The sequence below is a fragment of the Populus trichocarpa genome, chromosome 9, assembly GCF_000002775.5.
Source record: "Populus trichocarpa isolate Nisqually-1 chromosome 9, P.trichocarpa_v4.1, whole genome shotgun sequence".
NCBI lineage: Eukaryota > Viridiplantae > Streptophyta > Magnoliopsida > Malpighiales > Salicaceae > Populus > Populus trichocarpa.
In genome coordinates this window covers 5,400,777-5,451,807 of record NC_037293.2, presented here as the reverse complement: position 1 = coordinate 5,451,807, position 51,031 = coordinate 5,400,777, and the positions used below count along the sequence as shown (strand labels likewise).

Genomic DNA, 51,031 nt, shown 5'->3' with positions numbered 1-51,031 from the left:
AATTTGGGGATTGGTGATGAAATGAAGGATGAGATGGGTGTTGGTTTTGAAGGGCAGATGGAAGAGACTACGAATTTTGAGATTCAAAGGATGGAGGAGGATGAGAAAAGTCATTTCGAAAGTGCCATTCCTAATGGGAAATTGCAAGGAGTTCATGTCTCTAATGATTCGTGTTCGGGGTTGGTTGAGAGAATAGAGGAGGTGAATATTGTTTCCTGTGAAGATTTTAGGGCTTTTGATTCTGTTGGAGTGGTGGATGTTAAGGATGTCAAGGAGCATTTTCCAGAGGTGATTGATTCAGCAAGTGTGTATAAAGAGGAGAGCGGAAGTCGGAAGAGGGGGAGGAGGAGGAGAAAGCTTCCTGATAATTTGAATTCTACTCCAGAAGTGACTGTTCTCTCAGATGCTAATGCTGTTGGGGATGATTGTATGGTGGGGAGTGGTAGTCGGAGGCGCGGGAGGAGGAGAAAGCTTGCAGATAATTTGAATTCTACTCCAGAAGTGACTGTTCTCTCAGATGCTAATGCTGTTGGGGATGATTGTATGGTGGGGAGTGGTAGTCAGAGGCGTGGGAGGAGGAGAAAACTTGCAGATAATTTGAATTCGATTCCAGAAAAAATAATTCTCTTAGATGCTAATGTTGTTAGGGAAGATTGTACGGTCAGAGTTGATGGGAACCTTGGTGATATTGGAAGTTCATATAGAGAGGTCAGTGCTAGTGCTAGAAAGAGGAGAAAATTTTTGGATAATGGGAATTCTATGCAAGAAACAACAGTCTTGAGAAGAAGTGCTCGTAGAGGGTCAGCTAAAAACAACTTGCTAAAAGATTTATCAATGTCTCCTGTAGTTAGTGCATTGACAGAGGACAAACCTGTTAAATCACATCATGAATGGCCTGAAGAGCCTGTGGTTCTTCATCCAAAGTTGCAATTACCTCCTTCTTCACAGAATTTAAATTTGAGTGGAATTCCAGTACTTGACCTATTCTCAGTTTATGCCTGTTTGAGGTCATTTAGCACTTTGTTGTTCTTAAGTCCATTTGGGTTGGAGGAATTTGTGGCAGCACTGAAGGGTAACTCTCCAAGTTCTTTATTTGATTTTATTCATGTTTCAATTTTGGAAATTCTAAGAAAGCATTTGGAGCACCTTTCAAATGAAGGTTCTGAATCTGCTTCTAATTGCCTGAGGTATTCTTTTTGGTTCTTCCTACCTTTTATTTTTGTTGAAGTTGATTTGGTTTACATTTGAAACTTGGGTTTATTAGTATTTATTGTCTAAATTGATTATCAATGTAGGAGCCTTGATTGGGGCTTGTTGGACTTGATTACATGGCCTGTTTTCATGGTTGAGTACCTCCTGATCCATGGTTCAGGGTTGAAACCTGGATTTGATCTTAGTAGATTGAATCTGTTCAGAAGTGACTACCACAAACAACCTGTATCTGTAAAGTTGGAGATGCTACAGTGTCTTTGTGATGACATGATTGAGGTGGAGGCCATTAGGTCGGAGCTTAATAGGAGATCTTCAGGAGCTGAACCGGACATGGATTTTGATCGAAATATGAGTCCTGGGGCTTGCAAGAAAAGGAAGATTGCGATGGATGTCTCAGGTAACTCATGCCTAACGGAGGATGCTGATGATGACTGGAATAGTGATGAATGCTGCCTTTGTAAGATGGATGGGAATTTAATATGCTGTGATGGTTGTCCTGCTGCATATCATGCAAAGTGTGTAGGTGTTGCCAATAACTCTTTGCCAGAGGGAGACTGGTATTGTCCTGAGTGTGCAATTGACAGGCAGAAACCGTGGATGAAATCTCGAAAGTTGCTTCGTGGAGCAGAGCTATTGGGAGTTGATCCTCACAACCGGCTATATTTTAGCAGCTGTGGTTTCTTGTTGGTGTAAGTTTTTCCTTTTGATCATGAATTGGTATCGGTGATCATTTGTGTTGCTATTTTTGCTATCTTTATTGTTTGAGTAGCTGGCATGTAGAATACAGGCTCCAAAGTATTTAACAAAACAATGAAAGCAATGTAATGAAGGTCCGTTTAGTTGGTAGTTTCCTGAAACTGTAATATTTGAAGAAGTGTTGAAGTTCGTATATTCTTATATTGGTTTAAAAATTTAAGATCATCAATATCCCAAGTCAACAAATTTATATGACTAATTAATTGGTAGTAGCCATAAGATTTCTTTTCACTAGTCGATGGCATTGTCTAGCATGCCATTAACAATAACTTTACACTATTGATTTGGTATAGTTTCCTTCTTTTACCTAGGGAGACAAGTTTGTGATTGTGATGATATCCCTTTAATATTAAACTTGCGTGGTCATAGTATTTGAACTACAGTTATTTTATGATCCATCTTGCTTCAGCAAATGCATATCTTTTCATGTATTGTTGACCTTGCAGGTCAGATGCATGTGACTTCGAACTCTCATTCAATTATTACCAAAGGGATGATCTTAGTGCTGTTATTGAAGTGCTAAAGTCTTCAGAGATGATTTATGGTAGCATTTTGGAGGCTATCCACAAGCACTGGGATATTCCTGTTACTTTGTACGGATCAAGCAATTTGAGTTCAGTAAAGCATACAACAAGCTTAGACATGAGCATACCTGCATGTACCTCGGCATCTTTAGAAACATGTGCAACTAAAATTGAGACTGCTGATGGACAAAACCTGGAAAAGTTTGCTAATAGATGTTGTGGTCATCTTGATTTTGAGTTTTCAAAGTCTGTTGTGAGCCCGACATGCATGAGTTCTGAAGGATCAGCTGAAACCACCCAAATCAATTTTGGGGACCAGAACTTTCAGAAGGGGCCTGACTGTTCTAACAGATCTGCTGGCTTCTCAAATGAAACTGAGGTTCCAGAAAAGTCCCCTCTCGTGGGAGACTTTTCTATGACTTCCAACATTTTGGATGTTAAACAAGAAAAGAATCGATGTTCTCCTCCCACCAGATGTCCTTCATCTGCTGTAAAGGCAACAGATGAGGTCACATTACAGGTGCAGCCCAGAACTGAGTACATGAACTATTACAGTTTTGGTTATACATCTGCTTCAATTGCGGAAGTGTTATTGTCTAAATCATCAGACAAGACCACTGAAAACTCCATAAAATCAGACGAGGAAATGGCTTTAGCTCAGATGAAGGTCATTTTAAAGAAATCCAACAGGTTCCGTTGGTCAAGTATTCCTAGTCTAAATGCTGAAGTCCAGAAAGAAAAATGTGGATGGTGCTTCTCTTGCAGAGCTACCACCGATGAGCCAGATTGCTTGTTTAATATGAGTCTGGGTCCTGTTCAGGAAGGGTCTGAGAGTGAGGTGATCAGTCTCAAAACCAAAAGAAACAGGAAAGGCTATCTTGTCGATTTAATATGTCATATTCTCTTGATTGAAGATCGGCTTCAGGGGCTGCTACTGGGTCCATGGCTGAATCCACATTATACCAAGCTTTGGCGTAAAAGCATTCTTAAGGCATCTGATATTGCAACAGTTAAACATTTACTGCTCAAAGTAAGGACTTCTCTTTTACCTTGATGGTCAGCAGACTCAGCACTGAGCAGAATTGATATTGCATTTCATTTCTTCAAGATTTTTTTATTCAAGGTTGAATCCATTTCAAGGTTCAAACTTCAAACTGACATGCAGAGCCTATCTCGTTTGAAAGCTCTTATACCCTGCTCACTTGATTTTAAAATATTATTCAAACTTCTATCTTGCCTTAATCTGGGTTTCAGCAATAAGTTGATTTAGGACAGCCAATGTTGTCTTCGAACCTGGATTTCTTATATTTGTTTGTTGAACTTATCTAGTCTCATTCTTAGCATAACAAGTTGGGATGGTAGTCCTGGACTCCTTGGCCCAGAACAGACCAAGTTGGTCCAAGCTGTAACAATCTTTACCACAGTTATTCCTTGATGCATTATCTTAAATTCAAATGGCTAATTATGCAGTTAGAGGCAAATGTGCGGCGTCTTGCACTTTCAGCAGACTGGGTGAAACATGTGGACTCTGGTGTCACGATGGGATCATCTTCTCATTTTGTGACTGCTTCCTCACGTGCATCATTAAAGAATGGGATTGGCAGGAAAAGGGTTAGGTCCACAGAATGTCAGTCAAATCCTTGCGCAAATCCTGCCAGCGGATTGGGTATGTTTTGGTGGAGAGGTGGTAGGCTTTCTCGCCGGCTGTTCAGTTGGAAGGTTTTACCTTGCTCCTTGACATCCAAGGCTGCCAGACAAGGTCTGCAATTCTTCTTCTCTTTCTTCTTTTTACTTTGGGGTGGTAGTTTTTGCTTTTCAGTCAACTAAGTATTATTCTGAATATGTTTAAAGTTTGAAATTCTGCAGCTGGTTGCATGAAGATAGCGGGCATATTATATCCTGAGAATTCAGATTTTGCAAAGAGAAGTAAACATGTTACCTGGCAAGCTGCCGTTGAGTCATCAGTGACTGTAGAACAGCTTGCTTTGCAGGTACGGTACTCGTTTTTCTTTTCCCTTTCAATTTTTCTTGATCATGGTAATCACCTTCATGGTTTGTTTTCTCAACCTCATCTATGTGGCTACTACATCTAATTGCAAATGTCGGCTGTATGATAACAATGTCTGTTTTCAGCTTCCTTTCTGCTGGTTCCATCTATTTAATTTAATTGTATGACCTTTCCAGGTTAGAGAGTTTGATTCGAACATTAGGTGGGATGAAATTCAGAACACTCATCCTTTGTCTATGTTGGACAAGGAGCTTAGAAAATCTTTCAGGTTGTTCAAGAAGGTAATTATTCGCAGGAAGTGTGTAGAAGAAGGGACAAAGTATCTTCTTGATTTTGGCAAGAGGAGAAGTATTCCTGAAATTGTTTTAAAAAATGGGTCTATGATTGAAGAATCCTCCAGTGAAAGGAAGAAGTATTGGTTAAATGAATCTTATGTTCCCTTTTATCTCTTGAAAAGTTTTGAAGAGAGAAAAATTGCTCGCAGATCTAGTAAGATGAATTCTGGGAAACTCTCTGAGGCTAGTGTGTTAGTGAAGAAGCCCTTGAAGCAAAGAGGGTTTTCTTATCTTTTTGCAAGAGCAGAAAGATCTGAGTACCATCAGTGCGGGCATTGTCACAAAGATGTTCCGATCAGGTAATTTAATTTTAAAATGTTGATTTTTTTTCATTTCTCGGACACTGTTAAAATTTGACAGCATGATTACTTATTATATGCACCTTTTTGTTTAAAGTCATTTGTGTTGGTCTTTTTTGTTCCTTTTAATATTTATTTCATTGCAAATATTAATTTCCTTTCTTATGATATCTAACCAGGGAAGCTGTCTGCTGTCAGAATTGCAAGGGTAAGCAGTTCTTCCTTATAAATGCCACAATAATCACAGGATTAAATCTGAAATTTGGCACTCACTCTCCTTTTTCATTTAAGTTTTATATCTTACAAATATGATACAATTTTTCAGGATTTTTTCACAAAAGGCATGTGAGGAAATCTGCTGGTGCCATCACAGCCAAATGTATATATACATGCCACCGATGTCACTATGGGAAAAATGCAAAAACGGTGAAGACAAATGCAAAAACGGTGAAGACTGACACTAAAAGAAGAAAAAATAGCATCAAGAGCACAAAAGTTCAGGAGCAAAAATCAAAAAAGGCCACTGTAGTTAGAAATTCGGTGCGACTGAAGAACAGTAAAAAAGCATTGAGGGGTTCACAACCACTACAATCACGAAACAGGAAGGTTACTGTTGTACCACTACGTTGTTCAGCTAGGAAAGCTAAACAGAAAGCATTGCAAAACAAGAAGGTTGTAGGACGCAAGAGAGGAAGACCAGCCAAATCCAAGAAGGGGGCAAATAAGAAACCAAAGAGAGGTACTTTGTTGCATAAGAAGAGAACAGATACTTGTCATAGTTACTGGCGCAATGGTCTTCTGTTGTCTAGAAATTCAGATGATGAACGGGTGACACATTTTAGGGAGAAAAGCCTTATTGCCCCATCAGAGAGTGCCATTGATGATCAACCTAAATGCCACCTTTGCTGTGAAGCAGGATATACATCTATTTCAAATTATATTTCTTGTGAGATTTGTGGAGGTAACTATGTTATTATTCTTTATGTCCTTTTCCATTTAGTTAATTGAATTATTGGAAACTAATGAAAAATATATTATCTGTTGATACATTAGGTTTCCTCCCCCCACCCATTCACCACCCCCCCTTTTTTTTTTCATAGTAATGTTTTCACTCTAACATGCTTTATGCAGAGTGGTTTCATGGAGATGCATTTGGACTTGATGCGGAGAACATAAATAAGCTCATTGGTTTTAGGTGCCATATGTGCCTTAAGAAGACTCCTCCTATCTGCCCGCATGCAGCAACCACAAGCCATGAGGTTGAAATAGCTGAGGTACAAAATGATGTTGGGACTGAATTACCCAAGGAAGAGACTGATGGTACCCTTCATCAAGAGGAGGATCATCCAGGTTCACTTCTTGTGTCTGAGTCTGTTCATGTAGAGGGGCAATTAGGTACTGCTCTGGATTCAAATCAGAGTTTTGTGTCCGAGTCTAAGTTGGAAGCAGAAAATGGGCATGCACTTGCAAATGTGATTGAGAATACTGATGCAATTCAAACTTTGCACGAGAATTTGAAACCAGATTTACTAACATCACCTAATGAAAGTCATTTGGTCGAAGAGAACACAATTAAATCAGGAGATGATGGTATTGTAACTTCAGATGATGCCGCACAGCTCTCTTCCTGCAAGGTTGGTGTGGATTTGATAGAAACTGGATTGGCTTCATTAGGACCAGATGGTGCAAAGGATAGCTTAACAACACCCTCCCTGAAATTACCAATTGATGGATCCTTTATAGAAACCATCAAGATGCAACCACAATCATTCATGGCATCGACTGAATTGTAAGATGAGAGTGAAACAATTGTAGATTAGGTCCACCGTCTGTCATTTAACTGGTGAGACAGGAACAGTAGAGGCTAGAGTTATTTTCAAGTTCAGAGTTAACTGTAAATCTTCTAATGTTCTTGATATTCATGGCAGAAGCTTATAAAATACACTGGGAAGATTCTTTGAAAACTAAAAACAAGGAGTTTATTTGAGGAGGTAGTTTCTCTAACAGCTTTCAATCTCTATGAAGATTGCTCCATGTCATTGCTGTCTTAAAGGATGGAATTTACTCAGTTCGTGCTTGGGAAGCATGTGTAGGAGCATCTTTTACCAGGTCTGATGGCATTTTCCTTTTATATATATATTATATAATTTTTTCTTTCCCGATAGCTAGCAAGGAGGATTAGGTTAATTGGGAGAGCTTGAGGCTTGGAATTGGTAGCAATAGGTTTCGTGAGGGTTTATGAAGAGTAGCACATTGTTCCATAACTGAGTTGTGGTAGCAGTTCTGTATTTGGTTTTTTAACTTCATTTTTTTCAGATTGATTTTCTATTGAAAAGTAGCTGTTAACTCTGTAAACTCGTGTAAATATAACTAACATCAATATAATCAAATGGAATTCATATGTGCTTGTTTATTTCAACCACCTTGAATTCGTATCAACTAGTAGAATTGATTTCGTATGAAACAGAGGAACACAAACTTGCATGTATTTACGTGGGATATGCACACACCTGTTTATATGGAACGCATTAGATATGGTAGAATGCTAATGTGCGTGCATAGCTGTGTGTGTTGCTTGTCAACAAAGCGCACAAGTAAATTTCATGCAGATACGTACTACGAGTGGAGCAAAATTTTAGGAGAATACCAACTTTTGTAAGCATGTCACGCAGTGGAATTGAACGGTTCTTTCTGGTCTTACATAGTCCTTAGGTTGCTGACCATTTTCAGCAAGGTGACATTAAGAGAGAAAGATGCAAGGAGTGGAGAGAATCACATTCTGTCCATATATAAAAAAGAAAAAAAGAAAAAGATGAGAATTCCTCCCTTCTATTTCTCTTTTCTCCTTGTGTCAATCTCTTTGCCTTTTTATCTATGGTTGATTAAGGTTCTCTCTTGTTGGCTCCCTCTATAGGCAACTAAGTGTTTCTCCTCTCTAAGAGATTTCTCCATTCTCTACTGTTACAAGACAAGACAAGTGGAACATGATGCTTGTATGTGTGTCATGCACAATCGTTCTGTCTATCCCCATAACTTGCATCCTACACTCTTTAACTTGAAGGGACATTTTAGCCAACTTTTCTCCCTGGAAACAAAAGAATCGAGAAATCAATAGCTCAAACCTACTATTTCGTAACCCCATCTGACCTGGTCAACTAAGTAGGAGCCTAGGTGGGTTGAGCTTCAACAAATATAAGGGAAAAATTGATTTAGTGTAATCCGGTTAAAAATTAGGTTGACTTGCAACTTGGTCTGCTAAATTAAAATTCATTGAAATTTTTTTTTATTCAAAATTTTTATTTTTTCATTTTATAAAATAAAAAAAATAAATCAATTCAGGTTAATTTATCTAATATGTAAACTTGTCTCAAATTAGGTTTAAAAACTATGTTTAAACCAAGCATTGACAATAATCACTTATAACTTGTCTCGAATTAGATTTAAAAACTATGTTTAAACCAAGCATTGACAATAATCACTTATAACTAAACCATATTAATAATTAGTAATCTATTGTTACATCAAAAGAAAATTATATAAAAAGCTAAATGATATATTTTCTTGTTTGACATTGTATGGTGTAAAAAGTCACAAATCATTAAGGTATCTCACACACACACACACCAAAATTAGAAATAATTTAATTGTATATAAAATAAAAGGAATATTTAGTATTTTAAAAAACTTTATTGATAAATACCAAATATATCATATTACTTACCTTAAAAAAAATTCTACATGCCAAAATTGAAGACTTCTACTATATTTAAAAAGAAAAATATTTACTATTTTTTTTATATCTCAATAAAAAAAATATATGTCAACATTAATGTGCAAATTCAACTCTATCTCTGACTAGGAAATGGACTCAACATTAATCTTGAACGGCCTTTTGCCAAGGCCAACATAGAAGATCCTTAATTATTTTCTTATATTATCTCTTGCTTCTATAAAAGAAAAATAATACTTGGAAATAAAGATCTCAAACCACCATGTTTTGGAAAATAATCTTGGAAGATTTTACGCAAGATCCAGTCTTTTTAAGAAAGAAAATTCTATCTCGTGAATTCAAAAATCCATAGTTAAATATTAAGTGGAAAACTACCCAGCTACCCCAGATTTAATTCCTTTTTTTCTTCGATTCCTGCATTAATACCTTAAACTGCAAAACAGAGGTAATTAAAGCGAGCACAGCCCCTTCATCTATATAACACCGTCTTTTGGATCAGATATGTCACAACTCACAAGCAATATTCAAGATCAACCCTAGCTTCGAGCAGTCAGGGGCATATATACCTTGTGAAAGAAATGGCAACCACTAATACTCATCGTCATGGATTGGCCTTGGCAATGTTGTTGATCGTCGGAATCCATATTCTGGGCAACCAAAAGGTGGCAGCCTCATGCAACGAAACTGTTACTTCTCTCGTATCCAAATGCTCCCAATTCGTTCGAATTCCAGGCCCAAGAGTCCTACCCTCTGACGCTTGTTGTCAAGCGGCGAAACAAGTCACAGTAGGAGACCTTCCTTGTGTGTGCAAGCTTGTTACCCCAGCTACGCAAAAGGTGTTTAGCATGGACAAGGCGGTCTTTGTTGCACGAACTTGTGGCCTTACTATCCCACCAGGAACTGTATGCGGAAGTAAGTCTATCTATTACTGTCTAGAGATTTCACAGTTTTAATTAATTTTACATAATTGTTTAATTTCCCCATTATTCATTGTTCTTGTATTGTCATAGAGCTAATACATTTTTTTTTTGCAGGTTACACCGTTCCTCCTAATTTTGTTTGAGACAATTGAGTAGAAGAGAGGATAGCTCTGTGTGGTATATGAAATCGAATTAATATACACACAACTGCATATATATGCATGACAGTGTAATCGTTTTTCATGTATGTCAAAAGGGTTTGCTTTATCTGATTCTTACAAAAAGAAATAATAATAATAATAATTAATTTCACATGAAATATTGGGATTTCAAAATTCTTAGCATTCCAAACTACTAATTTTATTTTCGTTCCAATTTCTACCACCCCACATGAGTGGCAATAAATACAATTGCAAAGCATTAACATGCTGTTTTTTTAATTGAGTATTGTATCTAATAATTAAAATAATAGAAATCCAGATGGGATGGTTTGATATCATTTAGCAAATCACTAGTTTTGTGGACCCGGCTTACACCGTTATCCAGATTGATTTTTGTGTGTAAAAAATAATATTTAGACAATAAAAACATATTTTAAAAAAGAATAGAAAATTTGTGACTCTATCGTAAATAAATTGATTTTATTTAAATTAGAATAAAAAAATTTGACAACAAAAACAAATAGACCAAATAAAACAAAGTATTCGTGATAACTTAGAAAAAAAATAATGTATTTCAATTTTCAGCCAATTAAATACAGAAGAATAAAATTAAATAGAATAATAACTCAACAAAAAGCAAACATGAAAAAATTCACAAAGCCTAATTCTTATCAAACTAAATGTTAAAGGGTAAAACCAAAAAAAATTAAAAATTAAAAAGACCTAAAAGAAAATCAAAACTAGGTAAGATGACCAAACTCTGCAACTCAAATCATGTTGATGGGATACATCAATAAAAGTCAAAACGATAAAAATGATGAAGATTAATTTACAAAAGAACCAAAATTTAAAGGACGAAACTGAAAAAGATTAAAATTAAAAAAAAAACAGACTCCATTAAAAGATTGAGTCAACTCGGGTTAACTTTTCAAAACTGCTGTCCTAATCATCAGATCGGGATAACCCGATATAAAAAAAATGAATAAAATCATGAAGTTTTTTTTTTATATAAAAAACAATGTCAAATGACTAAATCGGAAAGGAAAATAAGAAAAAAAAACAATGTTAACCTGCGTTAATTTCTTAAACTCGTGACCCAAGTCATTATACCGGAAGCACCTTGTCTACAAAAACCATGAAGTCCAATTTCCAGCCAATCAAATATTGAATGATGAAATTGAAAAAAAAATCTATTATGCAAAAGGATTCAAAATAAAAATAGCAACTAAAAAAATGAAGATCAAAATTAAAAGAAAATAACAAAAAAAATAGATTAAATGGTGAAATTGAAAAGAAAAATCAATTTAACAAAAGAAAAAAATGGGGATCAAATTGAAAAAAAATAACATATTATAAATTGAGATTGAGGAATGAAATTGAAAACAAATCAAAATTTTACAAAGAGATTAAGAACAAAAATTAGAAATCAAAAGAATAAGGACCAAAGTTGAAATCTCAACAAATAAGAGAATAACTTTGAAATGGAATGGTCAACATGAATTTTGAGGGGAGGAGAGAGAAAAGAGAAAAGAAAGAAAGAAAAAAAGAAAAAAAACACTATCGGCGACAAACCGTCCTAACATCGACATCATGCATTGCCCCATCAAGAAGAAGACGGTGTGAAAATCCAAACACTTTGATGGAAGGGAATTTTTTATTGCCAGGAGACGTTGCACGAGCCGCTAAAACACTAAGGGTACGTCCCACACGCTGACGCGTATGATGCACGCGCTAGTCACTTATGTAATTTTTAATTATAGTTTGTATTTATTAAAATACTAAATTACTCCTCATTAACTTGATTATAACTAAAAAACCCAGGTAAAAAAAATATCAAAAGCCTATGAATAGTAAATACTAGTTTAATTTTTTGTTTTTATGCTTTAGAAATGTAAAAATACTAAGTTATTTTTAATTAATTTAATAATAATTAATGAATCTTACGAAAAAACTACACTGCCCCAACAACCAGTTGAATAAATATTTAAAGGAACGGCAAAATCATCATTATATTATTCTAATTTCTCTTACAATGAACAGTGTTATTCGAGGGTGAATTAGCTTTCGGTCATTCACTACATTGTAAAAAATCCAGCCTCCCAACGTTCTTCATCTGTTTATGGACAGGTTGGTAATTATACTAAAAAAACACTACCGATTTTGCAGAACGACTAATAATGCCGATAATGCAAGAGGTGCCAGTGATAAAATCTTAAATATCGTCAAACTTTTGGCTAGAGGCAGGCATTCCACCGTATCGTCGGAATATTAAAAAATGCATTTTATCATAACTTGTTCCTAACAAGAAAAAGTGTTCATCGCCTCTAAATTAATGAGATTTCATTCATAAAGACCCCATATATATATATATATATATATATATATAAGCACTTTATCGATAAATATCAAATATATTTTAGCCAAAATTAGAAATAATTTCATTATATATAAAATAAAAGGAATATTTAGTATTTTAAAAAACTTTATTGATAAATACCAAATATATCAAATTACCTTAAAAAAAATTCTACATGCCAAAATTGAAGACTTCTACTATATTTAAAAAGAAAAATATTTACTATTTTTTTTTTTACATCTCAATACAAAAATATATGTCAACATTAATGTGCAAATTCAACTCTATCTCTGATTAAGAAATGGACTCAACATTAATATAATTGCTAAAAATTAAAACAATCCCGTTTTCTCTTTATATTCTTCTTCATACATTACATAAAATCTTAAATAATATAAAACAAGCTTGTTAAATAAATTCTAACCTATATAGCACCTTATTATCACTTTGTTTTAACTATTAAGACTCTAAAAATGCTTTAAAATAAGTAAAAAAAACCAATAATTTAGATATAAAAAATAAAAAAATTATCAAATTATTGAATTATAACCTTGAATTTATATATATGTGTTTGTATGTATGAGAGAGATTCTTTGTTATTATTTTACGTTTTCATTTATTCTTTTAGATGAAAAAATCCATAAACTTTTAGTATATATTTTTACAACCTCTACTAATTAATATTAAAAGAAGACTCGTTTAAACAAAATAATTCAAAAACGTTTTGTTCATGTTTACATTTTTTACTTTTATGCATTCCACGAGTAATTAAAATCCAAAAATAATAAAAACAATTCATCAAGATTCAATAAATTATTAAATTCAAACTTTGTTGTTTTTATAGAAGATCCTTAATTATTTTCTTATATTATCTCTTACTTCTATAAAAGAAAAATTATACTTTTTGGCAAACTTTACTAATATTAAAAAAAAACTCCTTGGTCAAAAAGTAGATTATATTTTTTATTCACTCCGAGGACAAATTGAAATTTATCTTAAGAAAACATATATTCAAAAGACATGTACGCACAAGTGATATAGTCCGTTACCCTATTATGGAAATAAAGATCTCAAACTGGAAGATTTTACGCAAGATACAGTTTTTTTAAGAAAAAAAATTATTTACGGTTCGAGTCTCATAAATCTCAGAGTTAATAAAATTAAATAAAATATACGCAAGCTGATCCGGACATTCATGTTAATCTATATATATAAAAAAATTATATCGTTAATTCCAAAATTTATAGTTAAATATTAAGTGGAAAACTACCCAGCTACCCCAGATTTAATTCCTTTTTTTCTTCGTTTCCTGCATTAATACCTTAAACTGCAAAACAGAGGTAATTAAAGCGAGCACAACCCCTCATCTATATAACACCGTCTTTTGGATCAGATATGTCACAACTCACAAGCAATATTCAAGATCAACCCTAGCTTCGAGCAGTCAGGGGCATATATACCTTGTGAAAGAAATGGCAACCACTACTACTCATCGTCATGTTTTGGCCTTGGCAATGTTGTTGATCGTTGGAATCCATATTCTGGGCAACCAAAAGGTGGCAGCCTCATGCCAAGAAACTCTTCCTCCTCTCATATCCAAATGCACCCAATTCGTTCGAATTCCAGGCCCAAAAGTCCCACCATCTGACGCTTGCTGTCAAGCGGTGAAACAAGTCCCGTTAGGAGACCTTCCTTGTTTGTGCAAGCTTGTTACCCCAGCTGTGGAAAAGGTGATTAGCATGGAGAAGGCGGTCTATGTTGCCCGAACTTGTGGCCTTCCTATCCCGTCAGGATTAACTGTATGCGGAAGTAAGTCTATCAGTAGTACTGTCTAAATTTCACAGTTTTAATTAATTTTACATAATTTTTTCCCCGTTATTCATTGTTCTTATATTGTCATCGAGTTAATACATTTTTTTTTTGGCAGGTTACACCATTCCTCCTAAGTTTGTTTGAGACAATTGAGTAAAAGAGAGAGGATATATAGCTCTGTACTGTGGTATATGAATATACACACATCGGATATATATATGTATGGCAGTATAATCGTTTTTCATGTATGTCAAAAGGGTTTGCTTTATCTGATTGTTACAGAAAATAATAATAATAATAATAATAATAATTTCACATGAAATTAAGATTGGGATTTCAATATTCTTAGCATTGCAAACTACTAATTTTATTTTCTTTCCAATTAATTTCTACCACCCCACATGAGTGTTACCTTGAGTGATGAAACATAACTTGGAGTCCCAATAAATAAATACAATTGCAAAGCATTAACATGCTGTTTTTTTAATTTAGTGATTGTATCTAATAATTAAATTAATAGAAATTAAGAAGCATGAACTCTGTGTTGGTATATATATTTGATTCAATAAAAATACTTTTAAATTTTAAGAATTATCATATATGTGTGTGTATTAAAAGCATTTTATCGATAAACTTTATCGATAAATATCAAATATATTATATCATCTTAAAAAACTCTATATGGCAAAATTAAAAATAATTTATTATATATAAAATAAAAGGAATATTTAGTATTTAAAAAAAATTTATTGATAAATACCAAATATATCATATTACCTTAAAAAAAAATTTACATGCCAAAATTGAAGACTTCTGCTATATTTAAAAACAAAAATATTTACTATTTTTTTTTACATCTCAATACAAAATATATAAATGTCAATATTAATATGCAAATACAACTCCATCTCTAATTAAGAAATGGACTCAATATTAATATAATTGCTAAAAATTATCAAAAAACCATCTCAACCCAATAAATTAACTTGTTAGATGAAGTTCCAATATATGATTTATATTATTCTCTAACACATCCTAAGTGAAAACTTTTTGAGTTTGAAACTTGCACAGACTTACATTACCTTGTGTTTAATTTTTATCAAAAAAATAGAAATGGTGAGATTTAATCTCATGACCGCTTGGTCATCAAGGGTTTGATACCATGTTAAACAACCATCTTAACTTAATAGCTTAAGCTGTTAGGTAAGGTTCCAAGATATGATTTATATTATTCTATAACAAAAATTAAAACAATCATGATTTCTCTTTATATTCTTCTTCATACATTACATAAAATCTTAAATGATATAAAATAAGCTTCTTAAATAAATTCTAACCTATATAGCACCTTATTATCATTTTTTTTAAGTATAACAACTCTAAAATGCTTTAAAATAAGTCAACAAAAACCAATAATTTAGATATATAAAATAATAAAAATTTATCAAATTATTGAATTAGAACCTTGAATTTATATGTGTTTGTATGTATGTATGTATGAAAGAGATTCTTTGTTATTATTTTGCGTTTCATTTATTCTTTTAGATGAAAAAATCCATAATTTTTTAGTTATATATTTTTACAACCACTACTAATATTAAAAGGAGACTCGTTTATACAAAATAATTCAAAAACGTTTTGTTCATATTTACATTTTTAGCTTTTATGCATTCCACGAGTAATTAAAATAAAAAAATAATTAAAATAATTTATCAAGATGCAATAAATTATTAAATTCAAACTTTTTTTTGTTTTTATAGAAGATCCTTAATTATTTTCTTATATTATCTCTTACTTCTACAAAAGAAAAATTATACTTTTTGGCAAACTTTACTAATATGAAAAAAAAAACTCCTTGGTCAAAAAGTAGATTTAATTTTTTTATTCATATCTATATTTTTAATATTTATCTCACACATGTTAAATTTAATATTTTTTCAAATTTTATCCCTACATGGTATTTTATTAATTTTTTATAATGAAATTTAATTAATATCTTTAATTACATAAAAGAAACTTTGATACGCATGCGCCAAATATAATAGTTTGTAAAATAAAATGACTCTCTCCATCTATATAACACCATCTTTCGGGTGATCAGATATGTCACAATTCACAAGCAATATTCAAGATCAACCCTAGCTTCGAGCAGTGAGTGACATATATACCTTGTGAAAGAAATGGCAACGACCAATACTCATCGTCGTCATGTATTGGCCCTGGCAGTGTTCTTGATTGTTGGAATTCATATTCTGGGCAACCAAAAGGTGGCAGCCTCATGCAAAGAAAGTACTGTTCCTTCTCTCAAATCCAGATGCTCCCGATTCGTTCGAATTCCAGGCCCAAAAGTTCCACCATCTTACGCTTGTTGTCAAGCGGTGAAAGAAATCACAGTAGGAGACCTTCCTTGTTTGTGCAAGCTTCTTACCCCAGCTGTGCAAAAGGTGATTAGCATGGAGAAGGCTGTCTGTGTTGCACGAACTTGTGGCCTTCCTGTCCCTCCAGGAACTGTATGTGGAAGTAAGTCTATCTATTACTGTCTAGAATATTTCACAGTTTTAATTAATTTTACATAATTTTTTCTCCCCGTTATTCATTGTTCGTATATAGTCATAGAGTTAATATATTATTTTTTAAAAAATTATTTTTCATATTAAGACATAAAAATGATACGAATACATAAAAAAAAATCTTAAATAAATAAATAAAAATATTTTTTTGCAAATTGATGTTTGTACAGCAATCATAGACAGGTGCTTAGCATTCCAAACTACTAATTTTACTTTCGCTCCAATTTCTACCACCCAACATGAGTGGTACCTTGAGTGATAAACCATAACTTGGAGCCCCGGTAAATAAATAAATACAATTACAAAGCATTAACTCGCTGGTTTGAGTAAGCATGATGTGAGCCAATCGACCGAGCACTCCTTTTTTAAATAAAATATAATATTCCCTGCCTTGTCAAAAACTCAACCTCCCAGCATTCTTCAACTGTTTATGGAAAGGTTGGAGATTATGCTAAGAACAACTCCACCGATTTTGCAAAATAGCTCCTCATGCCGATAATGCAAGAGGTGATAGTAATAATATGTTGAAATTTGAATGTCATCAAAATTTGGCATTATGCAGGCATTTCACCATTTCGTCGGAATAAAAAAAAAGCATTTTATCATGACTTGTTCCTAATAAGAAAAATTAAATAAATAATAAAACAATATCAACCCATGTAAACCTATAAAACCCGTGATCTAGGCCTTTTAATCAGAAACACTGAATATAAAAATATCATGAAGGTCAATCCATAACAAATTATATTTGAAGGTGAAAAAAAATCAACAACATAAAAAAATACGAGAGAAAAAACAATAATTAAAAGCTCAAAAAAAATACGAGCTCATTTGAGTTAACCTGACAAACTTATGGGTTACATTATGAAATTAAGATAATTCTATAAAAAAACAAAAAAAACCATGAAGCATATTCTAAAAAAATAAATTAACATCGTGTAATGAGAAAAAAAAAAAGAAGCAAAAATAATAGAAGATTTTGATTAAAGAATGAAGTTCAAAATAATAGAAAGTTTACAAAAAAAAAGGCAAGAAAAATAAATAAAGAATAACCCATGATTAAATTGAAAAATAAAAAAAAAACCTAGATTAAAGGGTGCAATTGAAAAAAAATTAAACAAAAACTTACAAAAAAAAGCTAAGGATAAAAATTAAACAATAAAAAAAATAAAAATCAATACTCAAATATACTCAACTGTGGGGACTACTTTGAAATTTTAAATATCAAATGTGAATCTCAATAGAAAAAAATAAAAATAGAAAAAAAAAACTACTTTGACAACAATCTAACAATCAAAATCCAACACGGATTGCCTTGTGAGGAAGATAATACTTTGAGGAATCTAATAACACAATGAAAGTATATTTTATTTTTAGTTTAACGTGGGTGTCCGGGTCAGCTTGCGCGCACCTCGACTAATTCCATGGGCCCTGAAGTTAACGACCATGTAAGCCTCCAGTGGCCTAAGCAACTACAGGGCTCGAACCTGAGACCACAGAGGGAGCAAACCTCTTGGTCCCAAGCATATTTTTAACCGCCGCATGATGGCTTGTGTGCTACCAAAGCACCGCGGCTTCTCTCACGTGCCCGACAAGTTTACTTTTTTAATATTTTTTAATTATTATAAAATATTAATTTTCTCTCAACCCCTCAGCCAACATGCTATAACTGAAAATACAAAACACGTGAAAGATAAATAATTTTTGAAATTAAGGTTATTCTAGTAAATTTACAGTGTCAAAAAATATGAAATTAAAAAAAAAAACCCTAAAAGATCAATTATTTGATTTTTTTTGGTTTTCAGGGTAATGAAATATATTATTTTAAAAAAATGAAAATGCTTTTTTACCCCAATCAATTAATCCCAGTCTTTTTGTCTGATTTCATGAAGGGCAAAATCACCCATTCACTTTGACAAGAGACCGTAATCTCTCTCTAGTGCCATACTATTTTTCTCACGCCTCATATATTTCATGTATATATATAATAAAGAAGCACTATCTCTGTGTTGATGTATTTGATTCAATAAAAATACTCTTAAAATATTAGCACACCCAACATATAGTTAATTAATCACCACCCACTTAAAATTACTGGATATTTTTTAGAGATAAATACAAAAATAAGAATGAAAACAATATTCTGTTTCAAATATCTCATGACATGCCTCCCAATTCCAAGACAACATTCATCCCCCCATTTGACAGCTTAATATCTGCTTCATTACTCGGTTGCAGCTCTTCTTCATCAGTTCATGGACGCCCAGTTGGAATGGTTCGAAGACACCTGTGATAACGTGCAACAAGAGCAGCAGTGACTGTCAAGAAACCAAAAGGCACGATTCCTAACCCAACAAGTGGACGCACACCACGCCTCTGACCTCACACATGAAATGATATCGATTACTACTTGCCAGTGCCACCATAGTGACTTCCAAAGCTGTATTAATTTCTCTGCTTTCATCGGCTCATAATCATCTGTCATCCCATCGATGTGAAGTATATTGGTAAGAGTGCATGCCAACTTTCCATTTGACAAATCAACAAAGCAATGAATGTAAGACAGCACCTGTCTTCTTTCGAGTAGACTCCCCTCCCTGTTCTTTCTGTCTGTCTTTGCGAGAGGATTTCATTACACCAGTTCTCCAGTTTTTTAAAAGAGAAGGCCGAGGTTTTTTTTTGTGCTCATACACCAATAATCGAAAATTAGTGTGTGGCGTCAGTTTGCTCATACAGCAACAGTACATTTCTTGCAAGCATCGTTACTTTCATAATAAATTCAAAACACAAAACAAAGACTGGAAAAATAGGGTGAAAATTAAGTCATTTTTCTATCTTCCAATGCAGATATATAGATTAATCGTCAAATGTTAGTGAAGTATGAAGAGATAGGTTACATTTTATGCCTAGGAATCATGGAAGTCTTTCGTATTTTGATAGGGAAGGTAAGACACACAACGAATGAATCGAGTATACAAGTTTGAGCCTTGATTTTGTGTTTTACTGATGCAAACTAGAAGGGAAAAAACAGAGAGAATATTGAGAGTATGGAAAGAGCTTTCAAATCATTCCAGTCAGTATACATTTGCAGAAGAACAAAATTCTTCCATACAAAAAGGGGATAACAAGAAAAACTCTCACTACCAACGGATCAACCTTGGGTTCTTACTTCCTACACCTCCAAGCTGAAACAGAAAAAAGAGGCCGATCTTGCCAGCAAATTACTACACTTCCATTTTCTTCTTTCATTCTATACCCATCGCAACCATAACCTTGCAACAACCTTCTTGCCTGCAGCATACCGTAGTAGCTCAAAGACACGTTTCCAAACCCAGCCAAATCAAGCCTTTGGATCCACTTCTCGAGTTTTTCATGTCTTTCCTTCCTAGCAGCTCCCTCACATGCTATAATGTTCTTTATTTCATCTCCGAAAAGCATCTTCTCCACCTTCAACCTTTCCATCGATGTTCTAGATACAGTAGATTCCAAACAATCAAATAATGCGGCATAAGTGTATAGTGCCTCCAGTAGCCTCTCCATAAGAGTTGATCCATTGTGGTTAGAATCCTGTTCAGTTACCACCATGAGTTTCGGTGACAAACCCCACAGGGAGTTAAGGAAGCAATCCATCTTCACCGAAGCAGTTGAAGATAGTGGTGATGACGAGGCGGAGTCAGGACTTGGGCTATATCCATTAGCCGTGTCTTTCTCGAGCAGCTCTCCTAATGTGTTTTGATTCATTTGAAGGACTCTTTGCATGTTAATTCCATTTGAATTCTTCAATGTCGATGGAGATTTCTTCCTCAATTCATCATCAGAGGCCAAAAAAGAATGCAATTGAAGAATTGAACTGATAGCTAGAGCCTCCCCAGTTTTAACACGCAATATTTCAATATCAAGATTCTCTAATTTGCTAACAATGGGATTAAACTGAAATGGGATATCCAACTTTTCTGCTTCTTCAATTAGCTTGTGAGCCATTTGATCTAATACCCCTTTCTGCGGATGAATCCCTGTGATTCTCAGATGGGGTGGTCCCTCAGGCCTCACGCTAAAAGCTTGAAGGAGCGCAATCCACTGAGCAGGTTCAGCTGCGTGAAGATCAATTACATGAACCATTTTCTCCCCTTCCATGGCTTCAATTATAGCTTGATTCGTCAGCACAAAAGCGACTTTCATGAATGGAAACATATCATAAAACAGTTTGCGAACTAAGATTTGCTCAGAAACCAAAGTTATTTGAGTAGCGTTGAGGGCCTTGTCAATACCAGGCCAGGCTTTGACGATCCTACGAGCAAGCGCCTCAGCAAAGTATGCAGCGATGCGCTGCATGGTATCCCCATCAGGAGAGGCTAGATGGGAGATTTGACTAAGGGCAATCTCTGCATTTTCAAGGCTACCAGAGGCAACGTGGTTTGCACAAGTGAGCAATAAATGGATCAAATACAAACCCCTCTCCTCGGATTTTAGCTCTCTAACCCAGGGATATGGCGATCCCATGCTAGGTGAAACTGGCATCGTGGAGAAAACTTGGAGAGGTGATGATGTTACAGAAGATGATCCATCATCTTGATACATTGACGGTGCCACTAAAATACTCAATGATAACAGCTATGGAATTAGGGAGCCAAGGAGGAATACAATTGACAACAAAAGATGGGTTTAAGAAATTCACTTCACAAAGAAAGAAAAAGCGAAATCAAGGATTCGCAAGCATACGACACATGATTTCATGCAAAGAATCAAATTTGCATGATTACAAACTATGAGAAATGATTGTTTACCCTCGGATAGAACTTCAAAAAATGAATTCACCGATTGAACCAAGAGAAGTGAAGATAAGAACAAATCCAATGGATCAATCAAACAGAGGATTTTGATGAAAGTAACTACTATCAATTTGTAGTCGGCTAAGGGAGATTGAACAGGTGTACAGAAATCTCAAAAGAAAGCTAAACTGGGATTAAGAAACAAAGACCAATTAAGCTAAATTCCACAAAGAAAGAACCAAATTAAAACAGTAAAAAAACATAGAAAAAGAACTACTTCAAAAAACTAGCCAAGAAAATAAAGAGCATGAAAATCCTTACTGGGTTTTGCAATTGATCAAAAACCCACATGAAAACTCCAAGGTTCCCTCCTCAAAACCTCTCTATGAAATAAAAGACCTCGCTTTCTCTGTTTTTCTGTGGTTTTAATTTGTGACAAAGAGAGTCAATTCGTTCCAATTAAGAGAGATCATAGACTAGTACACGGCTACGTTGTCGACAATGCGTGAGGGCTGCTTTTTGTCGTTTTATGATTTGTTGTCGTTCTATCCACAGTGGAGCATGGAATATCTGAGAAGGTGAGCCTTTCTTTCTTTCTCTCTTACTTGGTAGTCGGTTACTTTCTCTCTCTTCCCCCCCACCCCCCCTCCTGTTAGGTTCTCTCTCTACAAGCTTGCCTGTCTTTCTCTCTTTCTAAAAACCTCCACTTTTATGGCTTTTTGTCTTAACGTTAGGTGGAAAGGAAATCCTGGGTCACCTAAAGGACTGTAAGTCTATATAATATTCCTAAAGGTGATGAAAGTCCAAACACACCCTAACAAAGACAAACAATGCATGCTATCGATTTTGTTTCCTAGTGGGGTAAGTGTGGTAATTGCAAGCAAGAAACAATGGATGCATCCAAAACCTGGTTTTGTTGTCTTGTTCAACGCCAATGACCATACAATTTGATACTATTATCTTTGTTGCATTAAAAGACAAAGAGACAAGGGGGTTAAGGAAACATCCAAAAGTAGACTAGATACTACATTTATCTCTTCTTCTCCTTCTCCTCTTTTAGGTGGTTGGCGTTTGTGCAATCTCAAGAGCTAACCCTAACCTAACTACAATTCAAAATTTCCCTTCCCTATTTCTCACAATTATTATCATTTTTGACCAGTCCTCCCCCTGCCCTGCCCTGCCCTGCCTCATGGTCTTATCTGGTTTCATGCCATTTAAAAATTTATTTTAAAAAAATGGATCTTCTTCAAACTAAAATGTGTGTGCTAGAAATGGTCTAGATGCAAGGTTTGGTTGTCACTAGATAAGGTATTTTAGAATTTTAATGCAATTTGATAAAAGTTATATGAAAGTAACACGGCTAGAAAAATCACAGAGAAATAGTAACCATTATTGGTGAGAATAATGGTTGAACAAAATTGTTGTTGAAAATATAGTTCAACACATGGAAATAATAGTTATTTAAAAAATAATGTCATTCTTGATTTAGAGTGGATTTTTTTTTAGGTAACTTTTATAGTTGTGGTTTGAAAAAAATAAGTTTTAAAAAAATACAGTTAGATGTATTTAGTTGGATTTAGATATATGTTTAGTAAAAATTGTGGTTGAATTTTATGTGTAGCAAAAAACATGTATAAAATATTTGGTTGTTGTGTTTGGGAGTGTGGTTGCTTTTCAAAGTGTTTTTTACTTGAAAATGTATTAAAATAATATATATTTTTTATTTTTAAAAAATTATTTTTGATATCAACGCATCAAAATGATCTAAAAACACCAAAAAAATATTAATTTGAACCAGAGAAAAATAAAAAAATTTCAATTTTTTTCAAAAACTCTTTTGAAAGGCAAAAACAAACAGGGTTTTACGAAACTCGGTTAAAAAAATATGTAAAAACTGCTTCACAAAAATTACGTTTCAAACTCAATTTTTTAGTGGGCCCCGCAACATAAAACACAGTTTGGTGTGTTACCAAACATCTTGTTGCGTTTGTTTCACCGCAAATGCAAAAGCTAGCGGAAAACAAACGCAACCTTAATTAACATGTATAAAGAGTCAACCCAAAATTGTATGAAGATCCAATAGTCAAGAAATGAGATTCAATATCTAATGGTTAAGAAAGAATGAGTCACCGGGGATACACTAGAGCTTCATTTTCGACATGTCTAGTACCTTTAGAAAGATCTCGACGAGACGATTCTAACCACGTCATGAAAAAACACTAAACATGATTATAATTTATTAGGGTTTTTTGGGTTAATTTAGGATTAATTACAACCTCATTTAATGTTTTTTTTAAGGTGCAGTTATAATCGTCTCATCGAGATCTTTTTAATGATATCAAATGTGTCGAAAATGAAGTCTAATTGTGTTCCCGGTAACCTATTCTTTCTTTTCTTATCTTTTTCTTTCCCCCATTTCTCTTTCCTCACACATCACCTTGTCTTCTCTTTTTTTTATTTGCTATTGGATCCTGAATTCCATCTTTTGAAAATTGAATTTTTATGAAATTTTGGATTGTTTTTTGTTTAGGTTAATTAATTTGTAAAGTAAACATGTCTAAAACATAATTAAACAATCGCTATTTGAAATAGTGATTGTGTACAAACACAATATCACATTAAGGTTTTCAAACTATATTATTTTTTAAATACCTTTTCAACTTCTATAATTGTACCAAAACTTTTAGCAAACTACATTACTTTTTTTTAAAAAAAGGCCACTAGATCAATGGTTTCAAGCCTCGTTATCAGCAAGAAGGTGCCACATGATCAAAGTTTGCACGCCATCTCTTGTGTGAATTATTTGGATTGAATGGAATATATCAATGTTCCATGAAAGAACAAACGAAAACAAAAGAAATGTATGGAAAACATCTCTCTCTCTCTCTCTCTCTCTCTCTCTCTCTCTCATGCTAGAACATCTCATGCTAGAAACCCGACAACCTTGAAAATCAATTGCATTGAATTTGAGTGATTGGATTGCGACGTTATACAAAGTTTGTTGCTTCCAAAACACAGCACACTGTTTCTTCTAGCTAGTGTCTCCCCTACCTTGCAATATCTCTCTCAATTTTATACCTCTGAGCTCAAAAGGTGGAGAAATCAAGAAACAGATATCATTAATATTAAAATGCCGTTAGAAAAGATCGTAATATTGAAATGTTTCTAGTCAGCCTTAATTAATTCCCATGATTAAAATATAATATTGCTTTCGTCTGAAAAGCTAGTAAGACATTCGGGGGTGCCTGGCATAGCTCATTCTTCTATTTTCAAGTGTTTTTTAAACTTATTTTTTTTAAAAAAAAATATTAAATTAATGTTTTTTTAGTTTTTTTTTATGATGATGATATATTGATATGAAAAATAAAAAAAATTATATAAAAAAATTATTTTAATATATTTTTAAGTGAAAAACATTTTTAAAAACACATTGCATGAATATTTTAAATATTATGAAAACTCACTGGCTTTCATAATTTGAAATTAAATGAACCTTCACAAATAAGTTCAATGCTGTTTTATTTAGAAGGTGTTTGAGAGTGCAGTAATGATTGTTTTTCAAAATACTTTTCGTTCAGAAATGCATTAAAATAATATTTTTTTATTTTTTAAAAATCACCTTTGACATTAACATATAAAAATAATTTAAAAACACCAAAAATAAAATTTAAAATATATATATACATACCTAATATAAAACACACATTAAAAAAAAAAGCAACCCAGGATGAAAAAATACTTTAAAATGTAAAAATTAACAAACAAACCTTTAAATAAGGCTTTTATAATTAGCAGCCAGATTCCTTAATTTGATCTTTATGGTAAAAAAAAAAAAAGAAGAAAAAAGTGACCCCTAGGTGGAGGTAGAAGCAAGAGGTCCTGGCGGAGCGGTTAGGCGCGCTCTCGTCGCTTACGAGGTCTGGGGTTCGACCCCTCTCTTCGTCTGCAGCCGGTCTCTTGGGGAGCCCTTGCCACCCGGGGCGGGGATTAGTCTGGACAAAGCCTGAGATACCCTGGTTCAAAAAAAAAAAAAATAAGGCTTTTATAATTAGCAGCCAGATTCCTTAATTTGATCTTTATGGTAAAAAAAAAAGAAGAAAAAAGTGACCCCTAGGTGGAGGTAGAAGAATAAGATGGATACCCACTGTGATAATAAAATCCAAGTGCAGTAAGCTAGGGCACATGGATCACGTACGACAAACTTAGGGTAAATGCATTTGTTGCCCTGAACAACACGTTACTAGTGATTGATTTTTCCAAATGGACCGTTGTTAACATTATTAAACAATGGATAAGCCTTTCGCATAATGAAGCCTGCACCCCACTATAGATCGCCTCAGGGAGAGATTTAGATGCCAGGGCTTAGGAGTTAGGACGCGACATCATGTGCAGCACAGAACCCCTCTTCGAATTCTACTTTAATCATGCCTGATCCTGACTCACAGCCAGCTTTGTTGTTGAGATCTGCAAGGAAAAGAATTACCAGAGAGACCCAATCCAATCTCCCTTTTTAACTTTAAAGAATAAACAAGACTGGAGTCGTATTCCACAGCTCTCTGATGGTCAAGGTAAGAGTGAGTGGTTGAATGGGAACAAAAAATGAATAAGAGGTTGAAGAGACTGGTCCAAACAGAGCTTGCTGGAGTTGTTCACAAAGGAAGAAAGTTTTCTGGACATTTGTATTGCTTTCTTAGCTGTTTTTGTCTGGTGTAAGGAAGATCAATACATTAAAAATATCCCCGCATTGAGTGCCCTATACGTAATGAAGAAGAGGACCCATTAAGACAACTCTTTTGTCTGTCTTTAGACTTTGGCAAGTCCTTCACCTCCTCAGCCCTACGGGAGGTGATTAACTTTCTTGTCGACCACATTTCCAGGGTGTTGACACTCGTTTGAAAAGTATTTTTTAAAAAATTTGATTTGTTTATTTTTTTTAAATTAATATATTTTTAAATTATTTTAATGTGCTGATCTTAAAAATAATTTTTAAAAAATAAAAAAATATTATTAATATATTTTTCTGAATAAAAAATACTTTGAAAAGCAACCACAACAACACTTCAAAACACTTTATAATAATCGAAGTAGAGATAAAAATCTTCACCACTTGGACAGATTTCCCTTTTAATTTAGTTTGAAAGTAGAGAATTCCACTTTGGACGCATTAGTAAAAAAATTCAAAGATTTTGGAAAACATAGGGAGACCGATGATGTTTTTGTAGAATCTATATAAAATTATGGGATGCGTTGATTATCTAAATATTTTTAAATAACAGTGTAGGGTTATTGATAATGATGAAAACTTAGGTTAAAATGTTCTTTATTTTTTTTATTTTGAGTTTCTATCCCTTAAGATTATCTCTAAGAACATTGTAAAGGACAAAGGAGACGGAGAAGAGAGATCCTCTTAAACTATGAACCAGTGTATTAAACTGAGTAACGTGAATGGTAGATTGTTTTAGGGGTGAGAAAAAAACTGAAAAATCAATTAAATCGAGAAAATTAAAAAAAAAAAAACCGAACAGTGAAAAAAAACCGATTAGAATTTTGAAAAAACTGACCGGTTCGGTTCAGTTTTATAAGCCTGAAACTAAAAAAACCGAACCGACCCCAAACAAAAAAAAACCGAGCCAAACCGGAAAAATAGAGTCAAACAAAAAAAACCGAGCCAAACGGGTTTGAAATGGTTTTTTTTCTAAAAAATCAAACCAAATCGAAACCAGTCGATTTGAACTGGTTTTATTTTTTTTTTAATTTTTTTTTTAATAAAAATCAAATCAAATAAAAAATAACCCCCTCTACCTCTAGATGGCTTATCAAAGTTCAGAGAATGGGCTCTAGGCCGTTCACAGTGGGGCATTACAGTCTCCGACAACATCACAAGATGGGCATACATTTCTTGACTGGCCTTTCTTTATGGGAATGCGCTCAATCCAAATCCAAAAAACATAATCTTTAACCATTCAATCTATGATGACCATCGAAGCTCTTCCATGGTGAAGACTATTATTTAATGTGGTTCAGGTTACATGGCAAGGGTAGGGGTATTAAAAAAAACCGGTCCATCTATAATATTTATTTTATTTGATCCTATTGAAATTTTTAAAATTAGCTTAACCTAACCTAACTCGTATAACCCAATATAAATAACTCGAGTTCCTAGTATAAATAATATTTTCACTTCTCTCTCTTATTTTTTTTCCTTTATCATCTTCACACTCATAGCCTCCTCTCACTCTTAATCCTTTTCTTCCCTTTTTATTCTTCACTTTTACAAAAATTATAGTTGTTTTTTTAAAAGTTTGATTTGATGAAGTGATAATGAATTTTATGGTTATAATTATTTTACAAATAAAATTTCAAGAATCTAGATCGAGCTTTTATTTTCCTAGTCAAATTACAAAATTATAAATACTTTATAGTTTATTCATGCTGGTCTATCTTGTACTATATTACATTTTATCTGTTTGATAAATTGCTTAATTGTAATTTTTGTTTTGTTTTGTTTTGTTTTTATATAGAAATTATGATAGTTTTTATGTTGTTTCTAATATGTGCATTTTAAAGGTCCTATTTAGTGCTAACCCGATATTATTTTAGGATTATAAAAAAATAAGATAATTAATATATCTAACCCACATATATCAATAATATTCTCAAAAAAATTAGTTTAATTTGATATATCTAACCTGTTCACGTCCAAACAAAATTGAATGGATTGAGTTTATATTTTATAAAAATATTAAAAATTAAATCAGATAAAATAAATTACGGGTAAAAAGTCGATCCAATGTAATACAAACAACCCCAACAGAGGGCCCTGATTTGATTTCTTAGATGGATTTAGAGGGCATTTCTTACGAGACAGTACCTTAAAGAAGTCAAGGGAAATAGAACAGAACTTCAACTTATTGAATAGTCACTGACCGGAGAATTTCTAACTATGGTTTCAATCAGCTTTCAACTCTGGTCACCTGATGAGAGAGCATGCACATGTATCAGTGAGGAAGAGTCCAATAAGTTTCCAACTCGCAAGATTATTGGTTGCCACGTGAAGCCAGTTTTGAGAGCATGACGCTCACTCAGCATCAACTGCCAAAAATTAGACATCAATTTAATCAGAAATGACAGCCTAACTAGTGTCTGGAATGCATGATTAAGGGATGGGGAAGGAAATGGAGCATAAAATGATCTATCTAGAGGAATCTGGGATTCTGATAAGTTACAATCTTCTTTCATATGCCCGAGTCCTTGTCTCCAAGACTTTTCAGCATTACATTTTCTTTTTCCACTTCATTGATTTCAAAATGGTACAGGTACTGTTGCGGATTCCTGCTGTTAAGAGACCATCGTAGCTAATAATCAGAGTCAGAAAATGATTTGTGAACAAAGCTCTATAAATCTTGCTACTTGATGGCTCTATAAATCTTGCTACTTGATGAATTAAATGGCAGTCAAGCTGATCTAGAGCAACCCTAACAAGGTGATAGAGACCCAGAAAAGTTCTTGGGTGTTATTTTTCTTGTACTTGTTACTAAGAAATCAACAAAACACAAGGATTACCTCTATTAGGATGTTCCTTGAGCTGAGCAAGGCTACTGCAATCTTATCACCAGCAAGAGCATTGTTTTCACAAGTGCAATGTCTAAGCTTGAATTAAGATCAACTTCACAAAACCATGATAACAGCAAAATTATGAAAGTGGATTGCAGAGCAAGATTACCTATGTCAAGTTCATGGCCACAAAATAAAACTTCCCAGATTTGAAAATCAGGCGTTAAGAGCAAGAGAAAGGATACTAGATGCCAGTGGGGCTCCTCCAGTGAGTTCGTTCACTTCTGCAAGCAAGAATGGAGTTTCAGCAATGCCGGTTCTATTCTTGTCCCAAAGGATCCATTTCCATTTATGTAAAACTTAAAGCCAAAAAGTTCCAACCTAGCTTCTCTAAGGGCACTTTGTATAGCAGACTCAATCAAGCCTCCAGAAGCTGTGTGTTCTTTAGGGATTGGAACAGTAATCAGGATTCCAGAGCCAAGCTTAAGTTTCAAGTTAGTTTCTGCAATTAAGAAAGAGAGGAAAACATAATCACTCACAATTCTTCTCATTCTCATAGGGGTGGGGTTGGGGGTGGAAAAAAGGTAAGATGAACAGAGTCCCCTGAGGTGTCTACACGACAATGTACCTATGTTATTTATAAATAGAACAGAAATATTCATTAGATTCGATGAAATTACATGTTGATTTGAAGCCTTGCATACAAGCATTAGTGCAGTGTAAAATCAACATTCTACCAGTTATTTTTAAGGTCACAGGGCTTTCTCATGAATGAATCTTTTTTGGGTTTCTCTTGTATGGAACCCATGCTAAGATTGATCAGTCTTGTTTGGGTTCATCTTGTATACAACCTATGTCCTAGATTCTACTCCTTGAAGATTTTGATAAATTTAGCTCTATGTAGGACTAAATTAGCCTGGAATATTGGTAGAGTGGACTCTGCTATTGTAGCTGGTAGGTGCAGCGAGCCTAACCGATATGGTCGATTTGGTCCAGGTTCCGGATTCTAGGAGGAGAACCGAGACACCTCACTCCACATAAACCAGTCAATGTACCTTTGAAAACACATTTTCTTTTTTCTTTTTTTTTTCTCAGGCAGAAAGTTGTCAAGTGATGCAATCCTAGAAAATGCGTATACATTGCAACGAACCAAACAGATTTAACCATTTTCACATTTTGCAAATTGAAATCAGATGGAGCTTGAAAAGAGAATGTGAGCCATGAGAAAGGGTGTCCCTTGCAACCACTTCTCTCCGTGAAAAATGCAGGAGACTCGCTGGTCTTATAAGCGGCAACACAAATGCCCTGAGTTTCCTGTATATTTAAAGCTGATATGTTTGAATTGCTTCTGATGATTACGGGGTAAAAAAAGATGATATCTACCAAATATTCTAGGGTTCTGGGAATATCTAATATGGATTTTACTCCAGCAGATATCACTGCTACTGGAGTCCTGCCATATTTGTTAGGTCGGAAGATATATCCATCGCTGCCAGGAAAACATGAGAAAAATTATATCAATTCTAGCAATCAAATACGGAAAGGTTCATGGGATTTATTCCTCGTTTCAGACCAGAAAAAAGTTCACTCATATGATCAGGAATGGGTTAGTGGTGGATGTGTGTTCCTGACATCATATGATCACAAGTGATGAACAAGTCAAAAGCTTTGGGTATTCCCACTAAATGATTCTGCTATCATTGCTTGGCTGACCACATCACTGGGCAGAAACATACGAAGTCAGGCAGAAACAGTAGGAGCACCATCCCCCCTGGTAGCCACCTAAAAGAAAAGCAAAAACAAGCATGTGAAGTCAGGTGCAACACTTCACGAGCAATCAAATATTACAGTGCTTGTTTAAGGATTACACATGTCAAACATATCAGGAGTGACAGAGTACTTGCAAACAGGATTACCAAGTCATGAGACCTGCCTTTGAGGCGCTATTGAAATAATTTGCAGAATCACTATTGAACGATCACCCACTGGCCATTGAGGCACATGTTTTACATTCTGGTGAATAAGATACTATCAGGAAAGGAGACTGTGGTGTCCAGTGTTATAGCTAAACGATCGGCAGAATGGGCAATGAATGTCTTCTTAGTGTTCATTTGAGATGTGAAGAGTGCAGCTTGGAATTTATTACATCCTTTTCCAACAATGATTTTGTCATAAAACTACATTCCTTGGTTCAAACAAACATGATACAGCAATTTTTTTATACGAGCTTAAGGATAAAGCTATTGGCTTATAAAACGCATCAACACTATCTTGTTGGCTTATTTCTCTGGTGTTTTTTCTTGACCATTGCCCTCTGATATCCATTCTTTTTTCATCACACCAAAATGGATTTTTGGAAAAAGTCTGGCGCTTTAGTTTTCTCAAGCTGATCATGAAATAGATAACATCAGAACTATTTCCTAATTAATCTTTTGGACCCAATTCTGTCAATCTTTCCATAACACGTTGAAAGTGGCTAATTCTTATGTTCTGTATGCCCTTGTTTGCATAATTGCATCCAACCTTTCTGATATTTCCTTCTCTTTCACATGTCTCTTCTTTTTATTGAATTGCTATTTGGATTCACAGGAGATAAGCTTGTTGGAGAGGTTAGCAGAATTGTAGCAGCCGAAGCTTGCATTCAGGCATTGGACATTGAGTTTACCAAGGGTCAAATTTATGAAATCAACTCAGTTGAGATATGTTTGTATTGAAAATTGAATAACACTTTATCTTTACTATAAAACTACTAGTGCGCCAATGTTTTCTCATCGGAGTACCTATTGTAAAGGAAAGACTTGTTGAGAAATTGATGTCTTACTCCCCTGATTTCTATGGAACTATAGAAAATTAGCATGGCAAAAATTTCAGTCCAAATTATTTTCCCTTTTAGATGCCCATAGAACTTGGCATAGCATTTTTTTATTTCTTTTTAACCATCAAAGACAGGCATCTGCACAAATCGTGTGAGCATAAAAGATTGCATCAACCTTGTTACATATGTTGATGAAAAGCTGGTGAATACTTTTTTACAACTGGGGAAATGTATAGTGTCTTTATAACGGTTATGGTCTTAGAAATAGGAATCCCTTATGGACACAACAGAACTTTTAGAGATCTCTTCTTCCTTTCTCAAATTCGATTCTCTTTCATTCTTTATGTGTGATGGATTTCGGTTCAAAAATATTGAATACAAGCCTGCCTTAAATTTTTCTATCTAATTTAAGGTGTGTTGTAAGATCCCCACAGATTCAGGTTTATATGTGAATTTGATCATACGAAAATTTCATTCTTAAAATAACTTAATTCAAGAAAAGAAAATGAGTGGAAAACCTTTCCCAGAAATGCTTGGCTAAAAAATATTATTAGGATTTAATGTATATTTATCCATAGAAATGCCTAACCAAAGACGAGATTATCTACAGAATTGTAGTCTAGAGGGGAAAAAAAATTAAACAATAAACTTGAAAAGGAGATGTTTTCCCCGATTTTGGAGATGTATTCTAAGATTAAACAAATCTTTCCATCCAATTCATCATCATTGGTGCCATCTCCTACGATTTTCTTCTAGTACCAATGGTTTTGAAAGAGAAGGTATACCTCCTCTATTCGGACTTGCTTTGTTTCTGGCAGGAGAAAGAAGATGAAGCTGCCCATGAAGGCAACCAAAGCAGCAAATAACAAGAAAATCCCATAACGAAGATGGCAGAGAGACACGAGAAAGCATTGTGCTATCAATGCTGTGAAGATCATGTTGACACAGACCACAATACTTTGTCCAGCTGACCTTGTCTCCAATGGAAAGAGCTCGCTTGGAACTAACCACCCTAGAGGACCCCAAGACCTTCCATAAGCAAAGCAAAACAAGCAAATGATAACGACTAGGAACACGCTGATTGCTTTCGAGAGAGTTTCTTCTTGTCCGAACTTCAGGGCCAGACTTACTGCCAAAGCCACCTGCAGATTAAACAATTGAGTTAGTATTCAAGCCCTAGAGATATGGTAAAGATTTAAACGAGCCTGACTTACCATGTAGCTGAACATTTCAATACTAGCTTCAATAAAAAAAGTTCTTCTGCCAAATTTGTCGACTAATCCCATTGACGTGAGCGCGCCAACAAGAAGTGCCCCACTAGTAATGATAGATGAATAAAGAGATGTTCCTGCCCCAAAACCCAAGCTTTGGAAGAAGACAGGACCACAGAAGAGTATATAGAATTCATTCCAGTGAGCTGTTGAAACACTGGGATTCCCAGGGCCCCAATTATCAATTGGGGGCGATTCTTCCGTCTTAAGAGATTCCTGAAAGGGTTCTTTATGGCTTTTGCTTCGTTACTTGCATCAATAAGATCAGCAAACTCAGCATCAACATTCGTTGTACCTCTAACTTCCTCCAATATTTTTCTTCCTTCTTCTAACTTTTCTTGTTCTACAAGGCTGTTGGGGGTCTCAGGAAGGAGAATAGCACCTACACTCATTAAAACTGCAGGGATTACAGCTGAGCCAAGAGATAACCTCCAACCCCATGGATGGATTTTTTCAGTTCCGTAATTTACAAGATTTGCTACTAGGATCCCTAAGCAGGTTTTAGTTGAAACAGCTGGTTATATCGCCCACGGGTTTTTGCAGGAGACATTTCTGACTGATACAAGGGAACTGCCTGTACAATTAGGAAAAAAAATGCTGTAAACAAATTAAGAGGTGTGCCACAAAATACTTTTGGCTTAGGGATCATTGAGCATACCTGGTTGCTGAATCCAATGCCTACACCTAGAAGTAACCGTCCTATGATCAGCATTGCAATATTCATTGCACATGCATTGATAACAGCTCCACAGAAGAAGCTTATTGATCCACAAAGTATGCTTGCACTCCGGCCTTTACTTCCGGTCATGAAGGATGCTAAAAACGTGAAAACAAGGGCCCCAAGTACAATGAAGACGTGAATAGTGCAAGTATCTGGTTGTCATATTTGCAGCAATCCGTCTTGTGGAGAGGACGCCGCTTCCTTTCATACTCCTGGGAAGAAGTTTTTTAAGAAATCGTCCATGGAAGTCACTTCACCTGGAACCAGCAATTTTCATGTTAAGTTTCATTATAATATATCATCTAGAAACAAGTGTAAAGTGAGTTATTCTTGAAGATGAACCGATGTGCAATGCAAACATTCGATGTCCTCCCATTGCTGCAACAAGATCATGATAATATATCATATTGAATGCTTAAATTAACATGGATATATATGCTTAAAACATATATATATGGATCACGAGACATAAGAAGCCAAAGATAAATACTCACCAGATACACCAAGATCATACCCAAAAAGGGATGAAATAAATAGTAGTTTTATACTCGTAGAGATGAGCCCCCTTAAGGGCTGCTCCATCTGCAAAAGCCCCCCCTGCCATCTCTTTCTCTCTATTGCTCTGTCTCCCCCTCTCTTCAAGTGTTTGCTATCAGCACATACAGTATATTGCATGAACCGGCAGGATTGTATATATATATATTAGAAAATCAAGGATGTCTGTTGTCAGTTAACTGGATGTCATACACTGAGGTGTTGTATAGTCAATATTCTACCCATATTCGAACTCAAATGTAATTAATAAGATTTCTTTTTGTGTAATTAAAAAAAAGGTTTCCTTTTGATTTTACATGGATAAAACAAGGACAAAAACTTCCATGACGTACTGTTGAGTGTTGACAACTTTTTTATTTTTTTTATTTTTCATTGATATAAACACCTAATGATGTAATTAATTAAATATATCAAGGAGGAGATTTTTTATACGACTTTGGAACAGATATGATAAAATTATTCCTAGATTATAGCAAAATATTAAAGATGAGATGGGTGAGAGTGAGTTGGAATAAGATCTGGCCACCAAAATACGAACTTTAAACCATTTGACCGAATCTTCCCGACTTGATGAACAGATTTTCCTCTTTAGATAAGGGATTCCGAATTGAAGAACAAATAGCTGTAAAAGGGCTCAAATAGGAGGAAAACGTTAGTGCTGTGCGAAATTTGCGAGGACAATAGCAGCTAGTTAAGCCTTGATCTCATACGAATGGCAGCAAGGAATAATTAAGCCCTCAGAAAGCAGGACGTCAAGCCAGGGCATAAAGGCTCGCCGTTCCTTGCCTCGGGTGAATTAACACTGTAGTGCTGAAAGAGAAGGGATTTCTGAAATCAGACAAATAAACAAGAACCTGCAGTATTATTAATAGTCATTCAAGAATCTAATAAGGAGTTGAGACGCCAAAATCCAGTGGATTCCTGACAAGAAAACAAATAGCTAGTGGCTTCCTAATTAGATTTCCAAAAAGCGTAAACAGAAGAAATTGCATAACAGTTGGTTTATGTTTTGTTAGGATAATCATCTTTACCACCAGTACTCTTCATGCTCATGCAACTGATTCGATTACGTTGGAATTAATTTTGAAATCCAGAATAACGTAAATGTGAGTTTTTTTTTAATGTTTTTCTATGATTTGAGATTATTCTAGTTTTGCCTCCTAGATCCTGCAGATAATGTCATTTTTTATTACATTTAGTTATTTTTTATGTCAAATGATAGAATTTATTTAATAGTTGGGTACGGTTTCTGCCTTAGAAAAGGATGATACTAATTATGTAATAATATTTATTTTATTATGTATAAGTTATTTATTTATTGGGTGTTAATCCCATGCAGCTAGCGGGGTATTCGACCAGTGTGTGCATTAATTTTTCAGTTTTTGATAATCTTTAGAAATTTATGTTCTTTATAGTTTTTAATTTTGATGTGGACACATGATGAACCGGAATTTATTAATATTTTATATAATAATAATGTATTTCTTAGATAAATATTTTTGGTTAGCCATCCATTATGGGCTTTGAAAACATGATTTAATATTTTAAATAATAATAATATATTTCTTGAAAAAATATTTTTGATTACCCCAAGTCTATTATGCACTTTAAAACATGATTTAAATCCAAATTATAATTATGGCCCAAACCGAGTGCCTTATAGGCTTAGGAGTGACATCCAAAGCTGTCCACACCCGACATCTTTTGGGCTCGAGCAAGTGTTGGGTGTGTGTCCAACATCTTGTGGGCTCGAGCAACGAGCCCCAAGCCCAGGTGCAAGACGTGTGCCCAACAACTCGTGGGCTATAGTGTTATGACCGAGTCTAAGGGTACGATCTATACTTTATACAATGTGGGCTCTAGCCTCGTGTTTAAGCTAAAGAACACATCTAAATATTCTTCGGCTAAATGCATGTCTTAGTCCTTATTGGGCAAAACTCTTTGGCTTAAACCCAACCACTTTTGACCTTCATTAATGTTAATATCATAGATATTTAACAATAAATGATATTTATCTCTTAATAACACTATCATAGCTAAATGACTCTTTAGCCCTTCACTTTAGTAAATAACAAGGTTCATGTGCTATAATTATCCCTTGAACTATCTAGGTAAAAAGTTTACAAAAATTTATATTCTCAATAGACATAAACTATTTTCATATAATCTTGATCCTATATAAAAATATAACTTTATTCTTATAATTTAATATTATCTTACATATTTATACACTTTTCCTCCTTAAATATATTGATTTCAGCATTTAAGAGTCACTAAATCAACCAACATGGATTAATTACAAGGATACTTGATTAATCCATAATTCAACCACCAAAAAACCATATTTCTAACCATCTTCAATTTTAAAATATAATCAATGCGACTTTTTTTAAATTTAATAATATAAAAATTAGATAAATTAGTATTTTGATTAAAAGTAAAATTAGTTTATGAGTATTACTTTCAAACAAAGCTTTTGATTTCAACATAGTTGTTTTCTTATTCAAATTGATCGTTATCAAGTCTATATAATTAGCAAAATTAGGTGTTCAATATTTTTTAATATGTTAGTATTTTATTTTAATATCTTAAATTTATTTTATATAAGTCAGGTATCATTCCTTATTTTAAAATGCAAACTATCATCTAAATATATGAGAATTAATACTCTTCTTGTTTAATTTTTTTTATCTAGCCTTTTTTATATAACGATTATTTTTTAATTATTTTGTATGCATTTAATTTTTCAAGAAATTGTTCTAATTCATTTATTTTCTTATGTTTTGTATAACTGAAATTTATTTGAAAAGATTAAAAATATTTATTTTTAGATAATATTTTTAAGATGTGTAACCTTGCATAACATTTTTTTTCTTTTTATTTTATTTAATCAATTGCATTTGTCTTCATTTTTATTATCAGTTAAATAAAAAATTATTTTTTTGTGTTAATAAAGTTGTTAAACCCAACCGTGTCAAAGATTCGAGTTGCGAAGTCGAATATCTTGGTCTATAACCGACTCTTAAATTTTTAATTTTCATCTTTATTTACCGTTAAAGACTTTTTTATTTATTTATTAATACACATAGTTCTTAATTTATTTTATTAGATGTATACATATTATTTTTTATTTTCACTTTTGATTTTTTATATAAAAAATACATTAAAAAAGCTTCCATATTTATTATTTTATAAAAAAATTCAAATCACGGAGGAACATGGGTCAAATAGTTAGTAACATAAACTAAAAGAGAAGTTGTTTTAACTATGCACCACCTCACAAAATATTATTCATTTCAATCGTGTTAATTTTTTTTTCTAAATCTATTTTTTTCTGTAATTTTATACTTCAATATTTAGTTTATTGGAGATTGGATTTTATAATCTATTATAGTTTGTTTTATAAGTGATTAGGTCAATCTTATAACCTGTATCATAAGTTTGCCGGGTTAACTCGATTTACTGGTTATTTTGATTATGAATTAGGCTCTATAATTTATTTTAATTTGTCTTTTATAAGATTATTTTGATTTTATAAATCTGGTTGTTTTATTATATCATGTTTTTAGATTGAATTGTTTTTTATATTTTTTTTAACTTTTAACAATGAGTTTCTTAAAAACTGGGCTTTATAATTTGTTTTTTATTTGTTTTTAATGAGGTTTTCACGGTTTTATGACTTTGATAGTGAGTTTAGCAGGTTAACCCGTGTTGACTTTTTTTGTTTACTTTCCATGAGGTTATCATAATTTCATGACTCGGGTCACAGATTTGGTATGTTAACTCAAATCAATTTTTTTTACTTCATAATTTGTTTTGATTTGTTTTATACAGGGTTATTAATGTCTCTTAATCCAGGTTGCAGATTTGACAGATTACCCTAGATTGACCAAAATCAATTAAATATATTATTGTTTCAATATTATTATTTTTTAAAAAAATTGCCTTCAATGTTTGTGAATTAAACAATATTTTTGTCGATTATTCAAGTTATTTTTAAACTTATCAAGTAATTATATTATATTAAATTAACCTTCCACACAGTTTTAAATTTTTTACTCTAGAAAAACGTCAACAATACCTTGATAATTTTGTTTATATGTAAAAAAAAAAAAATCATTTGACCCGTAATGTATCGCATTACGATGATATAATAAAAAGACTAATAAGTCGTGTGTACCAGAGGAGGGGTTCGATATATTATATTAAATGAACTCTGCTGTTGATTTTTCAGCGTTCACATTTTCCCTGGCCCCTTCTAGGAGTAATTAAAGTGTTCTTAAAGACTAAAAATCGATTTGGTTTGCAGACTCTTTCCTCGGTACTGCTTGCAAGATGAACTGTAGATCCCTTTTTTCCTTATCTTTAATCAACTAAAATAATGGGACCCGAAAGCAACGCGGATTAGAACATGCCACAACTTGATTTTGAAAATATTCCCTGCCGAGACCAATTATAAGCCGGATTGGTGATTAAAATTAATTAGGTCTTCTAGCTAGGTCATTGATAACTGATAAGCAGGACCCCAAACCAAATGCCGTGTGTTTACTTTGTCAACTGAAAGAAGAGCGAATCGGAATCAGGGATTCCTTGAGAACTTGCACAGAAATCTCCTCACGCATGCTCTAAAGTCTAACCCATGCACTCCTATATAAATAGCAAGAACTGCCTCCCAGATTTCCATCTTCAAACAACTAGAGCATTAATTTACTCCCTCCTCTGTTTCTTCAAAAAACCCCAAAGGACCAAAACCTGGACTGTATACAGTTCCTCATTCCCTACATATCACCATCTTTCCAACAACCAAGACCATGAAGGTATGAATTTGTGATCAGAACACAAGTATATTACTAGCTTGTTCGTAAAGATATTATGTGTATCACTTTCTTGTTATTGATTAATTATGCTAAATCATTGCAGCAAAAGATAGTGATCAAGGTGACGGGGAAGGGACCGAAATCCCGCTCCAAAGCCTTGCAGATTGCAGTTGGGCTTTCAGGTGAACAAAACCTTTCATGCACACAAGTTTTAGAATCGGAATACCTAATAGAACCTTCCATGCACACAAGTTTTAGATGATCAATTTGTTGACGGGTTTATATATCTTTTTGTGATTCTGTAGGTGTTGAATCTGCCGGTTTAGGAGGGCAAGATAAGAGCCAGATAGAGGTGGTAGGCGATGGAGTTGATGCAGTACAACTTACAAATTTGCTGAGAAAGAAAGTAGGCTACGCAGAGTTAGCAAGTGTAGAAGCTGTGGGAGAAAAGAAAGAAGAGCCAGCAGTGCAGCCGGTTGCTTGGTCCGTGTATGGTGGAGGCATGCCTCAGACCTATATCCATCCGATTCACCCCCATCAGGACCCTTCTTGCTCCATCATGTAATTACCAAACAGGCTAGCCAGAAGCAGAGAGAGAGAGAGAGATTGAAGCCGAGTCAGTTTATTTATCTTGTAGAACATGTTGGGCCGCTGCCGTTCCACGTCTGAAAGGGGGGAGATAGTAGGGAAATTGAGATTACATATATACGTACAATGTGTAAACAAGCTTCTTTGCTTGTATGAACTTTTCATGTTACATGAGGGACAAATCTTGATAGTGGGTGAACAAAAAACATGGTGATATTCAGTCGTTATTCAACACAATAATATCAAATTGTGAATTTTAATCCAGTTGTTGAACCATTTATTGCTTTCTGGGCACCACGGCGCATTCTCCTTTTCTTTTTGTATCAAAGGCACATCCTGTCCAGTGAACAATTAACAAAAAAAAAAAAACTCTAAACAGTATGGAAAAATGAAAGATTAAACAAAAAAAAATAGAGTAAATAGAATTCTGCAGATACACCTTTTAAAAGAATGACTTGATTACTCTTCTTTCTATTTACTCGTATATATATAGATTTATTTACACAGATAACAAACAAATAATTGAGTAACTGAAGGAGAATAAACTGGAGATTACAAGCTATTTGAATTTCAAGCTAGCTAGACTAGAATCTTTCAAGCTAGCTAGACTAGCGATTCTGCAGGCTGGTAGTTGATGCAAAATCTTTGGAATCCTCTTCTGATTTGTTGACAGTTGTGAGATCTTCTCCTGATTTGTTAGCAGCTGTTAATACTCTAACAAAAAATACTACGTGGATACTGTACATAAGGGGTGTTTTAGAGTGTTTAAATAAATTGTTTTTTTAAAAAAAATATATTAAGATAATATTTTTTATTTTTAAAATATTATTTTTAATATTAATATATCAAAACAATTCAAAAAATAAAAAAATAATTTCAGACTTTTAAAAAAAATCATAATTTGAGAAATCACGGTTTATTCCTCAAAGACAAAGAATACATTTGGCTACGCATTAGAGTTTGCGTTTTGTCAAAAACGCACGAAGCAAACGTTTGGTTAACAAAATAAAAGTGATTTACTGTGCATGGTCCCACCATAAATTGCGTGTGAAACGCAAGCAGATGGAAAGCAGAAAAATGCTGCTTTCTTGCGCGGCTCTTTAAATTCAACCATGATACACTGTTCACGTGAAATTCTTAAGCCTTGATCTCATACGAATGGCAGCAAGGAATAATTAAGCCCTCAGAAAGCAGGACGTCAAGCCAGGGCATAAAGGCTCGCCGTTCCTTGCCTCGGGTGAATTAACACTGTAGTGCTGAAAGAGAAGGGATTTCTGAAATCAGACAAATAAACAAGAAACTGCAGTATTATTAATAGTCATTCAAGAATCTAATAAGGAGTTGAGACGCCAAAATCCGGTGGATTCCTGAGAAGAAAACAAATAGCTAGTGGCTTCCTAATTAGATTTCCAAAAAGCGTAAACAGAAGAAATTGCATAACAGTTGGTTTATGTTTTGTTAGGATAATCATCTTGACCACCAGTACTCTTCATGCTCATGCAACTGATTCGATTACGTTGGAATTAATTTTGAAATCTAGAATAACGTAAATGTGAGCTTTTTTTTAATGTTTTCTATGATTTGAAATTATTCTAGTTTTGCCTCCTAGCAAATTATCCTGCAGATAATGTCATTTTTTATTACATTAAGTTATTTTTTTTATTACAAATGTTAGAATTTATTTAATAGTTGGGTACGGTTTCTACCTTAGAAAAGGATGATACTAATTATGTAATAATATTTATTTTATTATGTATAAGTTATTTATTTATTGGGTGTTAACCCGCATGCAGCTAGCAGGGTATTCAACTAGTGTGTGCATTAATTTTTTATTTTTTGATAAATTTTAGAAATTTATTTTTTTATAGTTTTTAATTTTGATGTTGACACATGATGAACCGAATTTATTATATAATAATAATATATTTCTTGGAAAAATATTTTTGGCTAGCCAATACATTATGGGCTTTGAAAACATGATTTAGTATTTAAAATAATAATAATATATTTCTTGGAAAATTATTTTTAATTAGCCCAAGTCTATTATGAACTTTGAAAACATGACTTAAACCCAAATTATAATTATAGGCCCAAACTGAGTGCCTTATAGGCTTAGGAGTGACATCCAAAGCTATCCACACCCAACACCTTTTGGCTCGAGCAAGTGTTGGGTGTGTGTCCAACACCTCGTAGGCTCGGGCAACGAGCCCCAAGCCCAGGTGCTAGACGTGTGCCTAACAACTCGTGGGCTATAGTGCTATGGCCAAGTTTAAGGGTTTGGTCTATACCTGATTCAATATGGTCCCTAGCCTCGTGTTTTAGCTAAAGAACACATCTAAATATTCTTGGGCTAAATGCATGTCTTAGTCCTTGTTGGGCCAAACTCTTTGGCCTAAATCCAACCACTTTTGACCTTCATTATTGTTTAAGTCATAGATATTTAAAGATAAATGATATTTATCTCTTAATAACACTATCAGGGCTAAATGACTCTTCAGCCTCTTCACTTAAGTAAAGAACAAGGTTCATGTGCTATAAATATTCCCTTAACTATCTAGGTAAAAAGTTTACAAAAATTTATATTCTCAATAGACATAAACCATTTTCATATAATCTTAATCCTATATATATATATAAAAACTTTACTCTTATAATTTAATATTATCTTAAATATTTATAAACTTTTCCTTCATAAACATATTGATTTCAGCATTTAAGGGGTCTCTAAATCAACTAACATGGATTGTTTTACAGGTATGATAAGCATCACATCAAGTTATCACTTTCATTTACTATAGAGAATGGAAGTAATTACAAAGATACTTGATTAACTCATAATTCAACCACCAAAAAAATCATATTTCTAACCATCTTGAATTTTGAAACATTATCACCATGTAGAATACATGAGACTTTTTTTTTAATTTAATAATATAAAAGTTAGATAAATTAGTATTTTGATTAAAAGTAAAATTAGTTTATGAGTATTACTTTCAAACAAAGCTTTTGATTTCAACATAATTGTTTTCTTATACAAATTGTTATCGTTATCAAGTCTATACAATTAGCAAAACTAGGTGTTCAATATTTTTTAATATGTTATTATTTTATTTTAATATCTTAAATTTATTTTATATAAGTTAGGTATCATTACTTATTTTAAAATGCAAACTATTATCTAAATATATTAGAATTTAACATATATATATATATATATATATATATATATATATATATATATATATATATATATATATATAATGGCGGCAATGTAGGCTAATTTAACATCTAAAATAATGTAAACCTTAGTTTTTCAAAGAGTCTCTTTAGCTAGGTGATGGACTTAAAGTTATTGTGCTCAAAGCCCCTAACGGCTCAAAAGAATGGGTTTAAATGTTACCTGGATCTAACCAATCCAATACATTTTATTATGAGTAAACTACAACTTAAAATATTAATAAGATGAAGTGACTTTTCGACTCCTCCTCTTCATAAAAGCATAAGACTCATAGGCTATAAATTCATAATCTCTTCATTCTCAACTTTTTTGATATATATATTTTAAGAGTCTATCTCTCTAAAATATCATTACATTTTTTTCTTCTTAAAAAATTACTTACCTAAACATCTGAGAGACCCTACATATACTAGAGAGGACCTTTTGCAAGTATCAGCTACCAACCACTTCGATCTTCCAGGTACAAGCTACTAGCCATCTTGGTTAATGGAGAATGAATCAGATTGCTAAAATCAAAAAATTAATTGATTGTCTAACAGATAAGCTTTGCTCCTATGCTACTTTAATTTTTTGGGAGATCATCACCAGGCATTCATGATTTAATACTTTAATGATGTATCTATTATGAAAAAAATTGTAATTTAAGTTCAAGTTATGGACTTCCTTTCTTACATTAGACACTATAAAGAGATATATATTCTGATATACCCGATTATATGTGTACCCTAGTGGATCTATCACCTTTAAATGATTACCTCATACCCTCCTCCTGGGTAGCTAGAATAGTTGGAGGAGGATGAGAACAACATGAGCCAAGTTTGACTACAAGGATACTCAACCCACGAGAAGGGAATCTTTTCTCACAAATATATCCAATCACATTTTGAAGGAAAATTATTATTATTAACCATAAATCTAAAATGCACGAGGAATACACCTTGCAAAATGCAATGTGGATCCCCTTACTTGGTACTGTAAATAGACTATTCACACAACTTTTTTTTCTTTTTTCTTTTAGTTTGACCTTTATTGAACCAAGTTACAGGCCAATCTGTTGAGGAAGGGTGGTATCGAAAGATGGGGAATCAAATTGAGAAACACGGAGGGAATGAGTAGCTTTAATAAAGTTTGGGCAAAATATTTATTATAGTCCTCATACTCTCTAAATTATAAATATTAGGTCCCTTTAGTTTCTAAAATTTAAGGGAAAAATCAATTTTGGTTCCAAACTTTCTTTTTCTTATTTTTTTGTTCCTGGTTTGAGATAAATGAGAGAAATACGCTAAAATTCAACACTAGAGAGAGAAAGTTTCCATTGCACCGGATTTGGCCATAAAAACATTCAATATTGGTGTTAAATTGTTTCATTTGATGAAAGGAGTTTACATTAGGTGTTTTTTTACCTTGAAATTGCCTAAAAACATATATGAGCTTAGTAAGATTTTTGGTTTTGGGTTGATTTCGAGTTTCGGGATGATTTTTTTTCATTTTTTTAGGGCATGAATGGGTTTATCAAGATGCCTAAGATGTTTTCTAGGTGTCATGGGTATACAATGAGTTGAAAATCAATTTTTAGGTCGAAGAAACTTAACTCTTGATTTTATGGTCATAGTGGTGGCCGAAAACTAGGTAATATCACGTCTGGCTTATTTTCCTTTTTAAAAAAAAAATTAGGGGATGACATGTTGTCCACATCATCAACAATAAAAAAATAAAGGCCAAGAAAACGGGCCTCTTCCTACAGGCGCAGGCCCTTATTGGATGGGCCAAGCGCGTTGCCCTGGCTTGTCAGACCCTGCAGTGCTTGGCTTTTTTTGTTTTTTAAAAATGTTTTTTAAATTAATGTCTTTTTTTATGTATTTTTTAAAAATAATTTTAAAAGTTATATTTAAATTAATACTCCTCTCGTTTAATTTTTTTATCTAGCACCTTTTAAATAACGATTATTGTTTAATTATTTTGTATGCATTTAATTTTCCGAGAGATTGTTCTAATTCATTTATTTTCTTATGTTTTGTATAAATGAAATTTATTTGAAAAAGATTAAAAATATTTATTTTCAGAGAATATTTTTAAGATTTGTAACCTTGCATAACATTTGTTTTTTGCCTTTTATTTTATTTAATCAATTGCATGTGTCTCCATTTTTATTATCATTTAGTTAAATAAAAAAATGTTTTTTGTTAATAAAGTTGTTAAACCCAACCGTGTCAAAGATTCAAGTTGCGAAGTTGAATATCTTGGTCTATGGCTGACTCTTAATTTTTTTAATTTTCATCTTTATTTATTGTTAAAGACTTTTTATTTATTTATTGACACACATAGTTCTTAATTTATTTTATTAGATGTATACATATTATTTTTTATTTCCATTTTTGATTTTTTTTTTAATAAAAAAACACATTGGAAAAGCTTCTAGATTCATTATTTTATATATAAAAATTCAAATCACGGAGGAGCATGGGTTAAATAGTTAGTAGTATAAACTAAAAAAGAAGTTGTTCTTACTATGCACCACCTCATAAAATATTATTTCATTTCAATAGTGTTTTTTTTACTTTGTTTTTTTTTCTTTTCGAAATCTATATTTATTTCTGTAATTTTATACTTCAATATTTAGTTTTTTGGAAATTGAATTTCATAATCTATTATGGTTTGCTTTATAAATGGTTAGGTCAATCTTATAACCTGTATCATGAGTTTGCCGGGTTAACTCGATTGGCTTGAGTTTTTTTTATCTTTTTTTAATTAACATTTGTTTTACTTAAAACCTTAAACATTGAATTGATTAGGAATCAGACTTTATAATTTATTTTAGTTTGCTTTCTATGAAGTTATTTCGGTATCATGACTCATGTTGCGGGTTTGACAGGTTGACCCGGTTGACTCGAGTTTTTTTTTACTTTTTTTAATTTGTATTTTTTTTTTTAATTTAATCATTCAACATGAAGTTGATTATGAAGTAGGCTCCATGATTTATTTTGATTTGTCTTTTATAAGGTTATTTTGATTTTATGAATCTGGTTGTTTTATTGTATTATGTTTCTAGATTTATTTATTTTAACCTTTAACAATGAGTTTATTGAAAACTGGGCTTTATAATTTTTTTTTGATTTGTTTTCAATGAGGTTTTCACGGTCTTATAACCTTGGTCGTGAGTTTAGCAGGTTAACCCGTGTTGACTTTTTTTGTTTACTTTCCTTGAGGTTATCATAACACTATCAGAAAATCGATAAATACAAACGGAAATATCGAGGGAATATTTTCGTCGGTAACTTTCCGAGGGATTTTACCGACGGAAATATTCCCTCGGTATATACCGAGGGAATTACCGTGGGAAAAAAATTAAAACAAAGCAAAAAAAAATGATGACGTGTCATTTTTACCAACGAAATTACCGACGGAAATTATTCCGTCGGTAATTCTGTTGGTAAATCCGTCGGTAAATCCATTGGTAAACTGTGAACATTGTTCATCGTGTCAATTACAAAGGGAATCACCGACGGAAATTTCTGTCGGTATTTTCTAGAGAGCTCCAGAACTGTTCACTTTCCAATTGCACTGTTAATTGTTGTTCTTTACGGACAAAATCACCGACGGATTGAAAAGTCGTCAGTGTTATTTGGCGGTTTTCTGAAAAAATTCAATTAATTTAAAATTTTCATTTAAATATTACAAACGGAATCACCGATGGATTGAAAAATCGTCGGTAATTGTTGGCAGTTTTTGAAAACTTTTTACAAAATTGAAAATTTAAATTAAATATTACCGATGGAATTACCGACGGAATAATTAAAAAATATTAATATTCAATAATCCGTTGGTAAATCCGTCGCTAACGCGCCCCAATTAAAAGTCTGGATCCCCTTATTTCACAAGAAACAGACTCATTTCTTATAATTTTTCTTCTACTTCTTCTTCTTCTTCTTCTTCTTCTTCACTATATGTAAAAAACATCAATATCTATTTCTTTCTCTTCTTTTCTCTCCTAATCTTCTTCTCTTTTCGTTCATACTCGGGTATGTCTTCTTCTTCTTCTTTCTTCTTTTATCCTCTTAGTTTTTTTTTAATTAATATGCTTTACGAAAAAAAAATTTCTCTCCTTAGCTTCACTTGCAATTACATTAAGGTAATATTTTTCTTTTTTCTTCTTTTTTCATGATTTTTTTCACTATATTTGTTTTTTATTCTATTTTTAATTGTTTTTGTTCTTAATAATTGTATAAATTTTGTTGTGAGATTTTTTTTTCATATGAGACCAATTTTTAGTTGATTTATTTATAGGGATTTTTAAATTTTTAGCAATTGCAACTTCATTTTTTTCATATGAATTTTCTTAGTTGAATTTATTTTTTTCATTTTATTTATTTGTTGCAAATTTGTTTGAGTTGATTTTCTTATTTTTTTTTCCAAGCATTTTGAGTATATAATATATTGTGTTGATTTATGTTAATTTAATTATTTTATAATTTTATAAAATGATTTTTTTAAAATGTTTTTATATAATTACCGACGAAATTTCCGTCGGTATATCCCTCGGTAATTTCATTGATAATAAAAAATTATTACCGACGCATCTGTTCCGTCAGTAAATCCGTCGGTGATTATATTACCAACGGATTTACCGACGGACAAAACATTACCGACGAACGATTCACCGACGGATCATTTTTGTCTGTGATTCCGTCGGTAATATAATTACCGATGGAATATGTGTCTTATACCGATGAAATTTTTCCGTTGGTAAAACTGTTAAATCTTGTAGTGTAATTTCATGACCCGGGTCACAGATTTGACAGGTTAACTCAAATCATTTTTTTTAACTTCATAATTTGTTTTGATTTGTTTTATACAGGGTTATTATGGTCTCTTAATCCAGGTTGCGGATTTGACAAATTAACCTGAGTTGACCCAAATCAATTAAATATATTATTGTTTCAATATTACTTTTTTTAAAAAAAATTGCCTTCAATGTTAGTAAATTAAACAATAATTTTACTAATTATTCAAGTTATTTTTACACTCATCAAGTTAATTATATCATATTAAATGAACCATCCCACACAGTTTTAAATTTTTTACTCTAGAAAAACATCAACAATACCTTGATATTTTTTTTATATGTTAAAAAAAGAATTCATTTGACCCGTAATGTATGGCATAACGATGGTATAATAAACAAGTCGTCTGTACTCTGTACCAGAGGAGGGGTTCGATATATTAAGTTAGCTGATTTGTCCCTTACGCGCTCCTGTTTCTTTTCAGAAAAAGTCACTCGTACACACAGCTTTTTATCACTCGTCATTCTTTTTCATACACACACACACACACACAACAGGAAAGAGAAAGGTTGATAATGATAGGCTGATAGCCACCTAATCTCAATGTAACTCTGCTCTCCTGTTGCTGCACTTCATTTTCGAACTCTACTGTTGATTTTTCGGCGTTCACATTTTCCCTGGTCCCTTTTAGGAGTAATTAAAGTGTTCTTAAAGACTAAAAATCGATTTGGTCTGCAAAGACTCTTTCCTCGGTATTGCATGCAAGATGAACTGTGGATCCCATATTTTCCTTTTATCTTTTAATCAGCTAAAAGAATTGGATCGAAAGCAACGCGGACTAGGACATGCCACAACTTGATTTTGAAAATATTTCCTGCCGAGACCAATTATAAGCAGGATTCGTGTGTTTTACAGATTAGAAAATAAAAACCATCAACGTGTTTTTACTCTCTGATTGCAAACACAAGCCTTGTAAGGAGACTAGAAGGGATTGTTTATTTTTGTGGTTGTGGGTGTTAAAAATAAAAATATATTTTAATTTTAATTTATTTTTAAATAAAAACACATGAAAAAATTACTATCTCAGATGTCTTTTCAAATATCCCACACAAATCTAGCCACCTTGTCTTGTTTCTTTCTTCTTTTTTTTTTTATTTGGTGATTAAAATTAATTAGGTCTTCTAGCTAGGTCAATGATAAGCAGGACCCCAAAGGAAATGCCGTGTGTTTACTTGTCAACTGAAAGAAGAGCGAATCGGAATCAGAGATTCCTTGAGAACTTGCACAGAAATCTCCTCAAGCATACTCTCTAGCCCATGCACTCCTATATAAATAGCAAGAACTGCCTCCCAGATTTCCATCTTCAAACAACTAGAGCATTAATTTACTCCCTCCTCTGTTTCTTCAAAACCTCCCCAAAAGACCAAAACCATCACTTTTGGTGTCTCCTGGACTGTAAACAGCTCCTCATTCCCTACATATCACCATCTTTCCAACAACCAAGACCATGAAGGTATGAATTTGCGATCAGAACACAAGTATATTGCTAGCTTGTTCGTAAAAATATTATGTATATTACTTTCTTGTTAATGATTAATTATGCTAAATCATTGCAGCAAAAGATAGTGATCAAGGTGACGGGGAATGGACCGAAGTCACGCACCAAAGCCTTGCGGATTGCAGTTGGGCTTTCAGGTGAACAAAACCTTCCATGCACACAAGTTTTAGAATCGGAATACCTAATAGAAAGTACCATGCATTTGTGGGAAAATTCAGATGATCAATTTGTTGACTGGTTTATATATCCTTTTGCGATTCTGTAGGTGTTGAATCTGCTCGTTTAGGAGGGGAAGATAAGAGCCAGATAGAGGTGGTAGGCGATGGAGTTGATGCAGTACAACTTACAAATTTGCTGAGAAAGAAAGTAGGCTACGCAGAGTTAGCAAGTGTAGAAGCTGTGGGAGAAAAGAAAGAAGAGAAGAAAGAAGAGCCAGCAGTGCAGCCGGTTGTTTGGCCCGTGTTTGGTGGAGGCATGCCTCAGACCTATATCTATCCGATTCACCCCCATCAGGACCCTTCTTGCTCCATCATGTAATTACCAAACAGGCAAGCCAGAAGCAGGGAGAGAGAGATATATTGAAGCCGAGTCAGTTTATTTATCTTGTAGAACATGTTGAGCCGCTGCCGTTCCATGTCTGAAAGTGGGGAGATAGTAAAGGGAAATTGAGATTATATATATACATAACCATGTGTAAACAAGCTTCTTTGCTTGTCTCAACTTCTCATGTTACAGGAGGGACAAATCTTGATATTGGGTGAACAAAAAGCATGGTGATATTCAGTCGTTAATTATTCAACAATATCAACTTATGAATTTTAATCCAGTTGTTGAACCTTTTGGGCACCACGAAGCATATGTTAGAAAATAATATAAATCATATCCTGGGATGTCACCTAACAGCTTAAGCTATTGGGTTGAGATGGTTATTTAACGTGGTATCAGAACCTTGATGACCAAGTGGTTATGAATTCGAATCTCACCACTCTCATTTATTTGATAAAAATTAAACACAAGGTAATGTGGGTTTGTGCAAGTTTCAAGCTCAAAGGACTTTCACTTGAGGGGGTGTGTTAGAGAATAATATAAATCATATCTTGAGACCTCACCTAACAATTTAAGCTATTGGACTAAGATGAATGTTTAACATCATCTTCTCCTTTTCTTTTTGTATCAAAGGCACATCATATCCAGTGAACAATTAACAAAAAAAAACTCTAAACAGTATGGAAAAATACTAAGTAGATACTGTACATAAGAGGTGTTTTAGAGTGTTTAAATAAATTGTTTTTTTAAAAAAAAATATATTAAGATAATATTTTTTATTTTTAAAATATTATTTTTAATATCAATATATCAAAACAATTTAAAAAATAATTTCAGATTTAAAAAAGAAATCATAACTTGAGATATCACGGTTTATTCCGCAAAGACAAAAACTGCTCCCATAACTCAGTTAACTGTGGAATTGCACAGTACATGTAGTTGCCTCATCTTTCCAGGGTTGTGGGATGATTCTAGCCCTTAAATTTTGAATTTTTTTTACTAATTTTTTTTATTTTTTATTTTTAGATTGTTTTAATAAATTAATATTAAAAATAATTTTTAAAAATAAAAAAATATTATTTTAATATATTTTTAAATAAAAAATACTTTAAATCATTATCGCTATTATAATTAC

General features: G+C 33.2%; 6 protein-coding genes, 1 long non-coding RNA gene and 1 pseudogene across 11 annotated transcripts in view; 5 read left to right on the top strand and 3 right to left on the bottom strand.

Moving 5' to 3' along the window:
- Positions 1 to 7,553, top strand: part of LOC7467391 (DDT domain-containing protein PTM) — an 8,531-nt gene extending 978 nt beyond the window's left edge. The window contains exons 1-9 of the mRNA XM_002313327.4: positions 1 to 1,187; positions 1,296 to 1,901; positions 2,415 to 3,522; positions 3,963 to 4,251; positions 4,359 to 4,483; positions 4,677 to 5,134; positions 5,314 to 5,342; positions 5,460 to 6,095; positions 6,266 to 7,553. The exon at positions 1 to 1,187 is cut by the window's left edge and continues 978 nt beyond it. Of these exons, the coding sequence (XP_002313363.2) occupies positions 1 to 1,187; positions 1,296 to 1,901; positions 2,415 to 3,522; positions 3,963 to 4,251; positions 4,359 to 4,483; positions 4,677 to 5,134; positions 5,314 to 5,342; positions 5,460 to 6,095; positions 6,266 to 6,927 (5,100 nt within the window). The 3' untranslated portion in view covers positions 6,928 to 7,553. The remainder of the gene's footprint in view (positions 1,188 to 1,295; positions 1,902 to 2,414; positions 3,523 to 3,962; positions 4,252 to 4,358; positions 4,484 to 4,676; positions 5,135 to 5,313; positions 5,343 to 5,459; positions 6,096 to 6,265) is intronic.
- A 1,889-nt stretch (positions 7,554 to 9,442) lies between these two features.
- On the top strand, positions 9,443 to 9,927 carry LOC7467392 (non-specific lipid transfer protein GPI-anchored 20). The gene is made up of 2 exons (XM_002313328.2): positions 9,443 to 9,776; positions 9,899 to 9,927. The coding sequence occupies exons 1-2, from the start codon at positions 9,443 to 9,445 to the stop codon at positions 9,925 to 9,927; spliced, it is 363 nt and encodes a 120-aa protein (XP_002313364.1).
- A 3,846-nt stretch (positions 9,928 to 13,773) lies between these two features.
- Positions 13,774 to 14,257, top strand: LOC7467393 (non-specific lipid transfer protein GPI-anchored 20). Its single transcript, XM_002313329.2, has 2 exons — positions 13,774 to 14,110; positions 14,229 to 14,257. Exons 1-2 carry the CDS (start codon positions 13,774 to 13,776, stop codon positions 14,255 to 14,257), a joined length of 366 nt encoding a protein of 121 aa, XP_002313365.2.
- A 2,036-nt stretch (positions 14,258 to 16,293) lies between these two features.
- Positions 16,294 to 19,001, top strand: LOC7467394 (non-specific lipid transfer protein GPI-anchored 20). Its single transcript, XM_024608767.1, has 2 exons — positions 16,294 to 16,633; positions 18,922 to 19,001. Exons 1-2 carry the CDS (start codon positions 16,294 to 16,296, stop codon positions 18,999 to 19,001), a joined length of 420 nt encoding a protein of 139 aa, XP_024464535.1.
- Positions 19,002 to 19,722: 721 nt separating this feature from the next.
- LOC7467395 (scarecrow-like protein 3) lies at positions 19,723 to 22,104 on the bottom strand. Its single transcript, XM_002314057.3, has one exon. The coding sequence runs from the start codon at positions 21,259 to 21,261 to the stop codon at positions 19,849 to 19,851; it is 1,413 nt and encodes a 470-aa protein (XP_002314093.1). The 5' UTR covers positions 21,262 to 22,104; the 3' UTR covers positions 19,723 to 19,848.
- Positions 22,105 to 32,377: 10,273 nt separating this feature from the next.
- Positions 32,378 to 34,417, bottom strand: LOC18102025 (sugar transport protein 14-like; annotated as a pseudogene).
- A 4,633-nt stretch (positions 34,418 to 39,050) lies between these two features.
- Positions 39,051 to 50,172, top strand: LOC18102024 (heavy metal-associated isoprenylated plant protein 16). 5 transcript variants are annotated; one of them, XM_052455575.1, is made up of 4 exons: positions 39,051 to 39,185; positions 39,289 to 39,367; positions 39,491 to 39,537; positions 49,663 to 50,172. In XM_052455575.1, the coding sequence occupies exons 1-4, from the start codon at positions 39,180 to 39,182 to the stop codon at positions 49,885 to 49,887; spliced, it is 357 nt and encodes a 118-aa protein (XP_052311535.1). In that variant the 5' UTR covers positions 39,051 to 39,179; the 3' UTR covers positions 49,888 to 50,172. The 5 variants fall into 5 exon arrangements, with proteins under 5 accessions (XP_052311535.1, XP_052311537.1, XP_006387353.2 ...); XM_052455577.1 differs by having other exon boundaries at positions 39,491 to 39,698; positions 49,836 to 50,172; XM_006387291.3 differs by lacking the exon at positions 49,663 to 50,172 and having other exon boundaries at positions 39,491 to 40,037.
- Positions 39,150 to 49,929, bottom strand: LOC127905738 (uncharacterized). Its single transcript, XR_008060045.1, has 2 exons — positions 49,836 to 49,929; positions 39,150 to 39,698 (listed from the first exon to the last, which is right to left on the bottom strand). It is a non-coding gene; the product is annotated as an uncharacterized LOC127905738 (long non-coding RNA).
- Positions 50,173 to 51,031: the final 859 nt, after the last annotated feature.

Bases quoted from the DNA above. Each gene is read 5' to 3' on its own strand.
- LOC7467392 (XM_002313328.2), top strand. From the start codon at position 9,443: ATGGCAACCACTAATACTCATCGTCATGGATTGGCCTTGGCAATGTTG. The intron at 9,777-9,898 runs GTAAGTCTATCT...TTTTTTTTGCAG, and splicing joins ACCAGGAACTGTATGCGGAA to GTTACACCGTTCCTCCTAAT.
- LOC7467393 (XM_002313329.2), top strand. From the start codon at position 13,774: ATGGCAACCACTACTACTCATCGTCATGTTTTGGCCTTGGCAATGTTG. The intron at 14,111-14,228 runs GTAAGTCTATCA...TTTTTTTGGCAG, and splicing joins AGGATTAACTGTATGCGGAA to GTTACACCATTCCTCCTAAG.
- LOC7467394 (XM_024608767.1), top strand. From the start codon at position 16,294: ATGGCAACGACCAATACTCATCGTCGTCATGTATTGGCCCTGGCAGTG. The intron at 16,634-18,921 runs GTAAGTCTATCT...ACTCGGTTGCAG, and splicing joins TCCAGGAACTGTATGTGGAA to CTCTTCTTCATCAGTTCATG.
- LOC7467395 (XM_002314057.3), bottom strand. From the start codon at position 21,261: ATGTATCAAGATGATGGATCATCTTCTGTAACATCATCACCTCTCCAA.
- LOC18102024 (XM_052455575.1), top strand. The intron at 39,368-39,490 runs GTGAACAAAACC...GTGATTCTGTAG, and splicing joins GATTGCAGTTGGGCTTTCAG to GTGTTGAATCTGCCGGTTTA. The intron at 39,538-49,662 runs GTGGTAGGCGAT...AGCCAGATAGAG, and splicing joins AAGATAAGAGCCAGATAGAG to GTGGTAGGCGATGGAGTTGA.